Raw genomic sequence first — 72,089 nt, 5'->3', positions numbered from 1 at the left:
TAAGTATAATATTATATTATATTCACAATTATTCACTATGTGCTTATTTTATCAATAATCATAATGGAATGGTTAATAGTCAATAAATGTATTAATGAGGGCAACCTCAAAATTATAATTAATCCATTAAATTATAGTCCATAACTAATTATTTCCATTAGCCCAATAAGCTTAATAAACTCCCTTAGGGTTAGTTGGGTGTTGTATATAAAAAGAATTAACGGAAAAAAACAAAAAAAATATAAAAAAGGAAAAAAAATTACAAAAATACTTTGGGCCAACCCATTAAACATTTATACAGTCTATATACAAATATTTACAAAAATACCACATGCACTAAGCCTTCAGCTGAACAGAGCGAACCATGAAGATGAAAATACGCGCTCGTTTCAAAACCGCAAAACAACCAAAATGAAACCAAAACGAGAAAAATATAACTATTAATTCTGGCAAAATCAACGGGAAAAGAATACCTGCAATGATCTAAACTGAAAATGACGAAAAAAAAAATCAGAAAAACTGTGAAGAAACTGAAATTACACATTTGTTTTCTGTTTTATTCGATCAAAACAACTCCCCCTAATATCGAAATCCAGATTCATGAAATATAGATCTGTAACAAATAGATCTGGACCTCCCACCAAATTCAAAACAATGTATGATGTGAAAATTTTTAAAAAAACCTCATGAATAATACATCTAAGTTATATACAGTTACATTTTGATTTATTTTTTGTTTTGGTTGCCTTATAGTTGCATTATCGTTTTATGATAGTTTATATATTATGCAAGAATTTAATTTGATGGGGACTAAGAAATAGTAGTTATACATAGTAAGTTTTGTGCAAATAGTTGCATATTAATTTTATAGTGAAATAACATATGCAAGTAGCAAAACTATAATAAAACTACAAAACAACTGTATGCAAGTGCAAATAGTTGTCTTATAGTTGCATTATCGTTTTATGATAGTTTATATATTATGCAAGAATTTAATTTGATGGGGACTAAGAAATAGTAGTTATACATAGTAAGTTTTGTGCAAATAGTTGCATATTAATTTTATAGTGAAATAACATATATGCAAGTAGCAAAACTATAATAAAACTACAAAACAACTGTATGCAAGTGCAAATAGTTGCCTTATAGTTGCATTATCGTTTTATGATAGTTTATATATTATGCAAGAATTTAATTTGATGGGGACTAAGAAATAGTAGTTATATTTTGGGGATCAGATTAGAGTCAAGCAGAATGTTACTGGCCTTTATATCTCTGTGAACAATTCTAATGTGTGATTCCTCATGAAGATAAGTTAGACCTCTCGCTACTCCTAAGCAAATGTTGAAACGTGTTGACCAATCCAGCTTCAAACTGTGGTCTGCCTCAAGTGTCAGCCATAATAAGCATATCAGATTTGATCATTCATTTCGTAAATTGTTATTTGTCTTCTGTTAATTTGAAAGATGGATACAAATCTCATACCAAATAGTGCTCGATCGAGACTTTTGTTCTCCAAGTACTCGTATACAAGAAGTCGTTTATCTCCTTCAAGGCAGCAACCATACAATTTCACTAGATGACGATGCTGCACAGCAGATATTGTAGCAATCTCATCTATAAACTGACTTTTCCCTTGATGGGATGACACTGACAATTGCTTTATGGCTACTGTTCTTCCATCTTCAAGTGTTCCCTGCAGAACAGTAAAAGATGATTATGACATAAAATTTGTTCCAACTATTGAATGAAATATGGAACAGTATGGGACAATTCCTGAGTTGGGTAACTAATTTTGATTACAATTAAAAATTAAAAATAAAAAGAAAAGAAGAATTGTTATGGAAAAAAAATTAAAAATTAAAAACTGAAAAATAAAATTAAAAACTGAAATAAAATTAAAAATTAAAAATTAAAAACTCGAAATAAAATTAAAAATAAAAAGAAAAGAAGAAAAAAAGAGAGTGAAATGATGGATTGATTGATAGAAAATGAAAAAAGAGAGGGAAGAGAGTAGGATTTGATTGATGATGGATGGAATGATGACTAAGTGGTATTTGTGTAATAAAACCAACTTTGTAAGTAAAAATGTAGACATAGGCGTGTAGAGGTATTTAGGTAATAAATTGTGCAAAATAGATTTTTCATGTAAAAATTTCAAGAATTAATGTATGTTTAGTAAGATAAGAGAGAAAGTGTGTGTGGTGATAAAGAAATAGAGGGTTACCCTTCATAATTTCATCTCTCAATATCTCTACAAACTTGTGCATATATTGGAGGCCCTAGTGTCATGGCTCACATGAAGAATGTTAATGGGATGTATGCTCTACATTTAATAATGTACTAAATAAATGCTTGGATCTTGGATTATTTTATGAGCATTATTGGATAACTTTCTGATTGTAGTGATTACAATGCTCATACTATATAAGTATTTTAACAATTGATATTTAGAGCAAAAGTTATTAATTTTAGACCTTAATAATCTTTCAACACTTAACTCATTTTTTCAAATCTGATTTTTTTTTTCGAATTAATATGTTTAAAATCGGTGGCATGAAATTGAATATTTTTATTTGAATAAGTTTTTTCTGTATCTCGAATGGTTGTTATGTTTTTTCATGGAGAGATGCCATATTTTTCTTGGAGTTCATCGATGGTGAAAAATTCATTTCGGGTTCATGATATTTTGACTATGATTTTGTGTTTTAAATGGATATTAGAAAATGATAGAGCATTGAAAATGGAACAAACCCCATAAATGGGCGTTGAAATCGGTGGTCGGGGCTGTTAAATATGACCGGGTCGAGAAACAGGTCGTGTCTATTACAGACCTATGGACCCACGAGTGGGTTATTTCGGTGATAGGGACAAGGCAAACAACATGTCTTTTGCCTCTGTCAGGCAGAAACCACATGTCGTTCGCCCCAAAAGGCTAGCCCCCTCAACAGAAAATGACGGGTCATTTTGACCCATTGGTTAACATCATTCCGCCCAAAAGACATGTCGTTTTCAAAAAATGACATGTCGTACAAACCATTAAAAAGCAAAACAAATCCATGCGCGTGGGGGTGCGTGAACAGGCCTTTTCCAAACTGTTTTTTCACCATTTTATTTATTTTTAGTTTTTTATCATTTAGTTGTATGCACAATAATAATTCATGAATTTTATTCATATATTGATTATTAATTTTTGTATTGAGGCATAAATTTTATGATTATATTTTTCAACAATTACTTCTTATTTTTCTTACCTATCATAAAATTAAGCATGAAATTTTGTGGTGATGAGAACATTTAAATATTCAATTATTTAAATTTTTTACCTTCTTTAAAAAATTTATTAAGATCCTTATAAGTGATTATCCTATTGATCTTGCTAAGGATACTCAATATGGTGGAAAAAAATATATATTAAATATTATGAATCACAATTTATGTATCCTTTTGAAAGTAAATTTCTGGATGATAATCCATTAAAAACTCAACTTTCGTTGGTTTTCTCAAAACTGTTGTTAACTGTTTTCAATAACAGTTATAACTGAATCTATAAAAGGAAAATTCTGTTATGTTAGGAGTTAGTTGATTGTTAGTGTGCTGGGTTTTTTTAGCTACTAACTCTATATAAGGCTCCAATTTCTTTCCATAAAGAGAAAACTAGACTTAGAGAGAGAGAGAGAGAGAGAGAGAGAGAGAGAGAGAGAGAGAGAGAGAGAGAGAGAGAGAGAGAGAGAGAGAGAGAGAGAGAGAGAGAGAGAGAGAGAGAGATTGCTAAAGTTAGAAAGATCGAGTAAGAAGATCAAGACTTGAAGAATTGCAAAAAGCTCATGGTGTCATGCTGGGTTGAGGAGCTCGAGTTTTGCTTGTTGAAGAGCCATTGTGTCTTATAATACGAATCACACCCACAGTTGTGATGAAACCCGACACCAAATGAGACAGACTCTAAGAATTCTCAAAATTTGGATGTGGAACCGCGACCCAATGCTTAGTTAAGCATGAACCTTAGTATGAAGCAAGACGCCACAAACGGTGGTGGAAATCCATTTGATAAGTCAGGTTGAACGCCACAAGGAATACTCCTTGATAAGTTCGAATAGTTCTCTCAAGAACTCAAGAAGAAAAACCTCTCAAATTTTTATTCCAAAATAATCTGATTTTTCAAAGTGTTTACAAGGCTTTATATAGCCAACTTACAACCAAGAAAAAAGGAAACTAAAAGAAAGACAACTTTCCAAATAAAACAAAGACAAAATAAAGGAAACAAAATTAAAAAGGAAAGCTGCCAATTGCCTTGGAAAACGTGATCAGCTTAATTTGGGACTAAATTGAGTCTACTTTGATGAGAAACACAAATTTTTGCTCTCCTTCAGTGTTGACCACGGTCTCCTCTTGTTAAAAATTCTGTTGACTAAGTTGTTGAGTTCTTCTTTGAATTTCTTGGCTCGCGCCCTCGTCACCGAGCCAACTGGAACTTTACTTGTATCTTTAGCCTTAGTGTTCTCATCATTCCCCCCCTCTAGAAAAGGATTTGTCCTCAAATCTTCACTTGCATCAAACGGGCTCAAATCAGAAACATTAAAAGTAGCACTAACATGATATTCTTCAGGTAAATCGAGTCGGCAGGCATTGTCATTGACCCTTTCAAGCACTTGAAACGGACCATCTCCTCGAGGTAGCGATTCGGAACGTCTTTGGGCTGGGAATCGTTCTTTCCTCATGTGTAACCATACCGAATCACCCGGCTCAAAAACCTTCTTGTGACGACCCTTGTTAGCTTGCTTTATGTATTGCTCGGTCCTTCTTTCTATGTTGAGTCGTGCCCTCTCATGGATTTGCTTCACCAATTATGCATTCTTTTTGCCATCTAAATTCAAATGCTAAGAAACAAGTAAAGGTGATAGATCTAAAGGAGTCAAAGGATTAAAACCATAAACAATTTCAAATGGTGAAAATTTAGTAGCAGAATGCATAGAACGATTATAAGCAAATTCAACATTTGGTAAAAAAATCCTCCCAAGTCTTAATATTTTTACTTATGATAGCCCTTAATAAAGTGGATAAAGTTCTATTAACTACTTCTGTTTGACTATCGGTTTGAGGATGACAAGTAGTAGAAAACAAAAGTTTTGTCCCAAGTTTTTCCCACAATGTTTTCCAAAAGTAACTTAAGAACTTAGCATCCCTATTGGATACAATGCTTCTAGGCATACCATGTAATCTCACAATCTCCCTGAAAAACAAATCTGCAACATTAGAAGCATCATCAGTTTTATGACATGGGATAAAATGAGCCATCTTAGAAAATATGTCTACCACCACAAAAATTGAGTCCCTCCCACGTTTACTCCTAGATAAACCCAACACAAAATCCATTGAGATATCAACCCATGGTGAACTAGGAATAGGTAGGGGTGTGTAAAGACCATTTGGCTGAACCCTCGATTTAGCTTGCTTACAAGTGACACATCTACCACAAATTCACTCAACATCTCTTTTCATGTGGGGCCAAAAGAAGTGTTCTTATAGTATAACTAAGGTTTTAGCAACTCCAAAATGTCCCATAAGCCCTCCTCCATGGGATTCCCGAATTAACAAAACTCGTAAAGAACAATTAGGCACACACAACCTATGCTCCCTAAACAAGAAACCCTCATGCCTATAAAACTTACCTTCACTAAATTTTTCACAAGCACCATAAATCTCCCCAAAATCATGGTCATCAGGATAAAGTTCCTTAATATGTTCAAAACCAAGTAATTTAGCATCAAGAGTAGAGATTAAGGCATACCTGCGAGAAAGGGCATCGACAACCACATTCTCCTTACTATGTTTATACCGAATGACACATGGAAATGTTTCAATGTACTCAACCCCTCGTGCATGTCTCCTGTTGAGCTTCTGTTGCCCCTTCAAATGTTTAAGGGATTCATGATCTGTGTGAATCACAAATTCTTTGGGCCACAAATAGCGTTGCCATGTTTCTAAAGCTTGCACTAGGGCATACAACTCTTTATCATAGGTGGGTTAATTAAGTGCAGCCCCACCTAGCTTTTCACTAAAGTATGCAAGGGGTCTACCTTCCTGCATAAGAATAGCGCCAATACCTATACCAGAAGCATCACATTCAATTTCAAATGTGTTAGAAAAATTAGGTAAAGCGAGTACAAGGGCGTGAGTAAGCTTGTGTTTAAGCAGTTGAAATGCCTCCTCTTGTGCTTCACCCCATTCAAAAGCAACATTCTTTTTGATAACTTCTGTAAGCGGTGCTGCGATGGTGCTGAAATCCTTCACAAACCTCCTCTAACAGTTTTCGAATTTCACAAAGAAAAACAGAAGAGATTAAACACGAATTGACAGGAAAATAGAACACAAGTTAAACAAGATTATACAACATGAATTGAAAAGAAAAACAAAAAAGATAGATAGGCCAAACCCGATGATCCTAAGCTCTGATACCAAATGATACGAACCACACAAACAGTTGTGATGAAACCCAACACCAAATATGGCAGACTCTAAGAATTCTCAAAATTTTGATGTGGAACCTCGACCCAGTGCTTAGTTAAGCATGAACCTTGGTATGAAGGAAGACGCCACAAATGGTGGTGGAAATCCGTTTGATAAGTCAGGTTGAATGCCACAAGGAATACTCCTTGATAAGTTCGAATAGTTCTCTCAAGAACTCAAGAAGAAAAACCTCTCAAATTTTTATTCCAAAATAATCTAATTTTTCAAAGTGTTTACAAGGCTTTATATAGCCAACTTACAACCAAAAAAAAGAAAACTAAAAGAAAGACAACTTTTAAAATAAAACAAAGACAAAATAAAGGAAACAAAATTAAAAAGGAAAGCTGCAAATTGCCTTGGAAACGTGATCAGCTTAATTTGGGACTAAATTGAGTTTACTTTGATGAGAAACACAAATTTTCGCTCTCCTTCAGTGTTGACCACGGTCTCCTCTTGTATTAAAATTCTGTTGACTAAGTTGTTGAGTTCTTCTTTGAATTTCTTGGCTCGCGCCTGTTGGAAATATTTTACCAGGATCTAGATTTACTACAAAGTATGTTTCATTAACATCATAATATTAATTCCAAAACAATGAAATAAACACATATAAAGTTTAGTAAACCTTACATTGGGTGCAGCGGAATATAATGACTCCTTCCATCCAGATCTCTAGCCCTTGATTCCTTTCTGTAGCAGAGCATTATCAAGATCTGAATCTGGATCTCTTTCTCTCCTTCCTTTGATGTTGAATCTCCTTCTTGTTGTTTGGATTCTCCTACAGTCTTACATACTGTGATTGAGATACCACTTGATGTGTGTGGGCACTACTCTATCACTCAAGGATTTCGAAATTTGAAGAGAAGAAAAGAGAGAGGAAAGTGGCTATGGCTTTCTCTGAAAGAAACAATGTGCAAGTCATGAGTTTCCTGAAGCCAACACTTTCTATTTATAGAATACCATCTAGGTTTAGGTTAGAATTGTATGGCATTAAAATAATGGAAAAATAAAATGGTAAAAGCTTGCATAGTGGCCGGCCATATAAGGAACTTGGGCCTCACTTTGCAACTTTCCCATTTTGTTATTTTTAATTCCCATTTTCTCAAAAATACCTATTTTCCAATTTAACCACTTAAATGCCAATTCTAATTATTTAATAACTTAAAAATAATTATTAAATAATATTGTCATTTAATATATCTATTAATTTAGACATATAAATTCTCTTAATTAATAAATAAACCTAGAATCTCTTTTCTTTACAATTTCACCCTTGCTTAGTGAAAATTCATAAACTGGACATAGTCTAACTTTAGAATTATAATTGATTAAACAAAATCAATTAACTGAGTCTTACAAGCAGTATGGTCTCAACTAGTATGGGGTCCATGGGCCTATATTAACAGAGCTTCCAATAAGTCGAACCGAATTTACCATGTAAATTCCCTAACTTATTAATTCCTTATTGAATCCACACTTAGAGCTTGGAATTGCACTCTCAGTCATATAGAACGCTCTATATGTTCCACCATATAGATACGCTATTAGTTACCCATTGTTATAATCCTAATTTGATCAACGACCCTCTAATAGATGATCTACATTGAATAGGCACTAAGTTACCGTTACACCTTCAATGTATTTTATCCTTAAAACATGTAGCTCCGTATAAATGATATTTTCAGCGAAGTGAAATGAGATCTCCACCATTTATCTCTGTTTAGCCAAGCTCGAAGGATATCATCGTTTCACTTATAAATTCCTTTAGAAGTTATAGACTCCATATTTATGTTAGCACTCCCACTCAATTATACTATCATGTTCCCAAAATGTACGTATCACCCTGACCCAAAAGTAGGCTTAACTAACAAATCAAAGAACATGTATAGTACTCTTGAGATCGAACCTGAACATATTAGGATTAAGATCATTTGATGTAGGATCAACGGGTGATATTGAATTGAATAGATATTACGGTAAATTTTAATATATCTAATCAAAGTTCAATATCGGTCCCTTCCGATGTATACTCCATACATACGATACTGGTAAACTTTGCCAATGTCCTGGAAAGGACATAACACTTATCCAAGGTGTAAGAATACATATCGTTGATTATCATGTCAGTCTAAATCCAGTGAACTGACAAATCAGGGAATAAACTTTCGAACATATAATTAAGATTATATTCCACTGTGCTGACAACACTATAATCATTAACAAATTCATATGTTCTGGACTTAAATAGAATTCATACATTATATACATATAATCATGAAATAAATCATGTGAACCATGCAACATAAAATGTTATTTCTGATCTTTATTAATAAGTAAATCTGATTATATTGAAATGAGTTTTATTTAGGGCACAAAACCCAACAAACTCCCACTTGCACTAATATAAAACAAAATGTGCATTTCAAATAATCTCAACACCTTGACATACAAATAGAGTGTAGTAGTAGTATACTTGTCGTAATAGGATTTGACAGGTTGAAATTAACCCCAACCTTTTCTCCACCATTACTCTTCCTTAATCACAAAATCCTTGATATTGTAAAATTCCTCTCTACATGTCTACTCTCTTGGGATACTGGATTCTATACTTTTGGCAACTACTTTTTGGTTAATCAGGAAATAACACTAGTAGTTAAAACAAGTTGGAACGGTGCCACAAATGTAGAGAACTTTTCTTAGACTGAATAAGTACCTTTCCTGCAACTTTAACATTCAGTCTCTCTCTGGTAGACATAGAGACTTCAGATAGGTTTTTACACTTCTCCAAAATCACTACTCCACCCCCAGAGTAATCACCATCTTATCAGCACACTTTCTAGCACAAAGGCAAGTTTAGAAATCTGATGTGGTGTAGTCTAAGAGTTTTAAACATACCCTTATTGACTAACATATAGTTCCTCTTCTTAATCTTAAGATTTACTTGATTGTCTTCCAATGTTCTTCTCCTGGATTAATCTGATACCTACTCATTACTCCCACTCATCAGCAGGTGTCTGGTCTAAGGCATGCTAAAGCATATCTGAGACCTCTCACTGTTGATTTAAGAAATTCTTTCATGGCCTTATCTTTTCTGTAATAGTTGAGACTTTTCCTTAGATAAATAAAATCTATGCCTAGAAGTTGAAAGCTTCTATAGATTGCCATTAAAAGAAAATGCTTTAGCATCTTACTAAAGTAAGTTGCTTGCATTAGAGTAAGTAATTACCAGGTATACCACAAGCCATAGGTTTAGATAAACTCAAACCTATAATACTAGGAACAGGAAGTTTTGTTAAGTCCATTGAATAGACTTATTAACGAAAATTTCCTTTTATGTCCTTGTAATAGAAAACTTTAGGTTACTCCATGTGAATGGATCAAACCATAGTTCTCTTGGCTTTTCTTCTTAGTTTATTATCTTGACAATCGATTACTTGTTTAAACTCACATTGGATTTTAATCACTAGTGTCTTCCAGGTCATAAGAAGGTGAGTTCCTAGAAACCCTACCACTACGACAAGGTACCGTGAATTGTGTCTAAGAAAATAAATGGTATTGACCTCTTCGGTTGTGTCAAGACAACAGAGGCAGTGGGTGTTGGAATATATTTTACCAGGATCTTAGATCTACTCACAAGTATGTTGTTTAAACACCCTAAATATGAACTTTCTAAAACGATAAATTAAACACATATAAAGTTAAGAAAACCTTACATTGATGCAGCGGAATTAATGTCCCCTTCCACTCAGATCTCTAACCCTTGAATCCTTTCTGTAGCAGAGTATAATCAAGATCTGAGCCCGAATGTCCTTCTTCTTCAAGTTTGATCCTTCACAGTCTTCCAATCTATGATTGAGTTACTGCTTGCTGTGTGTGGGCACTTACTCTTTCACTAGGGTCACGAAATTGATGAAGGGAAAAGAAGAGAGAGGGTTTCGGCCAAGTATAGAAAGTGGGGAAGGCTCAGTTTTTCTGAAGAGAGAAATTTCTGTCAGATTACTAATGAAAGCATATGTTGTGACTGAGCCATCACTTTCTATTTATAGGCAACTACTAGGTTTAGGTTAGGAATTATTTGGCATTAAAATAATGAAAATATTAATTTGAAATCCCACATTAAGTGGCCGGCCATTGTGTAGTATTGGGCCTCACTTGATTTTGCAGTTTTATCAAATTTTATCTCTATTTTCTCAAAAATACCAATTTTCCAATTCTAACCTTTTAAATGCCAAAACTAATTATTTAATAACTAAAATACATTATTAAATAATATTGTCATTTAATTTAATTATTAATTAGACATATAAAGTCCATTAATAAATAAATAAACCTAGAAACTCTTTTCTTTACAATTTCACCCCTGCTTAGTGAAAATTCATAAAATTAGACATAGTCTAACTTCAGAATTATAATTGATCAATCACGAATCAATTAATGAGTCTTGCAAGCAGAATGTTCTCAACTAGAATGGGAACCATGGATCTATATGCTGAGCTTCCAATAAGTGAACCAAATTTACCAAGTAAATTCCTACTTATTAATTCTTCGTTGAATCCACTCTTAGAAGTTAGAATTGCACTCTCAGACTTATATAGAGCATATTGTATGTTCCACGATATCAATATACTATCTCATTTAACCATTGTTATAATCTTATTGTGATTTAAAGATCCTCTATATAGATGATCTACATCGAGATGGGATTTCTTTACCGTTCTCACCCCTCAATGTATTTTGCCCCTTAAAACACTTAGCTACCTGTAAATGGTGTTTAGTGATCTAATAATTAGTCAGTTAAACAAGAGCTCATCCATTTACTTCTATTTGCTAAGCTCGAAGGGAATCATCACTTGACTTCTATACACCAGTAGAAGTTATAGATTCCATATTTATGTTCAGCACTCCCACGCAATCATACTATCATGTTCCCAAAATATACGTATCACCCTGACCCAAAAGTAGGCTTAACTAATAAATCAAAGAACATGAATAGCACTCTTGAGTTGAGCCTAAGCATATCAGGATTTAGATTCTTTTAATCTTAAGATCAACTACTAATATTGACTTGGAAAGATATGTATAACTGTAAGTTTGTAATATCTTAACTTAGTTGCAATATCGATCCAGTCCAATGTATACTCCATACATTCGAAACTAGTATACTTTACTAATGTCGTGGAAAGAACATAACACTTACTCCAAGTGTAAGTACTCATCATCGCTGATTATCACATTAGTGTAAATCCAATAACACTGATGAAACAGGGACCAAGTCTTTTGATTCATATGATCACAATCACATTCCACTGTGTTGACGATACTGTAATTGTGAATAAACATATGATCTGGATTTAATTGATTTTGTGTGTAAATGTAATAAACATATTTAAACCATTAGCATGTAGAATTCATGCAAACATCAATCACTTCAAATTTCTTATGTTGATAACTAATCAGATTGTAAAGAGTTTTATTTAAGGCATAAAACCCAACAGTGGGATCATCATATGTCAAATAAGATGATAGAACACTTTTGGAATCAAGGAAAAAATTATCTCCTTTATTTGCTACTTTAATTTCAGACTTAGTCATTTTCTTAGAAAATTAGTATTTGTTTAAACAAACACTTTCTTATCTATTGACTATGGGATGTTCCACCCCTAATCACTTAGAATAGCTAAATAACATGCAAACCGAGGTTAACAGTTCTAGCTTTTCTTACGATTTCGATTAGGTCATCCATGAATCTAGTAATGATTTACACCATTGCATCATTCTGAAATTGTATTACCATAGAAGGATTTAGGCAGCGACTAGTAACTAATCATCAATATGCAAATCGAATTTTTGGGGAGGTAAGTTTGGAAATAATTCAAAATCAATTTAATGATCTTTGAACTGCATATCTACTAACTATTTCTCCACCCCTATCAGTTCGCAAGATCTTTAACCACTTACCTTAATGGTTTTTCACCATTGCTAGAAATTCATGAAATTTTTCAAACATTTCAAATTTCTTTTGCATAAGGTAAAATCTAGAGTGATTGTTTTAAGAATACAACGAAAAACTCATATCTACCCCTGAAAGTACATCCATCTGCGAATGAGATGAACTTACTTTCAGTGCATATAGGCATATTAACTCTTTGCAGAGAATGATCTTGTCAAAACCACTATGAACAAGATACAAATGCAATAGATTTATAAAATATGGTTGTGTCTTTTGATGACTCATGTTTAGTTACATTAAAGAGTTCTTAGAATAGTGCAAGTAGATTCTGGCCTTAGAATACTAAACTCATATTCCTTACTAACATACAGTTTGAATCCATTGATAGAAAATGGTTATTAAAAACTTGTGAAAGTGTAACTGTATAATGAGTAATTCTTTCTTGGACCACCACTACTAATTTAACTCTAAGTTGATTTGCCCATACAAGTAGGAGATTTCAAAGATTGAGGATTTATATCATTTTGGGATAGAATTTTGGGAATATAATCATATGTGTCATTTAATATCTTAAGAGAAAATATAAAATGACATGAAATGATTTATAGACCATTCATCCAATGATATGTTATAGAGCTAATTCGAAATGAATAAGTTAAGAGGAATTAGGATAATTTCATTTTTAAATAAGAATCCAACGATGCTTCGAGAGTCAAAGTAATCTTATTTATCCAATCTTCTTGTTTCATATAGTAAATACTAGTCTAAGGTGTCATCAATTGATGAACAGCTAGATATTGCATTTACAATATTTATCTTTCGAGATCTAACACTATTATGTTTGTCTAATGTTCACAATCCATTAGGGATTTGTCCCATTAGAACAACAAACCAAGTTAGACCAACAATAAAGATATGAAATTAAACTACAATTTAATAACAAAAAATAACATGGTTCAATATAAATTCATACACAATTCAGAAATTATTAAACATATAGCAAGTAGTAATGACAGGTGAAAATACTAAAACATACAATCCTAAATAATTTCCAAGGTCTTCAACAAACTGATATCAGTGTCCCGTTTAGGTGAGAGTCAGTGATACCATCCATTGAATAGAGTTGTCAGTTCATCTAAAATGATAAACATTCTAGCAACATTTTATTCGATCAAGATTGGAATCAAGCGTTGTCCCGTTTAGGCGAGAGTCAAGGCTATTCTATCTTATGAGCTTCCACCATTGTTTCATACTCTTGCAAGTCTTATACAGTCGCCACCATTAGGGTGATCAATACTATATAAAAAACTTACAAAAATACTTATCTTTCAAGATTAAACGGTGCTAATTTGCTAATGAACGTTTCTCCATTAGTGAGGATTACTCACTAAAATAATAGCTATGTAAAACCAACAATGGAGATCAAATTTCTTAATAATAAAGCTCATTATTTAAAGTGTATTTTCTTCTAATATTTATTTTAATCAATTTATTTTAAATATATATTTTTTTAATTAAAATTTCCAATTTAGAAAAAAAAATTTTAAATATAAATTTTAATTTAATATTTATAAAATTATACTTAGATGGATATGAAAATAACGTGAATTATTTCCATCTTAGTAATAATTTCCAATAAACATTTAGAAAAATATTCAATTTAAGTTGTTTCAAAATTAACTTAAATTAATTTACAACTCAAATTTAATTTTCTATAAATATATATTGCATTTCGAAAAATTGAAGTATATAAGAATACTACTTTCGAAAAATACTTTAAAATAAAATAAAAATAAATCTTGAAAAAATTATTTTAATTTTATGTTGGCCCAAAATTAATTAATAAAATTAATTTACAACAAAAAATATCATTTTCCTATTTAATTAAATATTTAAGAAAAATTTCAAACATTTAAGTATCATGATTAATATCAACTTAAATATTAATTTTCTATTTAATTAAATACACTAGAAAAATACTTCAAGCAAAACAGATAATATCTATCTAGACTTTCATTAACTAATTAATTCAATTTCTAATAATGATATATTTTAGTTCATTTATTTTAATTAATCATTAAATGAAAAAATCATTGGTTTAAGTTGGTCCAAAATAAAATAAATAATTTTCAACTTTAATCTATTTTTCAAATAAAATTCAAAATTTCTGCATTAAAGAAATGCAATTTTGAAATTGTGGGAAAAAGATTAATAAAATAAAATATATTTTGAAAATTATTCAGATTTAAGTTATTCTGAAATAAGATTCCAAACTTAAGATAATTTTCAACTTTAATTAAATAACATGAAAAGAACAATAAATAAGTATCATGATGAAAATCAACTTAGATATTGAAATTTTCAATTTAATTAAATGTATTAAATTCAAGAAATAAATAATTAAGTATAGATGAAACTTAATTATTAATTCTAGTTTAATACTAGGAAAATATACTTAACTTAGATTGTACCAAAATTAATTATTAAACAATTAATTTCACAATCAATGATATTTTCTTATTTTAATATTAGAAATAACTATCTAGAATATATATCATTAGCTAAGTGTTTTTCTAAAATTAACTTTAAAATATTAAAATGAAAAATAAATTTCATATATTTTAAAAGTTAATTATGTTGCTAATTCAATTTTAATTAGGTTAGACTAATATAATTAACCTAATACAATTATTTAAATAAGGCAAATGGGCCTTCACAATTGGGGTAGTTCATGTGAGGGGGAGTTGGGTTCAGTATGTCGTACCCACTTCCATTGGCCCCCAACTCTCACACAAGGCCCAAAATAGAGAAATTTAACCTTTAAATAAATGATTGTTATTCATTGAATAAGCCCAATCTAATTGGGCCTAAATAAAATCACTTATGTCAAATTTTATTTTAGCAACCTAGTCCATTAACTTAGTAAAAACTTAAATGGGCTTCCTATATGCATCTAAGCCCAATAGAAAACATGTAGGCTCACACAGGTCAAATGATTTGGATGGGCCCTATCATGTTACTAGGTTTACACAGATGAAAGAAGTACAAAATTTAGCTGTTACAAATTATTTATAAGATCTATTGACAATTAGACTATGATTAAAATCAGATCATTGGATCTGTCAACAAGTTAATCATAGCAATTTAGATCAAATAAATAATAGGTTTGTTAATTTTTTTTTTTTGAATAAACAATATAAATAAATAAACAAACATTGTCCATGTAACAGATGTGAAATAAGATATTAATATAACTAAATTATTATTCTTAAACTAACCAATTAAATTTTGAAGAATTTAGGGTTGTTAAAAACAAACCTCAAAAATCTCAAAATTAGAAACTAATTTTAAAATATCTAGGTTTATTTGAATCAAATTAAATTAAATATCAAATAAGATCAATGATTTGAAAGAAAGAATCTTCAATATCACTTTCAAATCTTATAATTTAATTAAAATAAACCAATTTTAAAATAGATTTGGTTAGATAATTATTATTTTAGGAATAAAATAATAAATAAATAATAATTACCATAATTATATGTCAAAATATCTCAAATTAAGCAATATTTAAATTTCTACAAAATATCTAAGTTATTTGAATATTTAAGATATGATTTATAAATTTCCAATAAGGAAAAAAAATGATATATCTATATATCGAAAAATATCATTTTTAAACTTATGAATTATAAACAATTAAATATTTAACAAAATAACAAATTTTGAATTTGAAAATATTATGGTAAGTGTATCTATAAAAAATATCTATGTTAATTTCAAATTTATTAATTATTTAATTTGTCATATAAGATAATTTTAATATAATATTTTAAATAAAAAAACAAATTTATCTTTTAATTTAAAATATGTTAAATATCAAAATATCGAATCTTATAATTAAATAATATATAAATATTAAAAAAGCTAACAAATTTTTAAATCTTACCATAATTGGAAATATTTAAAATTGGAAATATTTCAAATTGGAAATATTTAAAATTGTAAATATTTCAAATTCAAAATATTTAAAATTGGAAATATCGGATTTTGGGAAACAATCCCATAAAAAATTTGATTTTTAGGGAAAAACCCACAAAAATCGCAATTTGTGGGTTGGCTGCATGCAGCAGCCCAGGAGGCTGCAAGCAGCCCCAAACGCGCGCGGAGCAGGAAGATTGCAGGGTGGCTGTGCAGCATTCTTTGGTTAGATAATTATTATTTTAGGAATAAAATAATAAATAAATAATAATTACCATAATTATATGTCAAAATATCTCAAATTAAGCAATATTTAAATTTCTACAAAATATCTAAGTTATTTGAATATTTAAGATATGATTTATAAATTTCCAATAAGGAAAAAAAAATGATATATCTATATATCGAAAAATATCATTTTTAAACTTATGAATTACAAACAATTAAATATTTAACAAAATAACAAATTTTGAATTTGAAAATATTATGGTAAGTGTATCTATAAAAAATATCTATGTTAATTTCAAATTTATTAATTATTTAATTTGTCATATAAGATAATTTTAATATAATATTTTAAATAAAAAAACAAATTTATCTTTTAATTTAAAATATGTTAAATATCAAAATATCGAATCTTATAATTAAATAATATATAAATATTAAAAAAGCTAATAAATTTTTAAATCTTACCATAATTGGAAATATTTAAAATTGGAAACATTTCAAATTGGAAATATTTAAAATTGTAAATATTTCAAATTCAAAATATTTAAAATTGGAAATATCGGATTTTGGGAAACAATCCCATAAAAAATTTGATTTTTGGGGAAAAACCCACAAAAATCGCAATTTGTGGGTTGGCTGCATGCAGCAGCCCAGGAGGCTGCAAGCAGCCCCAAACGCGCGCGGAGCAGGAAGATTGCAGGGTGGCTGTGCAGCATTCTTCGGCACTGGCAGGGTGATCGTGGGCGGAAACGCAGGGTGCTCGCGCGCGTAGCCCATGCTGTCCGAGTGCCTGGTGCGATTGATGCACCCACTCGACAACCTTGAATCCCGATTTTTCAAAATTCATAACTTTTTCAATTTTTATCAGAATCGAGTTCCGTAAAAAACAAAATTGCTTAATTTTTCACAAGGAATCCAAATAACATATTTTCAAAAATAGAAAAAATATTTTTCATCGAAAAATTTCGTATAACATATACATTCATCACATAAGCACATAAACCAACATGAAACCATCCAAATCAACACAAAACATCGTTTTAATTCATATTTCATGAAAGTAAATCATTACCATGGCTCTGGTGCCAGTTGTTGGAAATATTTTACCAGGATCTAGATTTACTACCAAGTATGTTTCATTAACATCCTAATATGAATTCTAAAACAATGAAATAAACACATATAAAGTTTAGTAAACCTTACATTGGGTGCAGCGGAATATAATGACTTCTTCCATTCAGATCTCTAGCCCTTGATTCCTTTCTTTAGCAGAGCATTATCAAGATATGAATCTGGATCTCTTTCTCTCCTTCCTTTGATGCTGAATCTCCTTCTTGTTGTTTGGATTCTCCTACAGTCTTACACACTATGATTGAGATACCACTTGATGTGTGTGGGAACTACTCTGTCACTCAAGGATTTCGAAATTTGAAGAGAAGAAAAGAGAGAGGAAAGTGGCTATGGCTTTCTCTGAAAGAAACAATGTGCAAGTCATGAGTTACCTAAAGCCAACACTTTCTATTTATAGAATGCCATCTAGGTTTAGGTTAGAATTATATGGCATTAAAATAATGGAAAAATAAAATGGTAAAAGCTTGCACAGTGGCCGGCCATAAAAGGAAATTGGACCTCACTTTGCAACTCTCCCATTTTGTTATTTTTCATTCCCATTTTCTCAAAAATGCCAATTTTCCAATTTAACAACTTAAATGCCAATTCTAATTATTTAATAACTTAAAAATAATTATTAAATAATATTGTCATTTAATATATTTATTAATTTAGACATATAAAGTCTCCACCATTTATCTCTGTTTAGCCAAGCTCGAAGGATATCATCGGTTCACTTCTAAATTCTTATAGAAGTTATAGACTCCATATTTATGTTACCGCTCCCACTCAATTGTACTATCATGTTCCCAAAATGTACGTATCACCCTGACCCAAAAGTAGGCTTAACTAACAAATCAAAGAACAAGTATAATACTCTTGAGATCGAACCTAACCATATCAGGATTAAGATCATTTGATCTAAGATCAACGGGTGATATTGAATTGAATAGATATTACGGTAAATTTTAATATATCTAATCAAAGTTCAATATCGGTCCCTTCCGATGTATACTCCATACATACGATACTGGTAAACTTTGCCAATGTCCTGGAAATGACATACCACTTATCCAAGGTGTAAGAATACCAATCGTTGATTATACCATGCCAGTCTAAATCAAGTGTCCTGACAAATCAGGGAATAAACTTTCAAACATATAATCAAGATTATTTTCCACTGTGCTGACAACACTATAATCATTAACAAATTCATATGTTCTGGACTTAAATAGAATTCATACATTATGTATATATAATCATGAAATAAATCATGTGAACCATGCAACATTAAATGTTATTTCTGATCTTTATTAATAAATAAATCTGATTATATTGAAATGAGTTTAATTTAGGGCACAAAACCAAACAAACTCCCACTTGCACTAATATAAAACAAAATGTGCATTTCAAATAATCTCAACACCTTGATATACAAATCAAGTGTAGTAGTAGTATACTCCTCGTAATAGGATCTGACAGGTTGAATTAACACAACCTTTTCTCCACCATTACTCTTCCTTAATCACAAAATCCTTGATATTGTGAAATTCCTCTCTATATGTCTACTCTCTTGGGATACTGGATTCTATACTTTTGGCAACTACTTTTTGGTTAATTAGGAAATAACACTAGTAGTTAAGACAAGTTGGAACGGTGCCACAAATGTATAGAACTTTCCTTAGACTGAATAAGTACCTTTCCTGCATCTTTAACATTCAGTCTTTCTCTGGTTGACCTAGACACTTCAGATAGCTTTTTACACTTCTCCAAAATCACTACTCCACCCCGAGAGTAATCACCATCTTATCAGCAGACTTTCTAGCACAAAGGCAAGTCTTGAAATCTGATGTGTTGTAGTCTAAGAGTTTTAAACACACCCTTATCGACTAAGATATAGTTCCTCTTCTTAATCATAAGATTTACTTGATTGTCTTCCAATGTTCCTTTCCTTGATTAATCTGATACCTACTCATTACTCCCACTCAACAGCAGGTGTCTGGTCTAAGGCATACTAAAGCATATTTGAGACCTCTCACTGTTGATTTAAGAAATTCTTTTGCATTAGAGTAAGTAATTACCAGGTGTACCACAAGCCATAGGTTTAGATAAACTCAAACCTATAGTACTAGGAACAGGAAGTTTTGTTAAGTCCATTGAATAGACTTATTAACGAAAATTTCCTTTTATGTCATTGTAATAGAAAACTTTAGGTTATTCCATGAGAATGGATCAAACCATAGTTCTATTGGCTTTCTTCTTAGTTTCTTATTTTGACAATCCATTACTTGTTTAAACTTAAAATGGATTTTAATCACTAGTTTCTTCCAAGTCATAAGAAGAGTGAGTTCCTTGAAACCCTCCCACTACGACAAGGTACGGTGAATTATGTCTAAGAAAACTACATGGTATTGACCTCTTCGGTTGTGTCAAAACAACAGAGGCAGTGGGATCATCTTGTAAAGAATAAGATGATAGAACACTTTTGGAATCAAGAAAAAATATCTCATTTATTTGCTACTTTATTTTCAGACTTAATCATTTTCTTCGAAAAGTAGTATTAGTTTAAACAAACACTTTCTTATCTATTGACTATGGGATGTTCCACCCCTAATCACTTAGAATAGCTAACAAACATGCAAACCATGGCTAATAGTTCTAGCTTTTCTTAAGATTTCAATTAGGTCATCCATGAATCTAGTAATGGTTTACACAAAGTACCCAACCATTGCATCATTCTGAAATTGTATTACCATAGAAGGATTTAGGCAACGACTAGTAACTAATCATCAATATGCAAATCGAATTTCTGGGGAGGTAAGTTTGCATATAATTCAAAATCAATTTAATGATCTTTGAACTGCATATCTGCTAACTATTTCTCCACCCCTATCAGTTCGCAAGATCTTTAACCACTTACCTTAATGGTTTTCACCATTGCTAGAAATTCATGAAATTTTTCAAAAATTTCAAATTTCTTTTGCATAAGGAAGAATATAGAGTGATCGTTTTAAGAATATAACGATAAACTCATATCCACCCCTGAATGTACATCCATCTGCGAATGAGATGAACTTACTTTTAGTGGATATAGGCATATCAACTCATTGCAGAGATTGATCTTGTCAAAACCACTATGAACAAGATACAAATGCACTTGATTTAAAAAAATATATGTGGTTGTATGTTTTGATGACTTAGGTTAGTTCTTAGAATAGTGTAAGTGGATTCTGGTCACAGAATACTAAACTCATATTCCATACTAACATACAGTTTGAATCCATAGATAGAAAATGGTTATTAAGCACTTGTGAAAGTGTAACTGTATAATGAGTAATTCTTTCTTGGACCACCACTACTAATTTAACTCTAAGTCTTATTTGCCCATACAAGTAGGAGATTTTTAAGATTGAGGATTTATATCATTTTGGGATAGAATTTCAGGAATATAATCATATGTGTCATTTAATTTCTTAAGAGAAAATATAGAATGACATGAAATGATTTATAGACCATTCATCCAATGATATGTTATTGAGCTAATTCGAAATGAATAAGCTAAGAGGAATTAGGATAATTTCGTATTTAAATAAGAATCCAAAGATGCTCCGATGCGAGAGTCAAAGTAATCTTATTTATACAATCTTCTTGTTTCATATTGTAAATAATAGTCTAAGGTGTCATCAATTGATGAACAACTAGATATTGCATTTACAATATTTATCATTCGAGATCTAACACTATTATGTCTTTCTAATGTTGACAATCCATTAGAGATTTGTCCCATTAAAACAATAAGCCAAGTTAGATTAACAATGAAGATTCGAAATTAAACTACAACTTAATAACAGAAAATAACATGGTTCAATATAAATTCATACACAATTAAGAAATTATCAAACATATAGCAAATAACAAAGACATGTGAAAATACAAAACAGGGACATCTTAAATAATTTCTAAGGTTTTCAACAAACTGATACAGTGTCCTGGTAGGCGAGAGTCAAAGTATCATTCATTGAATAGAGTTGTCAGTTCATCTAAAATGCAAACCATTCTAGCAAACTTTTATTCGATCAAAATAAGAATCCAACATTGTCCTGGTAGGCGAGAGTCAAGGTTATTCTCATTTTATGAGCTTCCACCATTGTTTCATGTTTTATAAGTTTATCTCTAAGTAGTCACCGTAGGTGAGAGTCTAATAGAGACGAAAACTTACAAAACACTTATCAAATGAGATCTTACGGTGTTAAATGCGTTCAACGAATAACCATCCATAAGGGGGACGAAGTCTAGTGTCTCGAGTTTATATTGAAAACATTTAACTATTGTAAGACCAACAATGGAGATCGAATGTCCTAATAATAATAAAGCTCGTTATTTTTTAAAAAATTGTATTTTCTTCTAATATTTATTTTAAATATATATTTAATTAAAATTACCAATTTAGAATGAAAAATTCTAAATATAAATTTTAATTTAATATTTATAAATTATACTTAGATGGATATGAAAATAAAATGAATTATTGCCACCTTAGTAATAATTTCCAATAAATATTTAGAAAATTATTCAATTTAAGTTGTTTCAAAATCAATTTAAATTAATTTACAACTCAAATTCAATTTTCCATAAATATATATTGCATTTCGAAAAAATTGAAGTATTTAAGAATACAATTTTCGAAATTGCTTGTTAAAATAAAATAAAAATAAATCCTGGAAAAAATTATTCTAATTTAATGTTGGCCCAAAATTAATTAATAAAATTAATTTACAACAAAAAAAATAATTTTCCTATTTAATTAAATATTAAAGAAAAATTTCTAATATTTAAGTATCATGATGAAAATAAACTTAAATATTAATTTTCTATTTAATTAAATACACTAGAAAAATACTTCAAGTAAAAGATACAATAACTATCTAGAATTTCATTGACTAATTAATTCATTTTCTAATTATAATATATTTTAGTTCATTTATTTTAATTAATCATTAAACGAAAAAATCATTGATTTAAGTTGATCCAAAATTAATTAAATAATTTTCAACTTTAATCTATTATTCAAATAAAATTCGAAATTTCTGCATTTAAGAAATGCAATTTCGAAATTTGTGGGAAAAAGATTAATAAAATAAAATAAAATATATTTTGAAAAAATATTCAAATTTAAGTTACTCTGAAATAAGATTCCAAACTTAAAATAATTTTCTATTTAATTAAATAACATGAAAATAATAATATATAAGTATCATGATGAAAATCAACTTAGATATTTAGATTTTCAATTGAATTAAATGTATTAAATTCAAGAAATAAATAATTAAGTGTAGAGAAGACTTAATTATTAATTCTAGTTTAATGCTAGGAAAAATATACTTAACTTAAATTGTACCAAAATTAATTAATAAAAAAATTAATTTCACAATCTATGATATTTTCCTAATTAAATATTAGAAAATATAATTAGTACTAGAAATAACTATCTAGAATATATATCATTAACTAAGTGTTTTTCTAAAATTAACTTTAAAATATTAAATGAAAAATAAATATCATATATTTTAAAAGTTAATTATGTTGCTAATTCAATTTTAATTGGGTTAGACTAAAATAATTAACCTAATACAATTATTTAAATAAGGCAAATGGGCCTTTACAATTGGGGTAGTTTATGTGAGGGGGAGCTGGGTTCAGTATGTCGTACCCACTTCTATTGGCCCCCAACTCTCACACAAGGCCCAAAAGAGAGGAATTTAACCTTTAAATAAACAATTGTTATTCATTTAATAAGCCCAAATCTAATTGGGCCTAAATAAATTTACTTATGTCAAAATTTATTTTAGCAACCTAGTCTATTTACTTAGGAAAACTTAAATGGGCTTCCTATATGCATCTAAGCCCAATAGCAAACATATAGGCTCACACAGGTCAAATGATTTGGATGGGCCCTATCATGTTACTAGGTTTACACAGATGAAAGAAATAGCAAAAATTACCTGTTACAAATTATTTATAAGATCTATTGACAATTGGACAATGATTAAAATCAGATTATTGGATCTGTCAACAAGTTAATCATAGCAATTTAGATTAAATAAATAATAGGTTTGAAAAAAAAAATTAAATACATAATAATATAATCAAACAATACAAACCATAACAAGTAACTGATCTGGAATATCTGGAAAGTAAGCTAAAATATCTCAATTTTAAATTTTTTTTAAAAAAAATTAAATTTTAAAATAAATATCTTAACTAGAATTCAAATTTAGGTTGTTAGAGAATATTTGAAAAAAAATTAAAATTCAACAAACTCCTAAATTTTCTAAATTCTAACAAAAATCAAAAATATCTAACCAATTTTTCAAATATCAAGTTTATTCAAAATTTAAATTTATTTAAAATTTCTAATAAGATAATATAATAAAATATTTTGAATTTTAAATTTAGATATTTCATCATTATATTCTACGTCTTATAATTTAATAAATTTATATATTACATAAATAAACTAATTGAAAAATAAGTTATTTTATATGGTTAGAATATTTAAAAAAAAATATATATATATATAATAAGTTTGAAAAATTTAAGGTTTGAAACCCTAAAATATCTATTCAAACTAAACTAACCAATTTTTCAAATCTCATGTTACCAAAATATAATTTTGATAAAAAAATTTCTAATAAGATAAAATGTTAAACCTAACATATTCCTAATCTTATAATTTTAATTAATAAAAAATATTTCAAAAAATAACAAATTTGAAAAAAAAAATATGATATGGTTAGCAAACTTTGAAATTTGAACAAGATTATTTTAAAAGATAATATTTTAATATCAAAGTAAGATCATTCAAATTTAATAAAAAATAATATCTGATCTTATAATTAAAATAAATAAAATAATCTAAAATTTCAAAATTAACCATAAGGTTCCTTTGTGAGAAATCAAATTTTCAAAAATCGAAACTAATTTTAATTAATTTAAAAAAAATAATAAAAATTAATTTTATTCTGACAATTAGATTCTTATTTGAAAATTCAGATTCTACACAAAATTTTACAAAAAATTGGCTTTTGTTTCAATGAAAAACGATTTTTGAATCAAAAGTTATGACGAAAACAAGTTTGAGGCACAGGGGTATGCATTGCATACCCTTGCGTTCGCGGATTGGGGTGTCTGACCGAGCATCAAGGCTGCATGCAACCTATCTGAGTGAGGGACACGGGCGGGACAAGGGTATGTGTAAAGACCGCTTAGTTTAATTTGGAAATTAGCAGTTAATCACGTTTAATTATGAAAATTATTTATAGCTATTTAAATAATTATTATACTGTTATTATTGAATTCAGAGATGCATTTTTATGTCATTTAGTAGTTTTCATAATTTTGCATTTCCGGTGCCCGGTATTTTGGAACTCGGTGTTTGGCTCAGTAAAATCACAACTTAGTATGTTAGTAGTTTGGGACGGTTTATTAGACATTGGGAATGTCGGGAATGGCTGGGAATTTAGAATTTCCCAAAAATACCCCTTTAGTGTTATTTATGTTATTATAATGTGGAGGGGCAAAATGGTCTTTTTGACCCAATGATATTTTGTCCTTTAGTGGACTTAGAAAATAAGTTTATTATGTGTTTTAATTTATTTTGTTGGCTGAAATGAATATATTGATTTCCTTACCTTCATTTTTCAAAGTTTCAAAAAATTAGAAAGTTAGAAAAAATTCAAAGGAAAACCATTTTTCTCTCTAGTCTCTCTCTCCCTTTCGGCCTCTTTGAGCAGCAAGAAACCAGCCTTTTCCCTTGGTGATTCAAGCTTTCTTTAGTCAAATTTGTGATCTCTTGTTGTTGGTATGTTCTCTCTAGCTCTCCTTTAAGTTTTCTTGAAATTTTGATGAAAATGAAATGTTGTTGCATGCTTGTTTTTGTTGTTCTTGCTGCTGTGGTTTGTGGTGTTTTACAGAGGTTTAATCTTGTTGTTTTAAGTAGATTAGAGCTAGTGTAATGCATGATAATTGCTTTGATTTCTAGATTGAAAGTTTTAGCTCAAAGTTTGGTTTTCAAAGAGAATTTTCGAAATTTGTGGCTGTAGTGTTTGCATGAATTAGGGTTAGTTTTCTGCAGTGTTATTATGCTTGTTTATGAAGTTCTAAGCTAGTTTTGAGGCCTGTTTGTGAGCTTTAGCCAAGTTTGAGTTTGAACTCAAAGCTTGGAGCTCACATGGTGTTTTTCAATTCTGTGCATTCTGGGTGATTTTAATGCTTTAGAAATGTTATTTGGGTTATATAGAACAGGTCTGGAAGGTTTGGTGTAGTGCCAATATGAATAATCCTCACCCTGATCCTCTCCTAGTTAATGTAACACCCTAACTAGCATAGGCGTATTACGTGATTTTTAAACATACTGTGCAGCTCGTTGCTAATCAACGAGGTTTATGGAAAACGTGATTAATTAAAATTTTTGCTTTTTAATTAAACTTGTAAAATATTTATACAAAAGACTCGGGATCCCGATTACAAAACCATTTACAAAAGTTTACTGTTTATACAAAATACTTGTCGCCTAGCGACTAATTACAAAAAATAGCCTCGCTGTCCCGATGATCGTACGCTCCAGGCCTAACCGCCCCGACATGTACAATCTTCATAGGCTCATTCACGGTCCATCAGCTTTAGCCTTGCCTTTACCTACACATATACATAGCACTGTGAGTCGACAGACTCAGTAAGAAAAGCATAATAATACTCATACATAAATCCCGGTCATGATCAGACGCCCATACCCCTGACCATAACCCTAACTGCCGTGTCCAACACGATATTGAGTCCCCCTAACTGCCGTGTCCAACACGGCATGCGAGTTACGAACGTTCATAGGGACGGTACTATTGACAAGTAACAGCCTAATCGGTCGAACCGGTCATACTCCGGCTGCTGGTCATACTCCAGCCTGTACCGACGTGTTACAGTATCAACCTAATCGGTCGAACCGGTCATACTCCGGCTGCTGGTCATACTCCAGCCTGTACCGACGTGATACGTCAAGTAGTACAGAACCACCAACCTAAGTATCAGCCTAATCGGTCGAACCGGTCATACTCCGGCTGCTGGTCATACTCCAGCCTGTACCGACGTGATACGGTTGGATGGTTCGAAGCCAACATACATATCTAATGTAATCTAACAGGCTTCCTACATGCACGCTAAACATGTAATCTACATATGCATACTGTTATACTAATCTTACCTGGATTCCAAATTCAGGTGTGCCGGTCAACCTGACTGGAACTATCTGCGCGGCGGATTACAAGCTCCTAAACCATAAAAATCACAACACTATAAGTGATACGCTAAATCACTTCCTGGGGACTTAAACTAGGAACTAAAAGTTACCCTATCGATAAAAAGCATGGCAATACCCTAAAAAACATAAAAACGAGGAAAACTAGGGTTTTTGAAATTTCCCCAACCGGTAGACCGGTTGCCCAACCAGAATTCCGATTCTGGAAATTTTCGAAACCCATCCAGAATTCCGGATGCACAACCGGAATTCCGGTTCCTCGCAGGCAGAAATTCAAAATTTCACAACTCAATCAAATCAACTCCAAATCACACCAAACCTTCCAGACCTGTTCTATATAACCCAAATAACATTTCTAAAGCATTAAAATCACCCAGAATGCACAGAATTGAAAAACACCATGTGAGCTCCAAGCCTTGAGTTCAAACTCAAACTTGGCTAAAGCTCACAAACAGGCCTCAAAACTAGCTTAGAACTTCATAAACAAGCATAATAACACTGCAGAAAACTAACCCTAATTCATGCAAACACTACAGGCACAAATTTCGAAAATTCTCTTTGAAAACCAAACTTTGAGCTAAAACTTTCAATCTAGAAATCAAAGCAATTATCATGCATTACACTAGCTCTAATCTACTTAAAACAACAAGATTAAACCTCTGTAAAACACCACAAAACACAGCAGCAAGAACAACAAAAACAAGCATGCAACAACATTTCATTTTCATCAAAATTTCAAGAAAACTTAAAGGAGAGCTAGAGAGAACATACCAACAACAAGAGATCACAAATTTGACTAAAGAAAGCTTGAATCACCAAGGGAAAAGGCTGGTTTCTTGCTTCTCAAAGAGGTCGAAAGGGAGAGAGAGACTAGAGAGAAAAATGGTTTTCCTTTGAATTTTTTCTAACTTTCTAATTTTTTGAAACTTTGAAAAATGAAGCTAAGGAAATCAATATATTCATTTCAGCCTGCAAAATAAATTAAAACACATAATAAACTTATTTTCTAAGTCCACTAAAGGACAAAATATCATTGGGGCAAAAAGACCATTTTGCCCCTCCACATTATAATAACATAAATAACACTAAAGGGGTATTTTTCGGAAATTCTAAATTCCCAACCATTCCCGACATTCCCAATGTCTAATAAACCGTCCCAAACTACTAACATACTAAGTTGTGATTTTACTGAGCCAAACACCGAGTTCCAAAATACCGGGCACCAAAAATGCAAAATTATGAAAACTACTAAATGACATAAAAATGCATCTCTGAATTCAATAATAACAGTATAATAATTATTTAAATAACTATAAATAATTTTCATAATTAAACGTGATTAACTGCTAATTTCCAAATTAAACTAAGCGGTCTTTACAGTTAATATCTTAGCAAAAGAACTCTATAGTGTGAAAATGCATCCTGGTAGTTGCATAAACTCGCAGCTGTTGATGATGAATCTGAAGTTCCAAAAGGCAAATCTACTAGGGATTGATTTATCAAGAGAACAATGGGTCCAATTCATTCTTAATAGTCTTCCTCTAGAGTATAATGAATTTGTTGTTTCTTACATGATCAACAATTTCAACTCCTCCGACATGGTCAAGCTCGAAGCAGAATTACGAGCCCATGAATGGAATCTAATTGCTATGGGACCACCTGGGTTTGCAAATCTTAATCAGAGGAAAAGGATCAAGCATGAAGGCTCTAGCAAAGCTACTTCTTCAAGTACAATTATCAGACATAATCTTCTATGTTCGAATTGCAATGAAAAGGGACATCAAGAAGAACGATGTCCCCGACTTCTAAACAATTCAAACGAAGGTAATGCTTTTGTCTTTGAATCATGTGTTTTAGAGAACGACAAATCCACTTGGATTGTTGATTCTGGGTCTACTAACCATGTATGTTCTTCACTGCAGCTGCTTGAAACTTGGGAAAATCTGCTTCCAGAAGAGTTAAAGTTTAAAGTTGGTAATGGCGAGTTAGTGTCGGTCAAAGCTAGAGGAAAAGCCTGCATCAAGTTTCAACAAAGATGTGTGTTGCTTACATGGAACAAGGGCTTTATGTTTTAAGACCAAATACACAAATCTCACTAAACAGTGAACTTTTCAATGTAGCTAAACCTAGAAACCTCAAAAGAAAAGAGATTGATAATGATGATCAAACTTATCTATGGCATTTACGTTTAGGTCATATAGGCTTTGATAGACTCAATAGGCTAACTAAAGACGGCCAATTGAAAAATGTCGTCTTAGGTGAATTGCCAGTATGCGAGTCCTGCCTGGAAGGAAAAATGACTAAACGTTCTTTCTATGCAAAGGGAGAGCGTGCCAAATACCCCCTAGGGTTAGTGCATTCTGATGTTTGCGGACCTCTGAATATAAAAGCCCGAGGTGGTTATGAGTATTTTGTCACTTTCATTGACGATTACTCTAGATATAGTTTTCTTTACCTAATGCAAAAGAAATTTGAAACGTTTGAAAAGTTTCAAGAATTTCATGCTTTGGCTCAAAACCAATTAGGTAAAACATTAAAGATCTTGCTAACTGATAGGAGTGGAGAATATATGGATATGCATTTCAAAGATCATTTAATTGAACTTGGAATTGAATCCCAATACACTGCCCCAGGCACTCCACAACAAAATGGAGTTGCAGAAAGAAGAAATCGCACTCTTTTGGAAATGGTTAGGTCTATGCTGAGCTATTCAACTCTGTCTACGTCCTTCTGGGGATATGCTATACGTAAACGGATACGCCAAGTTTTCACTTGATCTCACATAGGATGTTGAGATGACTCCTCTTTGAATCAATTGACTTACATATCCATGTCTTAGACTAATATGTCTAGACTTCCCATTATATACTCCAGTATATACTCCAGTATATACTCTAGCTAATGTTGCTTGGCTATCACAATGTATCGATATTGTAGATACATCCTCTTTAATAATTGGAATCTCAATTAAGAGATCTCTTAACCATTCGGCCTCTTTCCCAGTGGCAGCTAGAGCTATAAACTCCGCTTCCATTGTGGAATGAGAAATGCAAGTTTGTTTCTTGGACCCCCAAGAAACCGTTCCTCCACCTAGGGTAAATACCCAACCAGTTGTGGAAAAATTATCCCCAAGGTTGGCTATCCAACTTGCATCAGTATATCCTTCTAAAATTGAAGGAAATTTGGAGTAGTGAAGACATAGGTTTTTGGTTTTCTTTCAATGACCCAAAACTCTCCCTATTGCCTTCCAATGATCTACACTTGGATTACTAGTAAACCTACTAAGTTTACTCACTACAAATGATATATCGAGCCTTGTACATTGGGCAGCATACATAAAGCTCCCTATAACACTTCCATACTCCAACTGAGCCAGTGCTCTACCACTATTTTTAACTAATGGTTTACTATGATCGAATGGTGTGTTGGCCTCTTTAGCCTTTAGATGGCTAAACTTATTCAACACTTTCTCAATACAGTGTGCTTGCCCTAAAGCAAAACTCCCACTATGCCTTGTAACTTTGATACCCAAAATAGTATCCACTTCTCCAAGGTCTTTCATTTTAAAGATTGAAGAAAGAAAGCTCTTAGTTTCTTCTATTCCTTTCATGTTATCACTAAGGGTTAACATGTCATCCACATATAAGCAAACAATTATCATATAATTTTTACAAGTTTTTGAATACAAACACTTGTCTCCATTGTTATGCCTAAAGCCATTTGAAAGAATAGCATTGTCAAACTTGACATGCCATTGTTTCGGAGCTTGCTTTAATCCATATAAGGATTTCTTCAACTTACACACTTTATGTTCATTGTTTGGTAGGACAAACCCCTCGGGTTGTTCCATATAGACCTCCTCATCAAGGTCACCATTTAGGAATGCTGTTTTTACATCCATTTGGTGAACATACAAGTTTTGTAATGAAGCCAATGCAAACAACACCCTTATGGTAGTTATTCTGGCAACAGGAGCATAAGTATCAAAATAATCAATACCCTCCTTTTACCTAAAACCTTTAGCTACTAACCTTGCTTTAAAGGTTTGTATAGAGCCATCAGTGTGTATTTCTTTCTAAATATCCACTTACACCTAATTGCTTTGCATCCTTGCGAAAGATCCACAACATCATAGGTGTCATTAGAGAGAATTGAGTCCATCTCATCATCAATTTCTTCTCTCCAAAATGCACTATCTCTAGATTGCATGGCTTCTAGAAAAGTCTTAGGATCATCCTCAATAAGAAGTATTAAGGGAATTTTCCTTATTACTTCTTCTCTAGTCCCTTCTACCACGTAGAAAGAAATTAGTTGAGAATCTATTTCATCCTTATTTAGACTTTTCTCTTTTCTCACCCTTTGACCTCTCCTAGGTTCAATGGGTTGTTCTACAACTTTAGTAGTGTTCTCCTCTTGAGATCCTCTTTTAGAAATAGAAGCTTGAGAATTATTTTCATATAAAATATTCTCACCTAGAGGTGTGGAACTTTGAGAGTTGTCCTCATACAACTTTTTCTCAAAAAATTCTACTTCTCTAGATTCAATTACAAAATTGGATTCCACATCCAATAGCCTATATGCCTTACTATTATTGGCATAACTAACAAATGCATATTTTATGGCCCTTGAACCCAACTTGGTTCTATTTGGTATGGTCTTCGTACAATAAGCAAGACACCCCCACACTTTGAAGTAACCAATATTTGGTTTTCTTCCTCTCCATAACTCATATGGAGACATGTCATTTTTCTTCATAGGTATTCAATTAAGAATATGACATGCGGTTAAAAGTGCCTCCCCCCATAAGTTGTTGTTCAACTTAGAGTACACTATCATAGAATTGACCATTTCAAGAAATGTTCTATTCTTCCTTTCGGCTACACCATTTTGTTGTGGTGTATGTGGTACCGAACTCTCATGAATTATACCATTTTCCTCACAAAAATGAGTAAATTCATTAGAGAAGTATTCACCTCCTCTATCACTTTTATTTTCATGTTAAGTTGATTTTCAACCTCCGCTTTGAAAATCTTAAAAGCACCAAAGGCCTCATCCTTTTGCTTTAACAAATATACATAAGTATATCTACTATAATCATCAATAAAAGTAATAAAATACCTTTTACCACCTCTAGTTAGAATACCATTTAATTTACATAAATCACTATGAATTAAATCTAACAATTTTGAATTTCTCACAACATTTGGAAAAGGTTTTTTAATCATCTTTGCTTTTACACAAGTTTCACATTTACCATAATTTCTTTATCACAATCAATCATGCCACATTTTTTAACTCTTTTCATAGTAGAAAAACCAATATGAGCTAATCTAAGATGCCACAAAAATAAAGAATCATGCTCAATCATTAAGTGGAACTAGAAGCTTTATTATTGCTAACATTAAAAGTTACATCATTGGTGCACAATTTCACCATTCCCTCACAAGAGTACCCCTTGCCCAAAAATACATTAGACTAGGTAAGTATGAGCTTACCGAATTCATAAACGGCCTTAATGTCGGGCTTTCCAAGTAAATCACCCGTAATCAAGTTTCTATTCATGTCGGTATAAAGCACATTCACCAATGTGACTTTCTTAGCAGAGGGGAAAAACACATCAATGGTACCTTTGCCTAGTACCTTTGATTTGACCTCATTGCCCATTTGGATCTCGTGGTTACCCTTTGACTCTTCAAAAGTCTTGAACAATGATTTGTCATATGTGACATGAACGGTGGCACATGTTGTTGGAATTATTTTACCAGGATCTTAGATTTACTAACAAGTATGTTGTTTAAACATCCTAAATAATAACTTCTAAAACGATATTAAATAAACACATATAAAGTATGAGAAACCTTACAGTGGTTGTAGCGGAATTTAATGTCTCATTCCACTCACATCTCTAACCCTTGTATCCTTTCTGTCGCAGAGTATCACCAAGATTTGAGCCCGAATGTCCTTTTCTTGAATCTGGATTCTTCACAATCTTCCACACTATGATTGAGGTACCACTTGATGTGTGTGGGCACTCACTCTATCACTCAAGGGTTCGGTTTTCAGAAGAGAGAAAGAGAGAGAGAAGGTGGCGGCTTGGTTTTAGGAAGAAGGCTTTGAGTTTTATCTGAAGGAATGAGATGCATCATCTTTTTCCTGAAGCCATCACTACCTATTTATAGTCAACCACCTAGGGTTAGGTTAGATTTATTTGGCATTAAAATAATGAAAAAATAAATGATAAATAACCTACATATGTGGCCGGCCATGTATAGGATAATGGGCCTCACTTTTGCAAATTTGCTATTTTGTCATTTTTCCATCTCATTTTCTCAAAAATGCCAATTTTCCAATTTAACCATTTAAATGTCAATTTCAATTATTTAATAACTAAAATTAATTATTAAATAATATTGTCATTTAATATATTTATTAATTAGACTAACTAAAGTCTCTTAATTAACAAATAAATCCTAGAAACTCTTTCTTCACAATTTAGCCCTTTCTTAGTGAAAATTCACAAACTAGACATAGTCTAATTTTAGAATTATAATTGATTAATCAAAATCAATTAACTGAGTCTTACAAGCAGTATTGTCTCAACTAGTATTGTAAAGCCCGCTTAGTTAATTTGGAAATTAGCAGTTAATTATGATTAATTATGAAATTATTTATAGCTATTTAAATAATTTATTATGCTGTTATTTATGGAATTCAGAAATGCATGTTTATGTTATTCAGTAGTTTTCATATTTTGCATTTCCGGTGCCCGGTATTTTGGAACTCGGCGTTTGGCTCAGTAGAAATCACAACTTAGTATGTTAGTAGTTTGGGACGGTTTATTAGACATTGGGAATGTCGGGAATGGCCGGGAATTTAGAAATTCCCAAAATACCCCCTTTAGTGTTTTTTTTTTATGTGATTTTGGTGTGGAGGGGCAAAATGGTCTTTTTGCCCCATTGACTTTTGTCTTTTAGTGACTTAATTAAATTGAAAAATAAATGTTATTATTTTATTATTTGGCTGAAATAGAATTAGTTAAAGCCTTCATTTCCTTTAATTTCATTTCACTCAAAATTTCAAAGTTAGAAAATAGAAAAATTGCAAAACACTCTCTCTTTCTTTCCTCTCACTTTCGGCCAAGCCTTGGAGCAGCAAGGAGCTGATTTTTCTCCATTGAAGTTGCTTGTTGATTCATCTCATTTTAAGGTTCACTTCAAGCTAGGTTAGTTCTTGTCATTTCTTTCTTTGTTTTGTTAAAAGTTTGATGAATATTGAGTAAATGCATGCATGTTTTGTGGCTGTGTTTAATGGTGTTTTTCTGAGGTTCAAAGCATGATTAATTGTTGTTATTTGAGTTGTTTGAAGCATGATTAGCTAGGTTGTTCAAGCTTTTAGTTTTTATGTGAAAAGTATGAAATTTTTGAAAGAAATAGTTCATGCTGTTCTGTGATGTTGCTGTTGTTTCTAAATGTTTTCTGAGGTAATATTATGCTAGTTTAAGGTGAATTAAGCTAGTGGATTGCTTGTTTAGTTGGATTTGCTCAAGCTTGAGTTTGGAACTCAAAGCTTGAGCTCCAATGGTGATTTTTGTGTATGTGGTTTCTGGGTAGGTTTGATGCTTGGAAAATGTTTATTAGGGTCTAATTAGCGAGTGTCCGGAAAGTTTGGTTGAGTTTGGAATCGTTTTGGTTGGTGAAATGATTTTTGTGGTTTTCGGGTAAAACCGGTAATCGGCTTACATCGCTTGTAAAACCTAAGCTTAGGTTGCCGGATTTTGCGGTAGGGAAGAATCCAGGTTTTTCTCAACTTTCCGTTTTGTGCTAGTTTCGGGTTTTCAGACAGTTTGTTCTCTGCTAGTTTGGGGGTATTTTAGTATTAAGTTGCAGTGAGTTAGGTTTGGTTTTAAAACCTTTGTCCCCGTTGTGATTTAGCGTGTCACTTATCGGTGTTGTGATTTTTACGGTTTAGGAGCATGTAATCCGCCGCTCAGCTAAGTTCCAGTCAGGTTGACCGGCACACCTGAATTCGGAATCCAGGTAAGATTAGTATAACAGTATGCATATGTAGATTACATGTTTAGCGTGCATGTAGGAAGCCTGCTAGATTACATGAGATATGTATTTAGGCTTCGAACCATCCAACCCCCGTCACGCTCTGTGTACGGGCGGAGTATGACCCAGCGAGTATGACCCTCGACCGATCAGTCGACACTTGGTTGGTGGTTCGTGGCTATTGACCTATCCCGTCGGTACAGTGGAGTATGACCAGCGGCGGAGTATGACGGTTCGGACCGATCGGGAGGATACTTGTCAATAGTACCGTCCCCCGAACGTTCAAAAACTCCGTACCATGTTGGACATGGCAAGAAGTGCTCGGTACCATGTTGGACATGGCGATGGCGGGACTCGCATCGTGTTGGACACGGCGGTCTTTTATGTATGTTATTTTATGCTTTTCTTACCGAGTCCGTCGACTCACGCGCTTACGTTCATGTGTAGGTAAAGGCAAAGTCATGGGAAATGATGGACCGTGAGCGAGCTTATGAGATTGTACATGTCGGGGCGGTTAGGCCTGGAGCGTACGATCCTCGGGACAGCAAGGCTGAGATTTTTTGTAACTGTCGTTAGACGACTTTCATTTTGATGTAAAAAGTTAAACAGTGAAACTTTTTGTAAATATTTTTATAATCGGGATCCCGAGTCTTTTATAATATGTTTTACAAGTTTAATCAAAAAGCAAAATTTTAATTAATCACGTTTTTCCATAAACCTCGTTGATTAGCAACGAGCCGCACAGTACGTTTAAAAATCACGTAATACGCCTAAGATAGTTAGGGTGTTACAATTTGGTATCGTAGCGCGGGTTGTCTTCCGAAGATCGTCACGACATGTACAATCATCATCAGCGATTAGCTCGGTTCACGGTTCCGCAAGCCTTTATTGCTTTAGTAGTTTATTTTATTCGCTTATGAAAAAGAAAAGCACGGTTAGGAAGCATGTTAGTAGCCTGATAGTAGAATAGGCGCATGTTTCGTTTTTAATTTCCAAATTAAGCGGCATTAGTAAGCTCGCCTTGAATACGACCTGACATGCCAACTCTTGGTTTCGCAGGCGGTTCTAATCAGATGGACGCCAGGCGGACTACCAGGAGTCAGGGCAACTCCGTAGGGTCGAACCAAGGACAGGGAGCTCGGTTCCCCACCGCTCGGGGCCGAGGTAGAGGTCCCCGAGGTGGCTCGTGGCCGGGGGTGATGAGAACCCGCCACGGAGCCGCCCAGCTCCCCCGGCCGATCGTGGAGCCCCCCGGGTGGGAGTTGCGGTTTGCGGAGATGCAAGCCGGATCGAAGAACAAGACCTCGAGATCCGGAGGTTGAGACAAGCAGGTGCTCCCCGCAGGCCTCAGTACTGTAGTACCGGTGGCACCTGCCCCGGCTGCCCAGGCCGAGATCGTGGTGGCGGCCCACAGATTGGAACCTTTATATGAGCGGTTCCCGGAAGCAAGCACTCCTACGTATTCCCGGAGGTCCCGATGTATCGAAAGCCGAGCATGGGTCGACTCGTGATTACCCGAATCGAATTTCATGGGTGTCACCTAAACGACAGAAGTGGTGTGCGCCACGTTTCGGTTCCGGGGAGGACGCCACCGGTATGGTGGGACATGGTGTCTCGGATCCATGACGTCACCACCATGACTTGGGAAAGGTTCCAAGAACTCTTCAACGCAAAGTATTACAACGAGGCGGTTAGAAGCGCCAAGAGGAGCAGTTCGTTCACCCGACCCAGGCGGGAGAACATGAGCGTCACCGAGTATACTACTCGGTTGTGACCGGTTGGCGAGGTTAGCCTCGGAATTGTGCCGACCAGAGCTTCGGCGGGAAGGAGAAGTATCTCGGACGGGTTGAATCCCAAGATCGTGCATGACCCGATGATTACCACCGACGACGGCACCACCCCTATGCTCGGATGGTGGAGAAGGCACCGCGAGCCGAGGCGCGGTGGGGTGCATGTCGGATTCGCCGCATCTCCGGTTGGTGGCGGGGCTCCTACCCCTCCCGCATCGAGCTATAGCGGGGGGAGTAGTGGTTCGGCCATTGATCGAGGAAGAGGGCAACCACGCTTCCGGCTCGAGTCGAACAAGAGGTTCCGGGGAACCGGCAGGAGTCGTCCCGTGGTAATGAGACCCGATTCTCCTACCCCGAGTGCCCTACGAGCAAGAGGCACCATCGGGGTGAGTGCAAGGGGCGGGGATGCTTTCATTGTGGCATGCCCGGGACACTTCAAGAGGGAATGTCCCCGGCTCGCCGAGAGGCACCGAGAGCCCAGCCGATACCCACTCCGGCCGGGGTATTCGCTATCACGCGGGCGATGCGGATGCCGGCCCATCGCCTGTTACAGGTCGGCTTTTTATTAACAACTCGTTTTATTCAAGCCGTCTTTGATTCGGGGCTACACACTCTTATGTGGCGGCCGAGTCTTTAGTAAGTTGGGTAGACCACTATGATAGATATGAATCGGGGTTTGGAACCCCGTTACCCTGGCGGAGAATTGGTTATCTCCAATAGGTGGATTAGGTCTATGCCGATCGGGATAGATGGTAGAGAGTTAAGCGGCCGATCCGATGAGATGAGCTTAGTCGGGATCGATATTATTTTAGGAATGGATTTCCTATCTAAATATTCGGCGAGCATTGATCAGAAGAGGAAGATGGTGGTCTTCCAACCGGAAAGTGAAGAACTGCTCGTGTTTGTGGGTTCTGGTTCGTGGATCTCGGATCCCGGTGATCCCGCTATGTCGGCGAGAGAATTATTGCACGGCGGGTGCTTAGGGTTTCGGCCGTGGTGGTGGACACCACTCGGCCGGTACACCATTCGGCCGGAAGGACATCGAGTGGTTCTAGAATTTTTGGACGTTTTTCCCGAAGAACTTCCGTGGTTACCACCTCGGCGTGAGATTGACTTCGTGATTGACTTGGCACCAGGGGTGGATCCGGTTTCCAAAGCCCGTATAGGATGGCTCCGGCAACTTAAGGACCGAAGATTCGGCTCCAAGGGTTGCTTGACATAGGGTTCATTCGGCCCGGTGTGTCACCTTGGGAGCCCCGGCTTTGTTCGTGAAGAAGAAGGATGGATCTATGAGGATGTGCATCGACTACGAGAGTTGAACAAGCCGACGGTGAAGAATAAATATCCATTACCTAGGATCGATGACTTGTTCGATCAGGCCTTCGGGGAAGACTCGGTCTTTTCTAAGATTGATCTCCGTTCGGGTTATCATCAGTTGAGGATCCGAGAGGAGGACATTCCGAAGACGGCTTTCCGCACTAGGTATGGACACTACGAGTTTCTGGTTATGTCATTCGGACTAACCAATGCTCCTGCAGCATTCATGGACCTGATGAACAGAGTATTCAAGGATTTCCTCGATATCTGTGTGATTGTGTTTATCGACGACATCCTCGTGTACTCTCAATCAGAAGAGGAGCACGAGTTACATCTTCAGATGGTACTGCAACGACTTCGAGAACATAAGCTCTACGCCAAGTTCAAGAAATGTGAGTTCTGGTTGTCTCAGGTGTCCTTCCTAGGGCACATTGTGGGTGAAGATGGGATCAAGGTGGATCCCGGAAAGATTGAATCCGTCAGGGATTGGCCGAGACCGAAGACAGTGACAGAGATCAGAAGCTTCTTGGGATTAGCTGGGTACTACCGTAGGTTCGTGGAGGGGTTCTCCAAAATTTCAATGCCCCTAACCGAGCTTACAAAGAAGAATCAGCGATTTATACGATTCGTCGAGATAAATGTGAAGCTAGCTTTCAGAGCCGGCTGCAGATTGATTACTTTGCTCCGGTGCTAGCTTTGCCTTCGACAAGGAGAAGTTCGTAGTCTCAGTGACGCATCCAAACGGGGTTTGGGGTGCGTATTGATGCAAGCCGGACGGTTATCGCTATGCCTCCCGTCAGTTAAAGGATTATGAACAGCGATACCCGACTCATGATTTAGAATTAGCCGCAGTGGTTTTTGCACTGAAGATTTGGCGGCATTACCTTTACGGGGAGAAGTGCGAGATTTATACCGACCATAAGAGTCTCAAGTATTTCTTTACTCAGAAAGATTTGAACATGAGACAAAGGCGTTGGTTGGAATTAGTAAAGGACTACGATTGCGAGATCCTCTATCATCCCGGAAAAGCCAATGTAGTGGCTGATGCCCTGAGCGTAAAGTGGTCCGGGCAAGTAGCTAGCATGGTTCGATCTCACCTCGGCTAGCGAGGATATGGTTAGATCCGGCATTGAGTTTGGTAGGTCGGCTTCACAACTTAACGCCGCAATCCGACCGTTAGAAAGAATTAAGGTTGCTCGGACGACGGATCCGGAGTTAGTGAAGATCCGAGATGAGGTATTGGTGGTCAAGCCAAAGACTTTTCGAGTGTCGGATAAAGTGGGATGCTTTTGTATAAAGCCGGTGGTTTGTGTCCCGAGCAGTGTGGACTTGAGAAACGAGATCTTTGAGGAGGCTCATTCTACTCCATATTCCCTGCATCCCGGCACCACTAAGATGTACCAAGATTTGAAACCGTACTTCTGGTGGAACTAAGATGAAGAAGAATTTGGTAGAATTCGTATCGAGATGCCTCACTTGTCGGCCAGATCAAGGCTGAACATCGAGAGACCAAGTTGTTCAGTGCCTCTAACCCTACCGTAATGGAAATGGGAAGATATTACGATGGATTTTGTGGTCGGGTTACCTAGGACCACGGGTTTGTATGATTCCATCCGGGTAGTGGTAGATCGATTTACGAAATCTGCTCATTTCTCGCCGTTAGAACAACGCTTACAAAGGGATCGGTTGGCGAGTTATATGTCGTGGAGATAGTGAGACTTCACGGTACGAAGTCTATAGTTTCGGACGAGGATCCGAAATTCACCTCCAAATTTTGGCAAAGTTTGCAACGGGCAATGGGTACGAAGCTAAAATTCGGTACGGCATTCCATCCTCGGACGGATGGTCATCCGAAAGGACAATTCGTATATTGGAGGATATGTTGAGAGCCCGTGTTATGGACTTTTGAGGGTTCATGGAGCAAATATCTACCGTTGATAGAGTTCTCTTACAACAACGAGCTATCGCAGTACAATAGGGATGGCTCCACTATGAACCGTTGTACTCGTAGGAAGTGCGGAATCCCCATCCACTGGGATGAGACAGGGGAGAGGAAGTATTTAGGTCCAGAGTCAGTTCAACGGACCAATGAGGCAATAGAGAAAATAAAAGCTAGAATGCTTGCCTCACAGAGCAGACAGAAGAGTTACGCTGATCCGAAACGCAGAGATGTTGAGTTCCAAGTAGGGGAACATGTGTTTTTGCGGGTATCTCCGATGAAGGGGATTAAACGTTTCGGGAAAAGAGGCAAGTTATGCCCTAGATTCACAGGACCTTTCGAGATTCTCGAGAAGATAGGTCAAGTGGCATATCGGTTAGCATTGCCTCCAAACTTTATCGCAAGGCACAACGTATTCCATGTCTCAATGTTGAGAAAATACGTTTTCGTACCCCTCTCATATACTCGGTTATGAGAGCCTTCAACTTCGGCCCGGACATGTCATATGAGGAACGGCCGTGCGGATCCCGGATAGAAAGGATAAAGTCCTTCTAATAAGACCATAGCCCCGGTCAAGGTTCTCTCGGAGAAAGCAAGAAGGTGGAAGAAGCCACCTGGGAGCTAGAGTCAGATATGAGAGCTCAATATCCAGAGTTATTCAGGTTAGATTTCGGGGACGAAATCCTTTTAAGGGGGGAATAGTTGTAAAGCCCGCTTAGTTAATTTGGAAATTAGCAGTTAATTATGATTAATTATGAAATTATTTATAGCTATTTAAATAATTTATTATGTTGTTATTTATGGAATTCAGAAATGCATGTTTATGTTATTCAGTAGTTTTCATATTTTGCATTTCCGGTGCCCGGTATTTTGGAACTCGGCGTTTGGCTCAGTAGAAATCACAACTTAGTATGTTAGTAGTTTGGGACGGTTTATTAGACATTGGGAATGTCGGGAATGGCCGGGAATTTAGAAATTCCCAAAATACCCCCTTTAGTGTTTTTTTTTATGTGATTTTGGTGTGGAGGGGCAAAATGGTCTTTTTGCCCCATTGACTTTTGTCTTTTAGTGACTTAATTAAATTGAAAAATAAATGTTATTATTTTATTATTTGGCTGAAATAGAATTAGTTAAAGCCTTCATTTCCTTTAATTTCATTTCACTCAAAATTTCAAAGTTAGAAAATAGAAAAATTGCAAAACACTCTCTCTTTCTTTCCTCTCACTTTCGGCCAAGCCTTGGAGCAGCAAGGAGCTGATTTTTCTCCATTGAAGTTGCTTGTTGATTCATCTCATTTTAAGGTTCACTTCAAGCTAGGTTAGTTCTTGTCATTTCTTTCTTTGTTTTGTTAAAAGTTTGATGAATATTGAGTAAATGCATGCATGTTTTGTGGCTGTGTTTAATGGTGTTTTTCTGAGGTTCAAAGCATGATTAATTGTTGTTATTTGAGTTGTTTGAAGCATGATTAGCTAGGTTGTTCAAGCTTTTAGTTTTTATGTGAAAAGTATGAAATTTTTGAAAGAAATAGTTCATGCTGTTCTGTGATGTTGCTGTTGTTTCTAAATGTTTTCTGAGGTAATATTATGCTAGTTTAAGGTGAATTAAGCTAGTGGATTGCTTGTTTAGTTGGATTTGCTCAAGCTTGAGTTTGGAACTCAAAGCTTGAGCTCCAATGGTGATTTTTGTGTATGTGGTTTCGGGTAGGTTTGATGCTTGGAAAATGTTTATTGGTCTAATTAGCAGTCCGGAAAGTTTGGTTGAGTTTGGAATCGTTTTGGTTGGTGAAATGATTTTTGTGGTTTTTCTCGGTAAACCGGTAATTGCTTCGTTTTACACGTTTGTAAACCTAAGCCGGATTTTGCAGTAGGAGAAGAATCCGGTTTTTCTCAACTTTCCGTTTTGTGCTAGTTTCGGGTTTTCAGACAGTTTGTTCTCTGCTAGTTTGGGGGTATTTTAGTATTAAGTTGCAGTGAGTTAGGTTTGGTTTTAAAACCTTTGTCCCCGTTGTGATTTAGCGTGTCACTTATCGGTGTTGTGATTTTTACGGTTTAGGAGCACATGTCCGTCGTCATTTAAGTTCCGATCGAGTTGACGCCCACCCGAATTCGGAATCCGGTAAGATTAGTATAACAAGATGCATATGTAGATTACATGTTTAGCGTGCATGTAGGAAGCCCTGCTAGATTACATTAGATATGTATTTAGGCTTCGAACCATCCAACCCCGTCACGTCTAAGCAGTGGAGTATGACCGGCGGCGGAGTATGACCGGCTCGACCGATCAGCCGACAATTGGTTGGTGGTTCGTGCTATTGACCTATCCCGTCGGTACAGGCTGGAGTATGACCAGCAGCCGGAGTATGACCGGTTCGACCGATCAGGAGGATACTTGTCAATAGTACCGTCCCCTGAACGTTCAAAACTCTGTACCATGTTGGACATGGCAGTAGTGCTCAGTACCATGTTGGACATGGCAGTAGCGGGACTCAGTATCGTGTTGGACACGGCAGTCAGTTTTATGTATGTTATTTTATGCTTTTCTTACTGAGTCTGTCGACTCACAGTTTACGTTCATGTGTAGGTAAAGGCAAAGCTGTAGCTGATGGACCGTGAGCGAGCTTATGAGATTGTACATGTCGGGGCGGTTAGGCCTGGAGCGTACGATCCTCGGGGACAAAGAAATGCCGAGATTTTTATGCGTCGTTAGACGACTTTCATTTTGATGTAAAAAGTTAAACAGTGAAACTTTTTGTAAATATTTTTATAATCAGGATCCCGAGTCTTTTATAATATGTTTTACAAGTTTAATCAAAAAGCAAAATTTTAATTAATCACGTTTTTCCATAAACCTCGTTGATTAGCAACGAGCTGCACAGTACGTTTAAAAATCACGTAATACGCCTAAGATAGTTAGGGTGTTACAAGTATGGGGACCATGGGCCTATATATCCGAGCTTCCAATAAGCAGACCAAGAACTTACCAAGTAAATTCACTGATTTATTAAGTCCTTGTTGCATCCACGCATAGAACTTGAAATTGCACTCTCAGCTATATAGAATGCTCTATATGTTCCACCACATAGATACGCTATCAATTATCCATCGTTATAATCCCAATAATCAATGATCATCTATAGATGATATACATTGTATAGGGATTAAATGACCGGTATACCCTTCAATGTATTTTATCCTTAAAACACTTAGCCCCATATAAATGATATTTCAGCGAACTGAAATGAGTACACAACCATTTATCTCTGTTTAGCCAAGCTCGAAGGAAATCATCATTTCACTTCTATTTGCTAGATAGAAGCTATAGATTCCATGTCTATGTTTAGTGCTCCCCCTCAATTGTACTACCATGTTCCCAAAATGTACGTATCACCCTGACCCAAAAGTAGGCTTAACTAACAAATCAAAGAACATGTGTAATACTCCTGAGATTGAACCTAACCATATCAGGATTAAGATCATTTGATCTAGGATCAACTATGTGACATTGAATTGAATAGATATTACAATAAGTTTAATATATCTTATTCAAAGTTCAATATCGGTCCCTTCCAATGCATACTGCATGCATCCAACCGAAGTTTTACTTTAACCAATGCTCTAGAAAGAACATAGCACTTATCCAAGGTGCAAGTAAACTATGTTGTAGATTGTCATATCAGTTAAACTCTGTGTACTGATAAATCTAGGAATATAAATTTAATCACATAATCTTGATTACTTTCCACTGTGCTGACGACACAATAAACAAGAACATAAATGTGATAAGGGTTCGGATGAATTTATAAATCAAATAAACAAGTAAATGATAACATGAACCAAATGACAAACAAATAAGTGACGAAAATACTTCTGTTTCTTTATTGATATTGAATAATAGAGATTACATTGAAATGGAGTTTTATTTAGGGCATAAAATCCAACACATGTATCATACCACCATCCTTTCACTTTCCCTTGCAGGGAATTCACCTCACTAAGAGTAGCAATGATATCCTCCTCGATAGCATTTACTTTGGGTCCCTTAAAGTCTTTTCTATGCTTACATTCCTTAGCATAGTTTCCAAGTTTGCCACACACAAAGCATGGACCTTTTCCACCTTTGAATTAGTTTGGTTTAGACTTTGGACCCAAGGTATTACCCATTTTGGTCTTTCACTTGTTCTTATAAGGAACTTTGGAAGTTGCATTTGCTTTGGAAATCTCTTCATTAAACCCCTCCACAAGCTTATCCTTACATATCGATTCCTCTTCGATTCGAATATGTTTTTGGATTCCTTCAAAAGAGTAATCCTCATTTTTATGAAGGATTCTCTTCCTATAATTCTTCCAAGATGGTGGTAATTTTTCCACTATTGCACCAACTTGGAATGCCTCGGGAAATTCAATTTTGAGCACTTTCAATTTATTGACAATAATTTGCAACTCATGAATTTGAGGTAAAAGAGGTTTACCATCAAGAAATTTTAAATCAAAATATTGAGAAATTAAAAATTTCTTGGTACCTTCCTCCTCGGCCTTGAATTTCTATTCAAGGTGATCCCAAATTTCTTTGGCATCCTTAGTGTCGGTGTATAGGTTATAAAGCCTATCCGAGAGTGAGTTGAGGATGTGTCATCTACATAGAAGATTGCCATCTTCTCTCTTCTTCCTTTGTGCCTTGACCTCATCGATATCCTTGTCGGTAGGTGCGGGTAAAGGCTCCTAGGTGGACCCAAGAATATAGGCAATCTTGAGTGTGGTTAGGAGGAACCTCACCTTGTCTTGCCACCTAGTGAAATTGGTGCCATCAAAGCGGTCAAATCTCACCAAGTCTTGGTTCATCCTTTTTATAGTTTCTCCTTCCATTGAAAATTTAAAAAAAAAAAAAAAATCTTCTTGATTGTTAGAAATAATAGAGAGTTACAATGGAAGAATAAAATAAGATGAATAAAAGACTAAGACAATTACAACTCTAAACAAAATATTACAAGGAAAATATATTAAATAAAGAGTTACAATCCCAAAGCACAGAATACAAATAAAAGAAAAGAGTTACAACTCAAAACTCAAAGATACAAGTAAATGTAAACTATATAAAAGTATATATATAATAGTGTATATATATATATGATATAGAATATGTATATATAATAGAGTATATATATATATGATATAGAGTATATACATAATAGATGATATATGGTAGAGATATAAAGAGTGTATATATAGTATGTATATTAATATATATATATATATAATACTATATAGTCAATATATAAATATATGATAGTATATATATAGGAGTGTTTAGAGGAGAACAAGAGAGCAAAATAAAACTTGAGAATAGAACAAAATAAGAAAGAAGAACAAACACCCAAAGTGGAGATGGGGATCACCAAAAGCTTGAACAAAGTTTCTACACCTTTGTCCAAGAAGATTATTTCCCCCTCTATGAAACACTTAGGGCTTTGTGGAAATACTTCTAGGAATTATCAAGCCTTAGAACTCTCTAGCTTTGTGTTTGAAAGATAGAAGAGAAGAGTGTGTCTCAAAGAGTGAACCAAGGTCTCTATTTATAGTGTTTAGAATCACAAACTTTGAAATTTAAACATCATACACCCAATGGCTGTTACCATTTCTTAATGGGGTGTAAATGGGATTAAATGGGTGATTTGGAGGTTATGGGAGTTGTTAAAAGCCATCCCAATAGCAAAAAACGTTTTACTATTAATGCTGAAAAAAAAACAGTAACTAGTTACTAGTTACTAAAATTTTCAGCTCTTGCAAATAACACTCAAACCTATTCCAAACCATTCCCACTTTATTTTTTATCAATTATACACATTATAAATGATAAAATTCAATCCCCAACAACTATATTTGAATTATAGTTTTTGAATTTCAAAAATTAAGTTGTGTAACCACTTTACACTTAATTAGTGATCATGTGGAAGTTACAAATTAACTCCACCTCTTATGTTACAACTATATGTAACTCTCAATCACATAATATTGTGATTATTACATGTATATAATTCCCAATTATATTATATGTAATAATATATATAATATATCACAATTTTAATCTTAAATATTATATTATTTATTATATTATTTAATAAATAATATAACAATTACAATTAGAAGTTTTCTGTTAAGTGTAAACTTGATGAGTTGTACAGTTAGCTTTGGTTGTTAGCTTTGATAGACCTTATATCTGATTACTCTCTTGTATTATATAATAAGGCTGTAAATCATTTTTTACAAATCAATATAGAGAATCATTTTCTTTCATTTGCTCAAACACGGATATCGATTGACTTTATATTTCATGCAAAAAAGAATAAATATATATATATATATAAGTAAGAGTCTTTGATGTTGTCATTATTAATTTATTATGTTTGTTTGACTAGGAAATATAATTGGCTTACCTTCAGCTATGCATGCAAGCTAATATAAGAAGGATACAATAAGAAAGTCAAATGCATTTTGATGATTATATAACAATTTGATGATATTATTATTATTATTATTATTATTAGTAGTAGTCATGGATTTTCTTGTGTATGTTCGAAAACCAAAAATATTTATATATTTATATATATTTATATAGTTGTCCTATTTGTTCAATATGCGTAAACACAATTTTTGCATTGAGATGTAATAAGGCAGTTTCATTCCACACATGACACATGCAATTAGTAGAAGTAGTCAATCTCGTTTACAATTTAACGCGTTATTTATGTTTTGGATAATGTCATTTTCTGAAAGTATCACAGGCAGTTTCTACGACACTAGACTTTCTCCATTCAAACGCGTGTGATTAGAAAGAAGGAGACATATTCCATTACATATATACATTTGAAATTCTTCCACTTACACATAATTCCAAACAATGAAAAAATGAAATAAAATAATCCTGTTAATTGAAAAATATACAAATGTATATAGAAAGACAAGAAAAGTACAGATATTTACTGTCTTCGTGGGAAGACAATGCAACAAAATATTGACGCGAACTCATAGCTTATTCAATCATAAAACGTTATGGATAGTGTCTAGAAAAAAAAAAAAAAAGATAAGTTATGGATAACTAACAATAATTGTGTTTCCATTTTAGAAAATAATAGTTGTGTTTCAATTAAGAGTGTTCATTCAATTAATTCGCACTATTTTTTTCATAGTACATCTAATTTGCAAAAGTGCGGATTTTATATTGTGAAAATTACATGAAATATTGGATTTTGTAAAAAAGTTATAAAAATATGGCATTTATAGGTTTGCTACCCTTCTATGGCATTTTTTCATTTAAGACTTTTTATGGTATTTGATATGCCATATTTTTGTTAACTTATTATGCAAACCCATATTTCATGTTTTTGTTTCTAACTTAATTAGTTTTATTTTTTTTAGTTTATTTTACATTTACATTTTAGGATTTTTTTCAATTTAAAAAAATTACACAAAATACTAACTTTTTTTTTTCAAACATAACATTTATAATTTCAGTTGCTAACTTTTTTCTTTCTTTCTCTTCTCTCTCTCTAATTTTCTTTTTTATTTTTTTTTTCTAATTCTCTTTGTGTCTCTCTTTTTTTTAATTTTTTTTCTCAAACTATTTTATTTTCTCTTTTTATAAATATATAAATATATATAATTAGTGTATATTTTTATATCTCATTTTTTTTTACAGAAATTAAACTGGTTTTTTTATTTAAACTACTATATGTTTTTTTTTTGTTAATAACTAATTATGTTATTAAAAACAGTAGAAAAAAAAAACCAGTTTTATCAACATCATCATGAAAAAAAAACACAATATAAAAAATCATAATCTAAAAAGAATACAAACTTTGAAAACTAGTTTCATCAACATTGAAAGAAACTAATAATTTCATTAAAAGAATAAAAAAAAATAGTTTCATCAACAAGATAATGAAAAAAATTACAATCTAAAAGCGATACTAACTTTAAAAACTAGTTTCATCAATATTAAAAGAAACTAATTATTTCATTAAAAGAGGCAAAAAAAAAAATACTTTCATCAATAACATAATGAAAAATACATAATGCCTCATAACTAAACTTTTTCAAACGATACTAAATTTAAAAACCAGTTTTGAACATATAAATTTTATATCAATACCTAATAACCAATTTTCTAACTTCATTTTTTATTTTGGCATTTAATTTGCTTGCTCAAAAAATAGAATTGATTTAAACATACATTATGTAGCAAATATAACAAAGAGAAAAAGAAATTAAAATCAAAGAGAAAAAAAGAAACAAAGAAAATTAAAGAAACAAAAATGCAATAAAAATCATAAAAGAATAACAATAAAAAACAGTGGAATGTGAGAAACCAGTTAGTAAAACAACCAAAATAAAAACAAACAAATAAAAACTAGTTTCTTGAAATAATCAAATAAAAAATTAAAACTTAAAACTCAATTATGAACAACAATAAAAAAAACCAGTTATGAAAACTAGTTACTTAAAAAAAAAACCAGTTATGAAAATAATAAAATAATATGTGTTTTAAAATAAAATAAAAATTGTTGTTCAAATATCATGCAATAATAAAATTGGTTTTATACAAACTAAAAAAATACAATAATATCATAAAAATGAAGCAACCCCATTACAGAACAGTTAAAACCTGTGAAACCAGTTTTGATGCTATAAAAAATCTTAACAAAATATTAATGTTAATTATAAAGGTAACTGAAACCAGTTTCATCAGACAATCAAATAAAAAAAAAAATACACACACAAAAAAATACAAAAAAAAAAAATACTAATCACAAATATAATCAAAACAACACACCATGCATACAATTGTTAAAAACAAAATATAAGTGTAAGTTTCGAACCTAGAAACAAAATAATAAAAAAGTAACTTAAAATAAAAATTTGTAATAACATAATGAAACTCTTTTTTTATTCTTTTAATGAAATTATTAGTTTTCTTTCAATATTGATGAAACTAATCTTTAAAGATTGTATTATTTTTAGATTATATTTTTTATATTATTTTTTTTTAGGATGATGTTGATGAAACTGGTTTTTTTTTCTGCTGCTTTTAATGAAATAATTAGTTTTTTAAAAAAAAAAAACAAACAGTAGTTTAAATAAAAAAATATGTTTAATTTCTAAAAAAAAAAAAAAAGACAACATCTACAGTTGAGATCATTTTTTTATTTATTTTAGTGTTTTATTTTAAAAAAAAAATAAAAAGAAAATAAAAAGAAACACAAATTTAAAGTTTTTTATGGTATTCCTCATGACTTTTTCCCATATTTGTAAGTTTTTTTGAAAATATGTCATATTTAGGGTAATTAAGTTTTTATGTCATATATATCAAAACATATGTTCATTTTCCCATATTTGTGTAAATAGCCCATTTATATTTTAGATCCAATCTAATCTACGTACGTAGTAATTCAAATCCAATCTAAAGTTACTTTGAATTGATTACTTTTAATATTGACTTATTTAATATTTATTAAAAAAAAAAATCACATAACATAACTAACAACAAAATAAAACACTCTAACAACAAATTAAAATAAATAAAATAAAAAATAATCAATTTAAAGCAAGAAAAAAAATTATATATTTTAAATTATTTTTTAATGAAATATATACATTTAATCTACTATATTTTGTAATATATTTATATCATATTTATTAAATTTTTAAATTACTATTTTTTTCATATTCTTATACGGATTTTAAATTTTCCAATCTATTCTGTACAAGTGCAAATATTCGCACTTTGTGAATTAAATTATGCAGATTAAATTGGTATCTTATGATCACCCCTAGTTTTAATATTCTTTTTTCATTTCTGAATTTTGTTTTTTATTGTAAAGGAGAACAATTTTATTTTATTTCTTTGCTTAATGAACAATTTTTATTTACTGGTTAAACAATAGGCCAAAGTCTAACAGTTGGGCAAAACTATTATCTAAGTAAAAATGCTAGAGTCAAATCAATTGTGAAATAACTTAATGAAACAATGAATCTGTCAAAATTTAATTTTTCTGTGTGTTTATTTGTGAAGACTTCACCACAAAGTCAGAAAATGGGTTAAACTTTAACAAGAAATCGTGACTTGAATAAATTCAACATAATCATAATTAAAATTAATTAAACATAATATACATAAGATAGTTAATGTGAATTTTACCAATCCTATGTAGACAACTTTTCTTTTCTTTCTTTTTTTTCTTTTTTTTAAAAAAAGTTCCCGACAAAAATCCTCCAAAATAAAGACAAGTACATAATAATTAGACAAATGCTATGGACGTCCACCATCCCAAGAAAGACTCATCGTATTTTGTTTACTTGTGGACTTGACAAGAAGATAAACGACAAACTACACTATATACAGTCTACATGTTTGCTTTTCTTCTGTCCATCTTACTTTTCTGTTTACTGATTCCTCAGTATGCACTAAAGTACTCAGTATGTACCTACACTAAAGTCATCCGTAAGTAACAAACAACTACTTGATCTTTCTATACAAGTTGAGTTGGTATGTTTACATTTTCAGAATCAGAAAGGCTCCAGCTTGACTTCTGGGCTTTGAGAATCTTTAGACTCGACTTCTTCTGGGATACTAGTTGCCACCAAGATTCCACCATTGTAACCATCCATAAGCAACTTCCCTATTTTGGATCTCCACTCTGAGGTGTCCTTCTCGTTCTTCCTGTCGTGCACTACTCTGTCGCGGTAATTGAGCATTGTTCCGAACCCACTATTTGGTATCCAACCATATTCGATTAGTACCTTCGCCTCACCTTGAGTCAAGTCCTTTCCAACCTTTACCAGGGATTAGCAAGTTTTAAGAGAGGAAACAACAAAAAATCTATTTTGTATTTATTGTCATTTATGTAAATACAGCCATGCTTGGAGATAAACTCGAATGATAAAGTCAAAATTGAAATTTAAACTAGTAGAGACATCCTCCAAAAACAGATACAGCATAATAAATATAAGCAAGCCTTCTATGCTCGTCTAATAACTACATATAGCAAAATACCATAATCTATGACAACAAATGCCAAACTATGAAGCTCATTAACTTCATTACATCAACATCAAGGCGCTAATAAACCCCTTATTACATATATGTTGCATACAAAATAACTGAAAAATAAGGCTGATGTGTAATTTCGGTTATTAACTAATGGAGGGAAGGTATGTATGTAAGGCATGGCTGTAAAATGTTAGCGGTTGTTGAAATGTATGGTTGTATGTGGTCGGATTTGGGAGAGGCTATGCTCCCAAACACCCTAGTTTTACCATGGACTCTTCTAGGTTACTTTTTGATTAATAAAACCATTGTCCCTATACAACAATCCACTACCAAAATGGTTCAAACTTAGGTAGAGGCATTAGAGGAGAAGATGGAGCTGTTGTATGAAGTATGGAAAGATTAGTAAGGCCAAAAATTTTAGTATCATGAAACTATTTGTTGAGATGATAAAAGGAGCTGAACTAATCGATCCTAGATTGAATAACCCGTGATTCGCATGGTTTGACTTAAGGCAACGACCTATTTGTTGTAGATTGGGCAGATCCTTATTCACCAACACGTGGAACAAATTATTTTCCTTTACATAAGGATTGAATCTAATCACAATCCGATCGTATTGGTATTAATGATTACCGTGCAGAATATTGGTATAATACTTTGAACATTTAGCAACACAATGTACACTATTTAATCTCTATATGGATAAAACCCTCCCCTGCTCCCTCTTAATACTATCGAAACCGTATTCAGCTATGGACACATTGTTGAAAGATAAGGCCAAGAACTAGATGAACTTCGCGTGCACTTGTTAAAGTCGCTCCAAATTTAGTTTTCCACAACCTAAGACCATATAGGCAAAAGAGTTGAGGACAAAGGAATCTGAAAAACTTGCAGCAAGGTGCCCATATGAGATATTGGCAAGGGTTGTATATGTAGCTTGCAAACTAGAATTACAAGCTACTAGTTCTATCCATTCGTGCTCCACATTTCACAGCTGAGAAGAGCCTACAGAATGAGCAATTTTTTATCTAAAATTCCTAAACAACTCCTTGTTGACCTATAGTTGGTAGTAGGGTCTGGAAACTCTTAGATGTGTGCCAAAATATCAATGGAGAGACGAGAACTCGATGGGCTAATCGAGTGGAGATCATTACCTGAACTGGGTATACATGGGAAGATTTTCAAATGATACAAGGACAATTACCAAATTTTCACCTTGAGGACAAGGTGAATGTTTGGCCTTGAGGTAATGTTAGAGACCAACAATTCACTTGATCAGCTCAATGGTGAATATCTATAAAATTGAATAATGTGACATTCATTTTACGTGAATAAAAAGGCAGTTACACTCACTTTAGAAAAGTTAATGAAGGATTTCTTTTGGGAAGAGGGTGATTTTTCTGGAACAAGACATTTGGTGGCTTGGGACATATTATGTAAATCTCGCCTCCATGGGGATTGGGAATAGGTAGTTTGGAAAAACACAACATTACAATTCTTATGAAATGGTTGTGAAGATTCTAGTTGGAAAACTGAATCATTGTGGCATAAAGTAATAAAAAGTAAAAATGAAGATACTAATTATTGGGACACTAGAAAGGGAAAGTGCCATATAAAGGCCCTTGAAAAGGTATTGCTGGCCTGCATGATGACTTTCTAAACTTGGTTCAGCTCATAATTGGAAATGGTGAGAGAATTAGATTTTGGGAAGACAAATAGGTAGGGGATATCGCACTCAAGGATTTGCTTCCTAACTTGGCTAGAATTTCTTTGGCTAAAAATAAAAGCACAAGGCAAGTGATGGTGATAAATGAAGGTTCGTCTATTTTCGATTCTGAGTGGAGCCTTTATTTTCAAAGGAATGTAATTGACAAACTTGTTGGAATTGTTGAGCATTCTGGAACAGAAACCAGTTTTTAATCTTATAGAGGACTCGAGACGTTGGAAACCAGATTTGGGGGGAGTTTGGGATCCATTGGTGTATGCCCCAAACATGTAGCCAACTGATATTATGTAAAATTATAGGGGATAAGAGGAGTTCTAGATTATGGACAGACATTTTGGCTATTTGGCTAGAAAGAAATAGTGGGATTTTTGAAAGCATAGATGACGAAGTTGATGTCCTTTGGGAGAAGATTAAAGTTTGGACTTCAATATGGGTCAACAAAAAGCTTTGAGGGGCTATCTTTTCAAGACCTAACAAGGGAATGGGGGTCTATTTTGTATTAGTGCCTTGGTTTGGGGATATAGAATGGGCCTAAAAGTATCAGAGTTTGTGTTTTATCCTGTTTTTATGCTTTTGATTTTCATGTTTATCATGCTACCACGGCTTTCCTCTGCCATAAGTGAGGCTCCCTAATAAATTTGGGAGAAGTTAAGTCTTAGACAAGTGACCTTTGTCCATTTATAAAAAATAATAACTGAAAACAATAAGCACAATCATAGTTTTACTTTTTCCGAGTAATCTGAATTTCATAGCCAGAATTGTTAATGAAATCCTAAATTGTCCTACACAAACAGTTTGCAAAACATGAAAAGTCATTCCAAACCATTCTTAAGGTTCAAGAAACTTGAGATACAAAAACAAATGCAGACATACCAATTAAGAAAATAATTTAGTGCTATCACATTGCCAGCAATAACTAAAAAGACAAAGCAAAATAATTACCACTAATGCTTTGTTCTCAATAAGAGAAATCCTGCTACAGGTTGTAAGCTTCATGGCAGTAACTAGTCGCTTGATCTGCCAATCAATGGATAAAGAGTCTACTAGCTCAAAAAAGTATGTCGCGTAGCCATATTCAGGACGCTCTAGCACGATTCTGCAATCACGTATAAATGTAAAGATCATGCACTCCTAGTCGGCAAGCAATCAATTTTTAGATGCAATCAATGCTGCAAAACACGCACCTGTTGTGTCCCTTGAACACAAAAATAAATGATTGTAGGTCTCGACACCAACCCCATTCCACCGGCCATTTGCGAAATTGCAAATACCTTGTCTATTGACATGAAAATTTAGTTCACTAAAAACAGTCATAATTCGAGCAGGCAAATTATTGATCAAGGCAAGCATTATATGATATCAATAGGTTAGCAGAATCTAGTACCTGCTCTACGAGTGATAGTAAACAAGCCAGGCAATAACTAGTTCTTGACCCCTTTGTGTAACGTATAGGAGCTAACTTGAAAAATGAATGGCGCTGAGTGAAAATCTGTTCAAAAAATTTAGAAAGTAAAATGAAAGCCATGCTAGATGTATTGACTGGCCAAGTAAAAACTGTTGCAAGTACAACTCTTCAACTAAAACTCAAAAAGGAAAAGAATAAGTTGAGATAAATTTGAAAGGAACCATATATAAAAGTGTGACCCATCCTTGTAGTTGAGATGGCTAAACCAAATGACACTATTATTCCCAAAATAAGTATGCCATGACTTTTAAAGCTAAGCAAAGCAAACATTACTAAATGACTTAGTTATCACCTATCGTAAGTGCAGTGAAAAGCTTTCAACTATTCTTTCTGTCACTGTAGGCACCAATTATTTACAGTGAATCCAGATAATGACCAATTTATTGCATACAAGACCACCCATAGTTAAGATATGAACCTAATTTTAAGTTAATGCATCCACAATTACATAATCAATAATTTGGAGAGTACATACTATCTTAAAGACCTAGAAATCTGGTAAGGATAAGAACCTCATTTTCAAAGGCATCCAAGCATGAAAGAAAGTATTAATGCAGACTACGTACCTCAACATTATTCAACTAAGACAAATGCCAAGTATAAAGGCAACTACACCTTTTCTAATACTATAAAGACAACTTCCGAAAGGTCTCTATCAAAACATGAAAACTACGTTGCACAAAAGGCAAGAAACATTAAAGCATAATAATGCAACAAATCAAGATATAATATATTGCATGGCACGTAGCCACATACTGTATCAAAAACCTAGAAATCGAGTAAGGATAAGAATCTCATTTTTCAAGGGCTTCGAAACATGAAAGAAAGTAGAAATGCAAACTACGTACCTCAACATTCTAATACGACTAAAATAAATGCCACGTATAAAGACAGCTAAACTAATAGGCACTAGTGCACAATTCATTTTTTTTTTAAAATAACTATGAAAGGCTTTTAATTGATAAGAGCAAGGGATAATACAAAATCCCAAGTCATTCGAGAAACTTTGTGGTTAGACTAACAAACTCCTAACTAGCCAACCAATAGAAATCTAAGTAATTAACATCCCACTCAAAAACATTACATCTCTGCAACTAAACACTTGACAACTCGACTACCATAATCCTAATTAACTTTGCTTGTGGAGTGACATGTTTAGGCTAATTTGAGGCCTAACGCCACCTTGTCCACAAGGTGACAATCTGAAAATTGCTCCTACGCTAGCTAGTACATTGCCAACGCATCGGTAGTTGGCATTTGAATGAAGATGTCATAACCATTTGGTGAAGCACCTCTTGCCCAATTGAACATTCATCTTAGTTGCTCATTGTAAACAATATGCAACATCCTGTAATGCGTCACTTCAATCCAAAACCACTCCTCAAGTGGTTGGGTGTATTTCCTTCTTTAAGTTGGGTATATATATATATATATATATATATATATAAAAATAAAAAAACGAAACCCAACCTAGCACTATTGTATTCTCCAATGCAATATAGAGCAGTTGGTTCTTGAAATGTAAAATTAAGCACCAACACAAATTTATGCCTCCCACGCAGCGCCACTAACTTCGTTCATAAATGAGCTCCAAAATCTTTCTCCAACAATAATATTGTTTTTTATGGAGTCAACAAGTGGGAATATCCTCATGACCTCGTATCCTCCAGAAAGAACAACCCACCCAAATTCATGGGAAAAGTGACCAGCCCCAACTATCAAAAGCAAAAGCTTTTGCTATCGTTCTTTGTCAAAAACCCAGCTCTCACCTATTGTAACCTTCCACCAGTGGTGTGTTTGAGAGTGGGCAATAACCCCATCGATAATCAAATAACCCATGTCTTCCCTTTATTGGTTTCTTGACAATTTTTCAATCCCTCTATCAAAATCCATTAGGTAAAAGATGAAATGACCCCATTAAAACTTGGATTTTTCTTATGCAAGTAAAGAGCACGCCCAAAAACAAAAACTATTTTTTGCAAGCTTTTCTCGCTGCAATAGATTCCCATATGTCGCCTTTGCTTCCAGATGGCCATCACCAAGACGTCGACTTCCACCACCAAATCCATTGGTGCGCCTAGAAATTCGACGACTGAACCCGTCATGTGTTTCACCGTTTGCTACTAGAGTTCCCACAACTTTTGTCATAGCCAATATTGATGTCATTGTCCACACACTCTTCCCATGTTCCGCTTGTGATGTACCTCAACCTAGGGGCATTAATGAATTACATAGATAATAGGTAAAATTGTAGAGAAAATTTGTGGCAAGATTGGAAGCCTTTTATTGGCATCTTATTGCCAAAGTCTGAATAGAAGTTAGGCCTTTGGTGTGGTTCTTGAGCATCAGTTCAACCTTTTGATCAAATCTTCTTGCTTGCCATCTCTTCCTTTACTTCAAGGAAGTCATTTTTGTACTAATTTCATAAGTAGTTGTGACCTCATCCAAAGATTCTAACATTCAAGACTCGTTCTTGCAAATAGCCATCTACAAAGGAAAACGCTCTAACACCAATTTGATAGGCACTAAAAATTCAAGGAATGATACAAAATCCCAAGTTATTCAAAAAAAAAAAATAAAAAACTTGACAAAACTCCTTGAGTAATCTTGTACTCTAAACAATCACACAATACTCATCCATCACCCCATAAGTGAGAATTTATAGGCTAGACTAGGAAAGACTCCTAACTGGCCAACCAGTAGAAATCTAAGTATTTGACATCTCACTTAAGAACATTACATCCCAGCAACAAAGTACTTAGACAACTCAGGTACCATAATCCTAATTAACGTTGCCTATGGAGTGACATGTTTAGGCTAATTTGAGGCCTAACATGAACCTTTTCTAACACTATATAGAAACTTCCAAAAGGTCTTTGTTGAAATAAATTACATAAACTATGTTGCACAAAAGGTAAGAAACATGAAAACATAATAATGCAGCAAACATCATGAAATAAATATTTATAACCTTCATTATCACTGATTCAAGCTCCGAAAAACTTTCACTAGAAGACTCGTCGAGAGCTTCATCACTCTCCATCTGCCCATAGAGTTTGATCTCATCTGTTGATATTCCTTTCTCAATTAACACCTGCACAAATAAAATTTCACTAATTTTGTACCAACTTCGAAAGAGCAATAGTACCAGTACTAAGTACCTGGAGGAGTCCAGGAGCATCTTCCTCCAGCGCTGTTTCAGCTGAATCACTACAATTAGTTTCACAAACAAAATCATAAGATTGGCTCTTGATAAAATTATTATTTATATTGAACATTAAACAATATTAGTACAAATAATATATATAAGATAAATATTTTACGTAGCAGTCTTTTTCCTTTTTCGAATACGATTGATGCTGAATGGCTTTGCAGAATCCGCTGCTATAGGGCTACCCTCAGTGGCAAAAGGCACAGATTTTATCTCATAATCATCTTTTAACTTCAGCAACTTTGTACGATCTCCTAGACAAATATGGTCTCTTTCATCTTCATCATCTTCATTTGAGATTTCCACTTCAGCTTTTACCCCAGGCATGTTAAAGGAAAAAGTATCACAAGCATTGCCCTCCAAGTTTTGACAGTTATTGTCATCATGAGGCTCATCTTTGATTTTGAGCGAGGTCGATAAAGATGAACTACTAATGTCATTTGTGTAAACAAGCATATTATCCTGTCTTTCACATGAAATGAACTCCGTAGATGAATATGTCTTGTCATAATCTGAAATATCACTACTGCTAATTAATTATACACAATTAATTGAGTGTCAATAAGTTCTTAAGAAGAATCGACAATGATATCAATTGATAATTATATACTAAAGTTCTACACAAATTAAGAGGCTCCTTTCAGGAATATCAATGGACTCACTTTTAGCAGTTAATGAAACACCAATAACATCAGGAGTTTGTTCCTTTTGCTTCTCATCACACTGTTGTATACCATTTCCTGATGAAGCTTCCAAACTAATCTAAAATACACAAATTAGAATCAATTTTAATAACAAATGCTAACCATCGCCTAAATTTCTGCCAAAAAGTATACTAAATTCAAAACAAACAAAACAAGAAAGAAACTGATGTAATTCTATATGCAGGGAAATTACCCAAAAGCATGAGGCAGAGAATTTACCATTAATACTTTGAAAAAAAAAAATCAGATTGATAAAATTTAAGCTCGGAGAGGAAGTAAACTTCATACTATTACATCTCTTAATTAGTAAATAATGGAATTGAAGGGTTATCAGATAAGGAAATTTAATGCATGGTGTACACTTGATGATAAAAGTTGCCATGAATACCCAAAACATAAAAAGAACAAAAGGGGGACAAATTTTCTTTAATATCCCAGGATGTATTAACTAGTAAATATCACCATTTTTAGAGACTTAGAGACAAAAGCAACACTAATGAACATTTTCATTTAGAAAATGCTGTCGTGAAAATCAATATGATTCTTCAATGTGTTTAGCTGTAAACTAAAACAATGACCACAGGTTCAGATAATGTATAAAAAAATTATTAAACTATGTGCATTTAAATGAATAAATTACCTCAAGTGCTGGTTTTGTCATTCGCAACAGTTTCCTGCAAAATAATGCGGGAAAAAAAATATTTTTAAATACGAAATGTAAATATTATTGACGAAAAAGGAAAATCTAACTACAGAAAAACCCATTGCAGTAGATCATCTCAACCCCTTAATAATTCAAGAAATAAACAAACTCTTCACAATTGAGAGTACCCACAGAGGCACCCAAAACATAAATTGTCCTAAACAGAGCACATATCTCCTTCAAAATTTGGAAATTCTTTTATTGCTTTCCAAAGCACACATACAACTCATTTCCATAAATAACAACAATAGCATTAATAATTATAATTTCTTTTCATTCCCCCACTAAAAGACTAAATAGGAGAATAAGGTTTTTTTTTTATGTACAAATAAACTATAATTTCCTTCTCCTACTAAAACTTAAATAACAACAATAGCTAATAATTATAATTTCTTTTCATTCCCCCACTAAAAGAATAAATAGGAAAATAAGGCTTTTTTATGTACAAATAAACTATAATTTCCTTCTCCAACTAAAACTTATAAATTATAACAAAATAGGGAGCAATCCTGGTAGGAAAGCATTTGTTTCTCAAATATTTGCTAAGACAATCACATACTTGGCCATAAGAGTAATGATACAATAAACAAATAGCACCTTGAAAGCAGCATCCTCTGCCTCTCTTTCAACACAATGTGGTCTAAACAATCATCATCAATGAGATCGGAGATCTCACTTTTCACCTGAACAGGGGGTAAATCAGCAACAGAGGAGTTTCGTAAACAACCTCCCATTGAGTGCAACATGTTGTCAGAATTTCCCATGTGTGCTGCTACTGCAGGAACATCTGAAAGTGTTGAAATTGCCGGATAGCAACTGACATTGGCAGCAAGCTTCCCTACTTCAGCAACATCACCATTAGATACTGTACATTTTATTTGCTCCAGACTATCATTGAAACAATCTCCAGAGATTCCTGTATCTAAAATACAATTTCCATTTTCTGAACAAGGATCAAGTACAGATTTTTCCACAATTCTATGGCTTGATACTTTACAATGAACTTGCTCACACTCTTTATTTTGTTTTTTTGCAAAAACTGCAAGTACTATTTGTCTGGGAGACCAAGCAGATGTAGGAAGAACATCCTACAAAAATTACAAATTCCACTAATAAGAAAGCAAAAACAACAATTACAACTAATTCCATACATTTGAAACCTGTAATAGTGATCATATTGCTTTCTTGCTTAAATATTTTTATTTTCCCACTACAAAAACAAGCGCTAATGGCCAATTAGTGATTTCATAATTCTTTGCTTTGTTGTCGCAATAACCTTTACACTTATAACTAAGCATATATGTCTTCAGCACCACTCAACAAATCAATTTTGATGATAATAACAGATATTTAGTACATAACATTTCAGCAGAGAGCATAATTGACAGACAAAATATGATAGGATAAAAACATGAGACCTCACTTCTCACCTTAATTGTTGGGACATCAGCAGAAGAAGAGTTTTGTATACAACCTCCCATTGAGTGCAACAAGTTGCAAGAGCTTCCCGAGTGTGCTACTGCAGGAACTTCTGAAAGAGTTGAAATTGCCGGAAAACTGCTAATATGGGATTCAACCTTTACTTGAGGAACATCACCATTAGAAACTGTACATTTTATTTGCTCTGAATTCTCAATCAAACAATCTCGGGAAGTTCCAACTTCTTGAATAGAATTTTCAATTTCTAAAGTAGGAACAAGTACAGAATTTTCCACAACTCTATTGCATGATACTTTACAATGAACTTGCTCACAATCTTTAACAGCATGATTTTGATGTTGAGCAAAATATTCATGCACTACTTGTTTGGGAGGCAATGCAGATGTAGGAAGAACGTCCTACAAAAAGTATAAATTCCATTAACAAAGAAGGCAGAGACAGCAAGAAACAACTATTACAAAAACTTTTTGTAGTGATTTTTATAATGCTTTCCTGCATAAATATTAGATTTCCTCAATTTAGGAACAAGCATTAATGGCCAATTAGTGATTCCATAATTTTTTACTTTGTAGTTAAGAAAAACGTTTACATGTATATAACTACAGAAATATATGCAGAGCCACACAGCAAATTAATCTTGAGGCAAATTGCAAAATTATTAGTACATAAAATTTCAGTAGAGCACAGCCAATGGACAAAAGCATAAATAGTTTTCTTCCTAATCATTAATATTTCATGAAAATGTGAAACATAAATTTTATTACTTACAAAAAATTATTTTCTTCCGAAATTCAAAAGGAATTTAATTTCTCTTTCAAAATGTTTAAAACAATGCTTCCTAGCAATAAAACCAAAAAATTTATCAAACAGGTGTACTAACATTCATCAACTTTCATTAAAAAATTAAATATAAGAATTATAAGAAAAATACATATATGTATACTATTTAGAGAGGTCATGAAGAAGTCTACTACACAGGAAAAGTTTTTACTGCCAAGAAGCTTAACAGACCAGTAATTCCCCAACGAAACTATCACAAAGATTTCAAATCAAAGTATGTGACACATACAAAAATCTGACACCATTAATCAGTTCTTACACAAATTGGGTTTTTCTGGTTTGGTTCCAGTACAAGGTTCAGTTTATTCTTTTAAATTATTTGTAATCCAACTTCTGCAAATCAAATAAAGAAAATGGAGCATTTACTCTTTCTAGCAGATAATCACATTTTGGTTGAAACATGATCAATTGCCTGAGAAGACCTTGAGACAGACTAAATCTTCAAAACAGAACTGCAGAATTTTTTTATATAACAAATTTTAAGAGGATCACAAGACTAGAAGAGAGAGACAGAGACTATTAGTAGTAAAGAAACATCACAGTAGACAAAAAGCACAGAAGACAATTATATAAGTAATTAAAAAAACTCAATTGCTTAAAAATTTGAAAACACTAAGCCTAGACCCTTTAATTATCCACCCACAAAACTACCCAAAACATGATATTTTTACCCCCAAATTGGATCAATATGAAATTTCTCTACCTCGTCAAAAAAATTATCTACACCTATCTAGCAATAATGTTGAACAAAACACTAAAATTTGCCCAAATCTCACTTTATTTATTTTACGTAGCACTTTTACATTACACCATCTCTATATTTTTCTTTATTTATTTAAATATTATATTTTTAATACAATCCCTTTTATGTATTTATAAAATGAGCTAAAGTCACCAAAGTGGGCTAAAAATATATTAAAAAAAGATGTTTACCACCCTTCTCTCTCCTTAGAGGTATGTGGTGATGGCATGAGCTAAAATAGCTCAAAGGTAAAAATAATATACATATCCCATTTAGCTACTCTCATAAATGCTTTTTTTTTATCACTTTTAGCTATAATTTGAGCAAGATAGCTATTTTACATTCACTGATGAAAGTGATATCATTCAAGATTTAGCTTTTGCTTTTTCCTTTTCTTTTCTTTTTTTTTTTTTTTTTTTTATGAAGATCCAAGATTTAGCATTAGTACTCTAAAAATTGACCGAGAAAATTCAATGAAGAAATAACTGATCAGAAGCCACAATTTTTTCTTGAATAAAATATAATGACTTAGTGAACGCATAACTAAAGTCTCCTTCCATTAGAATTGATCTTTGAAAGAAGAAGTTATCGAGTACACCTATCATAATTTTTGGTGGACGAGAGATTTTCCAATTAAAAGAATATGATGAAAAGTAGATAAATGATAATCAACAAACAAAAATAAAAGGCTCTGATCCCATTTTTCAAGACTATTTATGTCAGGTTCTGCGATTTAAATTGCACAAAAAAGATTCAGATATCACTTTCCCAAACCCATCTAACCGAAACACCTTCACAGAACCCTGCAGCCTCCAAAAAAATAGACAAAAAGAGTTCAGAAACCTGGTTCCAACTTCCAATTTAGCGCAGTTTTGAATCTAATGGAACTCCAGACTTTCAATTCACTAACAAATCAGAAATATTTATGTAGGTTTTTGTAATCCAAGCAAGTAAACAGCTTGACCTTTGTCAAGTTCCAAGTTTGTTGGAAAGTTAGTTTTTTCTGTTATGTTCACAGTCCTCACTGTTGGGTAGTTAGGTTAGTTAGTTGTTATGTTTTTCCATCTTGTAAGCCTATATATAAAGGCATGTGAACTCATTAAGAGATTAAGAGAGAAAAATCAGAGAGTGAGTGATCTGATTGGAGAGTGAAAAACAGAGTGGAAAGTTGAAGAAAAGGCACTGTCCAAGTCGAGTTTCTTGGAGTGCTTGAGTGAGAGAATCGGGTTGCCTCTTGCACAAACTCTGAGGCTGTGTATCTAACTTGATGTTGATTGTAACTCTGAACCAAATGAATGGAATGAATACCAAAGGGGGTGGCAGGAAGTAGGCATTGATTTTTGGCCGAACCTGGATAAAAATCTGTTCTTGATTTCTTGTTTTAAGTTTCATTCTTTTATGATGTTTGTTGTTTTGAATTGGTGTTGTTCATGTTGAATTAATGTGTTGTTGAATTACAACAGTGGTATCAGAGCTACGGTTTTGTAGGAAGGAGAAGAAGATCTCTAAGATTCAACATCTAAAGAACACCAAGAATTCAAGAACTCAAAGAAGCTGGCTGCAATGGCTTCATCATCAGCAAGATTTGACCTGGAGAGATTTGATGGGACTGGAGACTTCAGTTTGTGGAAAGAGAAGATGATGGCTATATTAATCTATCAGAGATTAGATTCAGCCATTGAAGATCGGACTGAAAAGGATGAAAAACCAGAAAAAGGATCGGATGGAGTCAAGAAAGAAGACTCAGAAACTGTGATGAAACAAGCTAGATCAGCACTTATCATGAACCTAGCCGATAATGTACTAAGGCAAGTTATTGGAGAAAAGACTGCACTAGGAATTTGGACTAAACTAAATCATCTCTACATGGCCAAATCGACTGCAACAAAGATGTTTCTGAAAGGGAAGTTCTATGGTTTTAAAATGAATCCTGTTAACTCTTTAGAACAAAATCTTGATGAGTTAAATAGAATTGTATTGTCTCTTACTAATATGGGTGAAACAATTAAGGAAGAAGATCAAGCTGTGATTATATTGAATGGCCTTCCAGATCAATTCAAGGAGATGAGGACTGTGATAATGTACAGTCGAGACACACTAACCTTGGAAGATGTCATGAGCACTCTCAGGACCAGAGATGCTGAACTGAATTGGCAAAAGGCTGCTAGACAAGAGACAAGACAAGAAGAAAGCCTATTCACCAGAGGAAGAAATCCAAGAAGGCACAATTCAAAGTTTAGAGGTCACTCAAGATCCAAGTCTAGACCTAAGGAGACAAGAAAATGTCACCACTGTGGCAAAATTGGTCATCTGATCAAGAATTGCTGGGAAATCAAGAACAAGAAAAAGAGACAGAAGGATGAAGAAGAGAAGTCAAATGACTCAAATGCTGTAGTAGATGAGACATATAGTTCAGATGGTGATCTGTTTGCTGTGATAAATGACTGCTACACTAGTCAGAAAAATGGTGATGCCTGCAACATTCTGCAGCAAAAGAACTGTGATGAATGGATCTTAGACAGTGGATGTACATACCACATGAGTCCTAACAAGGATTGGTTCATTGATTATGAGGAAATTAATGGAGGAAGTGTAGTTATGGGAAATGATCACAAATGTCAAGTAACTGGAATTGGATCCATTGCCATTAGAAGTTTTGATGGTACTGTGAAGACTCTCACCAAAGTCAGGCACATACCAGATTTAAAAAGAAACCTAATATCTCTTGGAACCCTTGATGATGAGGGATGTGAATACAAAACAAGCAATGGAGTCATGAGAATAACTAGAGGTTCTATGCTGATATTAAAAGGCACCAAAAGGCATGGATTGTATTTCTTGAATGGCCAAACAATCATGTCTGCCTATGCTGCAACAGTGAACAAAAATGTGTCTGAAACTCAACTTTGGCATGCTCGAATGGGACACATTGGTGAACAAGGATTGGTAGAATTGTCAAAGCAAGGTCTAATAAATAATTACTCACATGCAAGCTTACCATTTTGTGAAATCTGTGTGCAGGGAAAACAACACAGAATAAAATTTTCAAACAGCAACTACAGAGCCAAAGGAGTACTTGAATACATACACTCAGATCTTTGGGGAGCTAGTAGGATCAAAACAATTGGAGGTAATCAATATTTCATGTCCATTGTTGATGACTATAGTAGAAAGGTCTGGATTTTTCTCTTGAAACATAAAAATGATTGCTTGGAAGCTTTGAAAAACTGGAAAACACTTGTAGAAACTCAAACAAATTCAAAGATTAAGGTGCTAAGGACTGATAATGGTCTTGAATTTGTTAATGATGAATTTAATGAGCTTTGTTTGAAGTGTGGAATAGAAAGGCATAGAACTGTGATAAAGACTCCTCAGCAAAATGGAATTGCTGAAAGAATGAACAGAACCTTGCTAAATAAGGTTAGATGTTTGCTACTAGAGGCTGGAATGAACAAGAAATATTGGGGAGAGGCATTACACACAGCCTGCTATCTCATTAACAGAAGTCCAAACAGAAAACTTGATGCAAAGACTCCTGAAGAACTATGGAAAGGTAAGCCTCCTTCCCTAACTCATTTAAAAATTTTTGGTTGTGCAGCCTATGCACACAAAGTTGAAGACAAACTAGGGAAGAGGTCTGTTAAATGTGTTTTCTTGGGATATCCAAATGGCATTAAAGGATATAGGCTATTGTCAACTGAAGATAACAAAGTAATCATAAGTAGGGATGTTATTTTCAATGAACTTGATTTTCCTTTTAAAAGAAATGAGAAAGGTAGTTTTTCTGATGCTGCAGGAAATGAAATCAAGTCAAAAATCAGTGTGCAAATTGAGGTGGAACCTGAACAAACTCAAACAGAAACTGAGAAGAACTCTGAAGCTGAAAGTGATTCTCAAGATGAAAATCTAGAAGATTATCAATTTGCTAGGGACAGAACCAGAAGAGAAATCAAGCCTCCAGTTAGATTTGCAGAAGCTGACATTATTGCTTATGCACTGGCTGTTGTCACTGAGCAAGCAGAAACAGTTCCAAGAACTTACAAGGAAGCTATATCAGGGAAAGATGCTAAGAAATGGAACAAGGCTATGTCTGAAGAGATGGTTTCACTAAGGAAAAATAAAACTTGGATAGTGATTATAAAACCAGAAGGGCAGAAAGTAATAGGCTGCAAATGGGTTTATAGACACAAACCTGGCATTACAGAGAAAGAAGAAACAATATACAAGGCTAGGCTTGTAGCAAAAGGGTTCACACAAGTTGAAGGAGTGGATTACTCAGAGATTTTCTCACCTGTGGTTAAAATGAAGACCATCAGAATGATGCTTGCCCTTGCAGTTCAGAATGACTGGGAAATCGAGCAAATGGATGTAAAGACAGCATTTTTAAATGGACAGCTTGAAGAAACAATATACATGACACAGCCTGAAGGATTCGAGGTGGAATCTGATAAAGGAGAACTGGTTTGCTTACTGAAAAAATCCTTGTATGGATTAAAGCAATCTCCTAGACAATGGTATAAAAGATTCAACTCTGTAGTGACTAAAGTTGGATATACCAGATCAAAGTATGATACTTGTCTTTACTTTAAAGGTTCTGAAACTGAAGAAGCTACTTTCTTACTCATCTATGTTGATGATATGCTTATAATGGGAAAGGATTCAAGTCAAATAACTAAGCTAAAGGAAGTACTTCATGGGGAGTTTGATATGAAAGATTTGGGACCAGCAAGAAGAATACTTGGCATTGACATCACAAGAGACAAGAAGAACAAGAAACTAACACTGTCTCAAAGTCCCTACATTGAAAAATTAATGCAGAAATTTAAAATGTCAGACTCTAAAGAGGTTAATGTGCCTCTTGCTGGCCATTTCATTCTATCTACTGATCAGTCTCCTAAGACTGACAAAGAACAAAAAGAAATGAAAGAGGTGCCATATGCTGAAGCTATTGGTAGTGTCATGTACACCATGATAAGCACGAGGCCAGATATAGCCTATGCAGTGAGTGTTTTAAGTAGATTCATGTCCAATCCTGGAGAAGAGCATTGGAAAGGACTAAAGTGGCTATTAAGATATCTAAAAGGCACTGCAAGTTATGGTTTAAAGTTCAACAAAACTGGTTCTAAGATGAAACTAGAAGGTTTTGTTGATGCTGACTATGCCAGCAACAGAGACACTAGAAAGTCTATAACCAGCTACTGCTTTCAATTAAATGAATGTTGCATCAGTTGGAAAGTTCAGCTCCAACCAGTAGTAGCCTTATCAACAACTGAAGCTGAGTTCATGGCCACTACTGAAGCCTTTAAGGAGGCAGTATGGCTAAAAGGAATTTTGAGTGAAATTCAAATGAAGCCTATAAAAGTGACTGTATTTTCAGACAGTCAGTCTGCAATTCATCTTTGACAGAATCCAGTCTACCATGAGAGGTCAAAACACATCGATGTTAGATTGTTTTGGATCAGAGACAAGGTAGAAGAAGGAGAAGTTGAACTGGAAAAGATTCCCAATGAAGAAAACCCTGCAGATGCAGGCACCAAGGTCTTATCTGTTAGCAAATTCAAGCATTGCTTGGATTTGCTTAACATAACTTCTACCTAAGATGACTGGTATACCCCCTATGGTCTTTCTCATCTTGTTTACTGTGTTTGGATTAAGGTGGAATTTGTAGGTTTTTGTAATCCAAGCAAGTAAACAGGTTGACCTTTGTCAAGTTCCAAGTTTGTTGGAAAGTTAGTTTTTTCTGTTATGTTCACAGTCCTCACTGTTGGGTAGTTAGGTTAGTTAGTTGTTATGTTTTTCCATCTTGTAAGCCTATATATAAAGGCATGTGAACTCATTAAGAGATTAAGAGAGAAAAATCAGAGAGTGAGTGATCTGATTGGAGAGTGAAAAACAGAGTGGAAAGTTGAAGAAAAGGCACTGTCCAAGTCGAGTTTCTTGGAGTGCTTGAGTGAGAGAATCGGGTTGTCTCTTGTACAAACTCTGAGGCTGTGTATCTAACTTGATGTTGATTGTAACTCTGAACCAAATGAATGGAATGAATACCAAAGGGGGTAGCAGGAAGTAGGCATTGATTTTTGGCCGAACCTGGATAAAAATCTGTTCTTGATTTCTTGTTTTAAGTTTCATTCTTTTATGATGTTTGTTGTTTTGAATTGGTGTTGTTCATGTTGAATTAATGTGTTCTTGAATTACAACAATTTACAATATATATTCCACTTTTAATCTCTCGGAAACTGCATCAACGGTCTCAATATTTGAGAAAGGGAAAACACACGCACATACAACAGCACACTACAGCAAGAAAGGAAAAGGCAACACAAAGTAAGTATGAATTACCAGTGAATCACAGCTCTCGTCTTCTTCTTTAATTAGTATACGGGACCTGCATATATCACCCAAAGAAAAATAATTTCAGCTCTTGAGAATCTCGAGTAAAATGAGCAAAATTTGAACTTTGCAATTGAAAGCTCACATCAATAGCTTTCCGGTTCCACTTTCAACGGCGCTAGGTTCAGTATTACAATTCGGAGACTTATTTGCGAGTAGCAAGGACCGGCGATGTATCAGTGGCACATGGTCAAGCTCATCAGATGGGAGAACACCATTAATATTGCCGTCCGACTTGACCGATAATATTTCGCCGAAAGAACATAATTGGGTAGCCATTTTAGGGAGTTGAAAGCCTTGCCAATGAGCAGCCTAACCTCTGAACCAACAGGATCAAACGGGGAAGATAACCAAATTGGTGATTGGCTTCATGATTGAGCATGTAAGGATTGTCAATTGAAGAACCGAAGGAAGGAAGGAAGGAAGAAAGTGACTAGGGCTTCGAACGAGAGAGAAATGTGCACTCACTCTACAATCTATGGCGCCAAGAGGAAGGATTCAAGTAAGCCCTCCTAAATTCCTAATTATTAAAACACCTTAAGAAAAATAACTAATAAAAAAAAAAATTAGTAATTTTGTCTATTTTTGACCCTTAAAATATATGGTTTGTTTTGAATTTTTACATTTACAAAAATTTAGTCCTTCTGTTAGGTTCTGTCTCATTATCTCGTTAAAATGATGACGTGTCTTTGTCAATTAGTAACTTTGCTTACTAAATTTTGACAACTATCAAATCGTACCAGCTCGAAATAAAAATAAGAAAGATTTAATATTTTTTAGTAACTTTGCTTACTAAATTTTGACAACTATCAAATCGTACCACCTCGAAATAAAAATAAGAAAGATTTGATATTTTTTAGTAAATCTTAAAAATTAATTTAGATCTTAATAAAAGTCATTTTGAATGATTAAGAAAATTAAAAAATAAATTAAAATTTTAAAACTAATTATGCGATATAAAAATTATGTATTTTTATGAGAAAACTCATTTAGATATAAAGAAATTCAATAGTAAAAACTAAATTTTATGGAACAAACTTGAGTATATTTTATTTTTATAAAGAAATGTTGATTTGTTTAAGTAAATATAATATTTTTTTTGGTTTAATTTATAAGTTTTTTAAAAAATAATTTGATATTTTTATTGAATTTTTAATTATTTTTTTATTTGTTAAGATATGAGTTTTTGATTTTTTTTCTTCAAAGAATCTTAATTTATTTATATTATTTATTAGATTCTTAATAATTTTTGTTTAATTTTTTAAGATACATGTTATTAAATAAAGTGAAGTTTGAAAATATTATTTTTAAGTAAAATTAATATTTTTTTTAATTAATTTGATATTTTTATCTAATTTTTTAATAATTTTTTGAGTTTTTTCTTAATTAATAGAATATTATAACTGCTTTAAAAAATAGAATATTATAATTTTTAAAATCAATTTTTTTTAATAAAAAGGGGAATTTTTTTTATTGGTCAAAATTCAGGGGGTAAAAATGCTAATTTTTAACAATAAAAGAAACGGAACTTAACAGAATCGGCATTGTTGACCTCGCTTTTAGCCAACGAAATTGAGTCTATTTTATAAGAGATAAGTGATATATAATAACAGATATATGATAAAGCAATATAAAGACACAGGGATTTTATAGAGGTTCAGCCCCGAGCAGTTCGGTAATAGCCTAATCCTCGTTACTTGTATTGACTTAAGATCAAGGAGAAAGATTCCTTTTCTTATAGCTCTTACAACAGTATCTCTGAATATATAATTCTTAGATAATAGTATAGTCTTAGCTCAACTGCTTTTTCGACCGATCCCCTGCCCAGTGAACATACATCACTATTTATAGGGCTAGGAGGCTTGGGGAGGAAGAGTTTCCCCTCTTGTTACAATGCATATAAATAGAAAGATCGTGGGATCAATGCTGAATGCAAGGATTGTGGGATTGAGGCTGAATACACTGATAGCGGGATCGTGTGTATGCCATATCCACGTAAATTGATCCCTGAGTTATAGGGATTGTGCTGATGACTCACGATGCGAAAGCTGAATTCGCTAAGTGTTGGTCGCTCTGCGCGAATTACTAAATATCTTGCTCTGAGCATGCCAGCAAAGTATCCTGCTCGGACTATACTTCCCGAGCAGATGTTCCAAGTGGACTCCACGTGTCACCATTCACGTGATGCCACGTCAAAGTACAAAAATTGGGATAACATTTGCCCCCCAAGTCTGTACGGGACTTCCAAAGTTGCGTGTAGACTTTATCCGAGCTGATTCTGCTTTTGGATGGGAACACGTGTCGAGCGCGACCGTCCGAGACTCGATGTGAGGCAAACTGGGCGTCCCTTCGGTTTTTGGCTAATAAATGCTCTGACACTTAAAATTTCAAAATCTGATTTTCTCTCTCCACGGGTGACGGCTGCACTTGATTATTTTTTATTTCCCATATTCCCTTTCAAGGAGGGAAACTGAGGCATTTGAGGTTCCTTAGAGACAATTACCTCTTTTCGTGACTTGCCTATAAATACCAACAGCATTAGCACATAAACTCATTTTTATCACCCTTCTTTGCTAAGTAAGCTTCAGAGCGAAAAGAGAAATTCTTGGCTTCATAGTTGCCGAAGTGCATTCATACAAACTGCTTGTTGGATTGACGTTACTTCGAACCCAGACATCTGACTCTCGAGTAAGCTTCTGATTTCCTTCATGCTTATCTCTGCATGTTTACATTTCGAATGCATCTTCTACTGTGCCGTAGAAAAATGTTTAGGAAACCCTAGGTTTAGAAACCTCTGCGATTTTTCTTTATCATGTCTTCGTGCGATTTTACAGCCATAATGCTTGTTTTTGAACTGCATAACGTCCATCTTTCATCTTGCTTATTCTAAGCTTCATGAACTTTTTTGCCCTAACTCAAGAAAATTTTTGACTTCTTGAGTTCTGACTTTTCTTTGAACATAATCGTTCTTTAATTTGTTGAGTACTCCTGGTCGGCATATTTGCTTGTTTATAGTTCGATATTCCGACCAAACACTCATCTCGTGTGTTGTCTTTTGTAGATGAACTCAGGTGAGTCTTGGGAACACGGACATCGGATCGACCAGGACCTGCTTCAACTTCTACACGAGGATCATCCTCATCTTTGTTCTAGCTCACCTTCGTCTAGCGAAGGGCATTCTCCAACTCTTGTACCTAGCCATAGGATGATGGCACATACAAAGAAAACCACGTGTCTGGCTGACGCATCTGATCCTTAAGTAGCTCGGTACGCCACCTTGCCCAGCCCCGAACAGGATCCGGCCGTCCAGATGGAGGAGGATCATGAAGGGGACGCTGAGGTCCAGGAGATCGAGGAGCTGGACGATGTACGTCCTGGCAGTCCCTCCGAGGCGGAGGAAGAGGCAGAGGTTGAACCCCCAAATTACAGGGAGTACAACGAGGCTGGGGAGTCAGTCAATGTTGACAGAGACGTCCTGGTTGAGGGGGTGGACTACGTCAGTGAGGAGCTCGCTGCGGCGGTTCCTCATAGAAGGCAGGGTGCCTTGGGCGCCAGGTGGGTAAGCCCTCCGTCCAAGATTACGGAGGCGCGCCTTCGAACTCTTGACCAGGGCAGATACCTGGGCGAGCTGGACTGCTACATTCC

General features: G+C 33.8%; 1 protein-coding gene across 4 annotated transcripts; it reads right to left on the bottom strand.

Annotated features, from left to right (window-relative positions):
* Positions 1-50,292: 50,292 nt before the first annotated feature.
* Positions 50,293-68,963, bottom strand: LOC115722279 (uncharacterized). 4 transcript variants are annotated; one of them, XM_061103844.1, is made up of 13 exons: positions 68,530-68,960; positions 68,394-68,439; positions 60,456-60,870; positions 59,630-59,870; positions 58,970-59,003; positions 58,288-58,387; positions 57,738-58,137; positions 57,576-57,624; positions 57,386-57,508; positions 54,334-54,438; positions 54,134-54,225; positions 53,892-54,045; positions 50,293-51,006 (listed from the first exon to the last, which is right to left on the bottom strand). In XM_061103844.1, the coding sequence occupies exons 1-13, from the start codon at positions 68,721-68,723 to the stop codon at positions 50,740-50,742; spliced, it is 2,220 nt and encodes a 739-aa protein (XP_060959827.1). In that variant the 5' UTR covers positions 68,724-68,960; the 3' UTR covers positions 50,293-50,739. The 4 variants fall into 4 exon arrangements, with proteins under 4 accessions (XP_060959827.1, XP_030507303.2, XP_030507304.2 ...); XM_030651443.2 differs by having other exon boundaries at positions 59,630-60,120; positions 60,463-60,870; XM_030651444.2 differs by lacking the exons at positions 68,394-68,439; positions 68,530-68,960 and adding an exon at positions 61,679-61,764 and having other exon boundaries at positions 59,630-60,120; positions 60,463-60,870.
* Between the last annotated feature and the right edge of the window lie 3,126 nt (positions 68,964-72,089).

This window comes from Cannabis sativa, chromosome 9 (assembly GCF_029168945.1).
Source record: "Cannabis sativa cultivar Pink pepper isolate KNU-18-1 chromosome 9, ASM2916894v1, whole genome shotgun sequence".
Taxonomy (NCBI): Eukaryota; Viridiplantae; Streptophyta; class Magnoliopsida; order Rosales; family Cannabaceae; genus Cannabis; species Cannabis sativa.
This window is presented reverse-complemented; position numbering and strand designations above follow the sequence as displayed.

Bases quoted from the DNA above. Each gene is read 5' to 3' on its own strand.
- LOC115722279 (XM_030651443.2), bottom strand. From the start codon at position 68,723: ATGGCTACCCAATTATGTTCTTTCGGCGAAATATTATCGGTCAAGTCG. The intron at 60,871-68,393 runs GTAATTCATACT...TACTTTTTGTAG, and splicing joins ACGAGAGCTGTGATTCACTG to GACGTTCTTCCTACATCTGC. The intron at 54,226-54,333 runs GTACTAGATTCT...TCATGTCAATAG, and splicing joins TACTATCACTCGTAGAGCAG to ACAAGGTATTTGCAATTTCG.